At 46.3% G+C, this 60,948-nt stretch overlaps 3 protein-coding genes across 3 annotated transcripts; 1 reads left to right on the top strand and 2 right to left on the bottom strand.

The window, feature by feature from the left end:
* Positions 1-580: 580 nt before the first annotated feature.
* Positions 581-1,018, bottom strand: LOC142814437 (uncharacterized). The gene has a single exon (XM_075893197.1). The coding sequence runs from the start codon at positions 1,016-1,018 to the stop codon at positions 581-583; it is 438 nt and encodes a 145-aa protein (XP_075749312.1).
* A 10,394-nt stretch (positions 1,019-11,412) lies between these two features.
* LOC119172922 (uncharacterized) lies at positions 11,413-34,404 on the bottom strand. Its single transcript, XM_075893782.1, has 5 exons — positions 34,165-34,404; positions 16,310-16,467; positions 15,468-15,550; positions 14,629-14,718; positions 11,413-11,723 (listed from the first exon to the last, which is right to left on the bottom strand). Exons 1-5 carry the CDS (start codon positions 34,324-34,326, stop codon positions 11,563-11,565), a joined length of 654 nt encoding a protein of 217 aa, XP_075749897.1. The 5' UTR covers positions 34,327-34,404; the 3' UTR covers positions 11,413-11,562.
* Positions 34,405-38,909: 4,505 nt separating this feature from the next.
* LOC142814048 (uncharacterized) lies at positions 38,910-43,203 on the top strand. The gene is made up of 2 exons (XM_075891990.1): positions 38,910-39,882; positions 42,468-43,203. Exons 1-2 carry the CDS (start codon positions 39,388-39,390, stop codon positions 42,492-42,494), a joined length of 522 nt encoding a protein of 173 aa, XP_075748105.1. The 5' UTR covers positions 38,910-39,387; the 3' UTR covers positions 42,495-43,203.
* Positions 43,204-60,948: the final 17,745 nt, after the last annotated feature.

Genomic DNA, 60,948 nt, shown 5'->3' with positions numbered 1-60,948 from the left:
TCCCATAGAGTGACGGAGAAGTTTCATGACCAGAACGGTATTAAGGGACTGTGCCTACACTAACGCGCACATCCATCTTCGTGAGTCACAGTCACACTTCACTGTCATCCCACATGAGCAATGAAACAACGATACCAGGTATGTGTCCGCACGGAATTTCCTACTTCATCATTCTACTCATAAAATCTGCGCCAACATTGTCTCTCTGTTTTATGTACTGGACCGAGAAACTGTACTCCTGTAAGATAAGGGTCCACCGCATGACTTTAGCGTTATTATGCTTCACCCGGTTGAGGTACTCCAGCGGCTGGTGATCCGTTTGCACCTTATTGAGATCGGGTTTTATAGCCACCTTCTCTCGACCCATTGTTTTGGTTATGCTGTATGTGGGTATTTCTTCTTCGTATGGATCTCCCAACTCCGTCTCCGTAACAACCATGCCTGCGATGTCCTCTGCTTTGTTGGGTTGCCTGTCCTCGTATCCTTTCAGCATGTCGACATGCAGTACCTTTCACATTTCTCCAATTTCGAGCTTACAGTCGACTTCAGCCACTTTCTTCTTCACCTCAAAAGGTCCCTTTCAACTCATTGTGAGCTTGTTGTTGTCACTTGGTAGGAGTACCAATGCCTTGTCCCCAACCTGCAAGACCCTTTTTCGGCTTCTTCTATCATAATACTTCTTGTATGATGCCTGGGCCTCGGCGAGGCTCTCCCGTGCGATGCGACAAGTTTCTTCAAGCTTGTCCCGAAGTTCTAATAAGTACACATACGAGGACTTTTGCTTTTCTTTCAATTCAGTGTTCGACCAGACTTCCCTCAGAACCATTAGTGGTCCTCTGATCGCTCTTCCATAAATCAACTCGAACGGCGAAAAGCTGGTGCTAGCCTGCGGCACTTCTCTATATGCAAACAAGAGTGCCGGTAGGTATCGATCCCATTCCTTGGGTTTCTCCTGGCACACCTTGTGCAACATATTCTTGAGCGTGCCATTGAACCTTTCAACCAAGCCGTTACACATGGGGTGATATGGTGTCGTCAAGAGGTGTCGCATAGACAGCAGTCTACAAATCTCCCTCATCGATTCCGACGTGAAATAGATTCCTCTATTCGTTAGTATCTCTCTCGGAACTCCATAACTCGTAAACATTTCCACCAAGGCCTCCGCTATTGTTACTGTATCCGTGGTTTTCATTGGAACCGCATCCGGGTATCGAGTAGCCACATCCACCACTGTGAGTATGTACTTCTTTCCTCTGTGGGATACTGGTTTTATAGGTTCTACAATGTCCACTGCGATTCTTTGAAACGGTTGCTCAATAATAGGCATAGTCCTCAAAGGTACCTTCGAGACCAAACCTTTTGGTGTGGTTCTATGACATGTGTCACAAGATCGCACAAACCTTTTAATGTCGCTTTGAATGCACGGCCAAAAATGTCTTCAGCGACTCTGCTAGTTGTCTTTCTTACTCCCTGATGGCCAGCCGTAATAGTGTCATGTGCCAAGTCTAGAACAGCCCTTCGTAAACTCACCGGCACTGCTAACTGTCTCTTTTCCCCTCCCTCATGGGTCTTGACTATTCTGTACAGCAGCCCTGAAAGCTTCTCAAACTTATGCACGACCCGACTCCTCTTACAATAGATCCATTTGCCCTGAATCTCAAAACACCGTCGCAGCGTACTGTCCGCTTCCTGCATTCTCCCCATTTCTGCTGCAGTTATGTCTATGGCTGCTACTGAGTTGTTCTCCTTGATGCCCTTCTTTTCCTTTTCACTCTTGTTCCTCGTAGCTCTCTCCACGGCATAGGCTGAATCTTCCCTGGTATGCTGATCAACACATCTCTCGTCACGTTTATGCGTAACCTTATGAGGTTGGAACTCCGTACCCTGAGCGTGCGTTGCAGTAGGCAATCTCTAGAGGGGATCCGGATCGTCAACTCCTCTGACCTCTGGCATATTACCGAGAATTACGTCATAAAGAGGGTCTTCGACGCATCGGGCTTCAATCCAACAGCAGTAATACGGCGACGAAATGAGTACCCTAGCAACTGGCATCCGCCGTACTGTTCCATCAGCCAACCGAACTGGCTTTTCTGTACCCGTGATATCCGTTTCTGGCACCATGGATTCACTTACAAGTACAATGTTAGAGCTCGTGTCTCGAAGTACCGACACTTTACGTCCGTGCAACATCCCCACGACCACTGGCATAGCATCTTTGGCTTCTCCCGCTTTGACAGATGTTGTAACATCACTTGTCTTATCCCTGTACTCTTGGTCACGTTGCTTTTCCCTGTCAGCATCAGCAGAGTTTTCATCTGAAACCATGCAAGCCGTTTCATTTCCTGACCGATCACGACTGGTTTCTGTTGTGTGCCCACGCTTTCCGCACCGGTCGCATTTCGACGATGAATTGTGAGTGCGACCCGCGGCACGATTTGCTGCTCTATGCCCAGTCTTGTCACAGAAGTAGCATTTGATTGCACTCCTGGTTTGCTCTTTCTTCTCCAAACCTTTCTCATCTTGGGCTTTCCCTAGATTCCTTTGACCTTGAGCTTCCAAATAATGGTCGGCGTGTTCGGACAGCTCAGCCACCGTCTTCAAGTTCCGCTCCTTCAGGAATATTGCCACTCCCTTGTGACACGATGCCAGGAATTGTTCCGCAATCATGCTATCTCTTTGATCCTCGAATGATCTCTCTATGATAGCCATCTCCAACCACCGATCGAAGCAATTGGAGATTCGAGCAGCGAACTGCTAGCCTGTCTCATTTTCTTGTGGTTTCAAGCTCCGGAATTTCTCTCGGAAACCCTCGGCAGGTAATCTGAAGCGTTGGAGCAGAGCCCTTTCGACCTTGTCGTAATCTAGTGCATTCGCTGCTGGCATCCGGCTAATAACAGCCAATGCCTCTCCCTCAACTCAGGGGACGAATTGCAACTCATGATTACGGAGTTAGACAAGGAGAGCAGAAAGGTGGGTCTTAAAATCAATCTGCAGAAAATGAAAGTATTGTACAACTTCGAAAGAGAGCAGCGCTTCGAGATATGTAATAGTGAACTCAAGTTGTAAAGGACTATGTCTACTTAGGGCAGGTAATAACCGTGGATCCGAACCACGAGATTGAAGTAACTAGAATGATAAGAATTGGGTGAAGCACATTTGGCAAGCACTCTCAAGTTATGACAGGTAGATTGGCACTATCCCCCAAGAAGAAGGTATATAACAGCTGTATCTTGCTGGTCCTTAGCTACGGAGCAGAAACCTGAAGACTTCAAAGAGGGTTCAGCTTAAGTTGAGGACGGCGCAGCGAGCAATGGAAAGAAAAATGGTAGGTGTAACCTTAAGACACAAGAAGAGAGCAGAGTGGATTAGGGAACAAAGGGGGTTAAGGATATCATAGTTGAAATCAAGAAGAGGAAATTGACATGGGCCGGGCATGTAGCGCGTAGACAGGATAGCTGCTGGTCATTAAGGGTAACTGACTAGATTCCCAGAGAAGGCAAGCGGGTTAGGGGGAAACAGAAGGTTAGTTGGGCAGATGAGATTAGGAAGTTTGCGAGTATAAATTTGCAGCAGAAAGCACAGGACCGAGCTTACTGGCGGAACATAAGAGAGGCTTTTGTCCTGCAGTGGACGTAATCAGGCTGATAATGATGATGATGAATACCAAATTGGCATGTGTGAAGCTAGCGAAACGGCCACGAGTGCAGCATGAGTGTGGCATGTAGTCATGTTGTTACATGAGACGCACGTCGTTATTATCATGTTTGGTTGTGTCATTTACCTATGTCGTACGTTCACATCGCGTAATACCGAGTTTGGTGCATGTGAAGCTAGTGAAACTAGTGAAGCTAGTGAAAGCTAGTGCCAGCGCATCATGAGCGTGGCATGTAGTCATGTTGTTACATGACACGCATCTCATGATTAATGATGTTTGCACCAGTATCATACCTTCGTCATCGATTCACGTACCGTGATACCAAATTTGGTATATGTGATGCTAGCAGAACCGCCGCGAGTGCATCATGAGCGTCGCATGTAATCATGTTTTTACATGACACGCATGACATGATTTTCATGGTATGGTCTGTCGCTTGTGTTTGCCATGCAATCATGAGATACCATACCAGTTTTGCAACATGCCATGTGAACAAAACCACCGCATGAGGTGCAGGACCATGAAATGTAAATCATGACATTCATGGCATACATGTCATGATTTTCATGTCATTTTCATGACTAGTCAAATATGTTATTCATACAGTCATGTCATGCCATACCAAGTTTCGTATGGATCCTGAGCAGACTAAAAGCACGTCGCGCAATAAAATTCATCAGCTCGTTTACAAATACACGGGCAGCAACCATGAATTAGTGCAAGAACTGAGAAACAGGTATTTAAACACAGAGGTAGGCTCGTCACAAATGCCTGAATTCTCCGGAAATACTAACGATGAGCTAGATCGAGATATAACCGAGGCGGAAATACGTGCTGTTTTGAATGGAATTCGTACAACGGCTTCCCAAGGAGATATTTCCAACAAAATATTGCGTAACCTAGACGATAAGTCTATTACGGCAATTACTGAACTTATGAACAAACATTGGGCGTCTGGGACACTACCGCGAAGTTGGAAACATGCTCGAGTAATATTTATTCCCAAGCTTGACAAGACATTGAGTCTGGAAAATCTTCCCCCCATTTCCGTTACATCATGTTTAGGAAAGTAATGGAACACGCAATTCTACGACGACTAACAGCTTATGCAGAGTCGAGGGACCTGCTACCCCTCACAATTGAGGGATTTCGCCAGCAATTATCCACACAGGATATAGTGCTGAAACTTCACAATGATATATTAAATCGTAGACACACAGTGGCTACCAGGACCATCCTGGGCCTCGATATTACTAAAGCATTTCATAATGTGTACCATGCTGCTGTACTTGCCAACTTGGTCCAAATGAACGTCGGCAGTCGCACTTACAAATATATCAGAACTTTTCTACATGAACGCACGGCTAAACTAACCATTGGCGTCCTCAAAAGCGACAAAATCACCCTTGGAACACGGGACACTTCACAAGGAGCCGTGTTATCACCATTCCTCTGTAACATTACGATGTGTGGCCTGCCCGTTCTTTTGGATCAGATCCCACACATTAGGCACTCACTCTATGCTGATGATATTACCATATAGACCTGCACAGGCTCAGATGGACAAATCTGTGACGCGTTGCAAGCAGCCGCCGACACTGTACATGAGTACGCAAGGAAAGTGGGACTTAGTTGTTCTCCCAACAAATCCGAGCTCTTAGTAATCAGAACCATAAACAAGAAAGATGACCCCTACAGTAGAGAGCGCTCCGCAATCGATATCACAGTAAATGGGAACGTTGTTCCCAGTGTTCGCACAATCAGGGTTTTAGGAGGGCCCATCCAGCATAACACTTATATCAGAGAAGCTATCAACAAGTTACAGGCATCCGTATAGCAAACGACTAGGCTTCTAAGGAGAGCGGCAATGGAAAATCAGGGAATGAAGGAATCCTACCTATGCAAGTTAATCCACGCTTTTGTAATCAGTCGAGTCACCTACTCGTTCCCCTACTACCAACTCAGAAAGAAGGATGTGGAAAAACTAAACTCCCTAATTAGGCAAACATATAAACGTGCTCTAGGACTTCCCAGATACGCAAGCACAGAAAAACTACTGCGCTTTAGTATCCACAACATATGGATGAACTAATAGAAGAGCATTTAACGGCCCAAGAAGAAAGGCTCTCTCTCACGAACCAAAGCAGTCTTGCACATACTCAACCGTCTCGGATGACGCACTAGTTGCACGCTCAACAACAAGGATTTACTGCCAGCGGCAACTCGTGCAGACATTATAACTATACCCCTGCCTAAAAATATGCTAACAGGAATACATGCCGAGATACGAAAGGCCAGAGCAGAAAACCTCGCAAAACAGTTTCAGGATCACCCAAACGCATGTTGACACCGCTCGACAAGCGAGAGACCGTTACACCATATGCGTGGTGACCGACAATGGGGAACTTATTACTGCAGCCACCGTAAAAACGGCCTCAGCATTAGAGGCAGAAGAAGTCGCCAACGCGCTGGCCACCTTAATTCCGGCTACCAATTTCATGCTGAGTGATTCGAAAAAAGCGCTCATTATTTTAAGATGGGCTGTGTTGGGCCGATCGCGGCCAACATTATCAAAAATAAGAAACGAGACAATAAAATACAACTTATATGGGTGCCTGCTCACGCAGGGAATCCAGGGAATGAGGCGGCCCACCGCGTAGCCCGAGGTTTAATCAACCGGGACGTGGACCCCTCCACCCTAAACTTCGCACAGAAGGGGATCACCACATATAACGAAATTACAGCGTATCACGGAGAGAACCGTAATACATACGCGGTCCATCATGCAGATATGTCAAGGGAACAGGCCATGATCTGGAGGCAAATCCAAACGAATGCTTTACCCATCTCTCATCGGCTGTCTAAAATTTGTCCAGAAGAAATTCCACTAAACGGCCGACATTGCAGCTGCGTCAAAGCTATACAAAATCACAATCTTGGGGAATGCGAGGGGAACCCCCCTCACCGAAAACAATACTGCCAGCTTCGTCCCTAGAGGCGTGGGAGTCACTCCTGTCGTCAGCTGACTACCGTCTTCAGGCAAAAATGGTTAACTGGGCCGAAACGGTCGTGGCAAGCTTTTGGCCACCACCCTTCGAATCACTGGCAAATTAAGTTAACCGACCTTGCTATGCCATCAATAAAGTTGCTTTTCTCGCTCTCTCGGTCACTGAGGAAGGAAGTTTGGAGAGGCAGACAGATGAGCCGACAAACGCGTTCCCTGTAGTCCCTTGAAGTATTGCACAGTTGCAACACAAGTTGACTTTTGTGCGGCTTGCTATGAGATATTCGTTCTTCCCTCCAATGACACGCGTAACCAGACAAAAACTAGCTCAAAAATGGCAAAAAGATCGGGAGATCGCGGAGGCACAGCCGGTCGGCACGAAATCCAGCGAGCGACTGACTGGGAGCCCAAACCAAACTTCGTTGCTTCAATAAGGTATTCAAGTGGGTATCGTGTGATGCAAGTGGCATGGCCGCTGGATATAAAACCTTGTTTTTTATCCAGTGGTCGTGCAAGTGGCGTCAACATCGATAGACAGGCAGATGCAACCAGCGTCAAAACCAGCGAGTGAGCCAGGCTGATGCAATCAACGGCTTCTTTTCCAAACGGCGAGGCAAGCATGCCTCGCCGTTTGAGGTTCTCTGGCAGCCGTGTGCGGCTGTTTGCTTCGCGCACTTCTTCCATTCTTCGTCGTTCGAAAAATGGGTCTGAGACCCATTTTAAGGCCGTTGCCGTTTGCCGTTTTCCGGAGAGTGGTTTAGCCAATCAGCGATGGAGGAGCGACATGGCTGAGCCGCGTCGTCTGCTTTCGCCTCGCCGAATCGTCGGTGTCTGCCGCGGGACTCTTCAAGATGCTTGCTTCTTGCTCAGCAACATTCACCATATGTCGTACGTGTTGTTCCCAGACTACGTTACAGCAGTGATTAGAGCATTTTTGCCTGTCCGGTATTTAAAAAAGGCCACAGCAATTCAAATAAACCTCCCCAAAGCAGGCGTTTTGACAAGTGGCCCTAGTTATCTATCGTTAGCAACAACAAACAAACGTGGAATGTCTGCCCTCCGAGACTCGGAAAGGCTTGCTTAGGCCTAAAACATCAATCATTTGAATATGGTTCTCAAAAACGGTGCCGAATCGATTCGAGTACTGTGTTGTCGAAGCTACAGGACATGAGTCTAAAGCTAATGGAAGAATAAGTTCCGAGCTTACGAGCTACAGAGAGCACGCAGGTCTCTTGATAGATTCTAGGCAGTCGACAACTGCGTTCGGAAGGGCCGCCATGTTTGTCGGAGGAGCTTGCCGTGCAATTTGAACAGCTCTCTTGCGTGCGGCACCGGTCGCCGGTCTACGGCACTACAACGTTACAGCAGGCTTTCCGCTAGCGTGAACCGGCCCTTACGCAACGCGTGGCGAGCCCCTCTCATCCACAGGTCCAATTCCAGCCAGTCTGATACAATCGACTGCATCGCTCGCAATACGTCGTACAATACGCGCGGAAAGTCGTATGAAAGTAAGGCTGATAGCAATACAAAGATCAATAGATAGGAGTCTGATAGGTCGGCAAAAAAAATGGGAAACTCACTCAGATTCACTCAAGAAAGAGATTTTGCGCTTCGGACTCTCTCTCGGACTCAAGGCTCTCCAAAATGTTCCTGAGCCGAAGTCTCCCAGACTCACACTTACGAAAATTTTATTCAAGAGGACTCACACTGACTCAGACTCACCAATACATTACTCAGCCGACACTCCCAATGACGACACTGTTTCCCTCGCATTGAAGGAGAAGAATAAGCGAGCGTCAATACGCGGCCTCGAAGCGAAGTGTCAAAATTGACGGTTGATAATGGCGAGGGAAACAGTGTCGTCACAGAGGGCATTGTCGAAGTGAATGGTAGATGCACTGTTTGGTGCGTCGGTTTTGGTTTATCCAGCTAAATTAGGCTTATTGTATCACTCTGTGGTGATTACCAGCAGCCAATTTTCCAAAATTTTAAAGTGACTTTAGACTATTTGTAGGAAGCGCTGGAAGTCGCTTATTTGACGTGACCGTCAATCAGTATACTTGTTAAAACGTAATTTTGGTAATTTCTATATTTGCTGCCCAAATTAATGTTTGTACGCACCTGAAGATGTCTCCCGCCGCAAGAAAATGCTGCAAGTAGCACGCAGGTACCTCTTTTTAGTGATTTTTAAAGAATATTGGACACATTTCTTGAAACACATGCACTATATAGCGTATTTCGTAAGCATGAGTCGCGTTGAGACGTTAAATTCCCCAAAACAAGTTTATGCCAACCAGATTGTATTTTTTTTTATTCTGAAGTAGCAGATTGGTGACACGGTGATCTGAATAAGCTAACATTCGAAGAATTTTTAATAAACTACCAAACCACTGTCTATGCGGGAATGTTTGTCGGTAGTGTGGCACTTGTATTTTTTTTGAAACACATTTCCCGCATTGTGTACTGCATTCTAGAAATTCCTGCAAGATACACAGGTATTTGTGCAAAATTAACTCTATATTTATATCTTAGAGTATACGGGAGTGTCACAAACGACTGCAATTTTCGTCTTGCCCACACGCCCTATCGTCTAAGGAAGAGGGCCTTTGTATTGGCAAGACGACATCCGGCGACTAACGACCCAGCACGGCGCCACCGCGTCTTCCCTACACCTGTACCGAAAGGAGCACACATGTGTTCGATGAAAAATAGATGATCTCATAACAACGTAAAAGATTGACCGGAAACAACATATGTAGACGCGGCCAAATACAAAGGGAATGACGTGACTATAGCAGTAGTGGACTACAAATGAAATCATAAGGCCAGCGGATCGGTGAGAACGAGCTTTGCAGAAGAGGCGGAGGGAGCAGCTATTGCAATGGCCATAGCATCCACCTCGACTTCACTGATTGTTAGCGACTCGCAGACGGCTGTGAGAAACCTTGCACGAGGGCGAATATCCCAAATAGCTTTAAGAATATTGACTGGATGCAAACACTAACGAACAATAGATATAGTCTGGGGGCAGCCACTCCCTCCTGCTTACCCGGCAATGAGGCTGCGCACCAGACAGCTCGAGGACTCACAGACCAAGCCTCTGGATTACCCGACGAGAGATTTGAGCGGATGACCACTTACAGAAATATTACGCAGCACTACACGCTAAGCAGGAATATCCATCTTCCCGCACACTCGCCATTGAACAAAGGACAGGCGGTGGCGTGATGCCTATTTCAGATCCACACGTTTCCTAGTCCGGTAACAATAAGCCACTGCGTGCCGGGTCTTCATTCGAACAAGTGTAAAGTTTGCCACAACAGGGCGGAATTGAGCCACATTTTATGGGCATGCCCGCAGGCCCCCAACAGAAGCAAATTCCCAGACGTGAGTGGATGAAATACCGCACTCCTCAGTTCTGACTTTCTATCACAAGCCCGCTTAATGCGGCAGGCCAAAGACACCACCAAGGCCCATGTGATCATGGCCGTCGTCTAGGTGTGGTCCTCCTTTCTGCTTTTGCACCTAAAAGGAGAGGAGGAACTTTCTGCTAAATAAATAAAGTTCGTTCATCATCATCATCATCCAGAAGGAATGAGAGCACGCGTACGCCACGAAAAAGTTCTGACTGCTTCAGAATCGGCAGTTGACGTGCAACCAGAAAGAAGCGCGTTGGTCGGTGTCGCGAGGCTCGCGTAGGCGACGGGCATGGAGTAGCCCGCGCAACGTATTGAGACGGCTGCATTACCGGGCACCCGTGTCGCCTACTAAGCTGGCGAGATTTTCAGCGACACCCCGTCAACTCCCCTACGTGTACCAAGAGCTGGCCTTGTCCGTATGGAACTTTTTATTGTGACTTTTTAAATTGTTATTTTATTATACCCAGTCTTTTAATAATTGTAGTTGTGTGCACTGCGTCACACACAGCTATTCACAAGTGCGATCATTCGTAATCCTTTTTGTATCTCTTTTTGATTTCCATCATGTCATTATTTTATTACCATTTCACGTATTTGTGTTTTGTTTGTACTTGTTGTAGCATTCTTTGAGAGCATAGTTTGTTATATAGCTGTTCTTTTCCATCGCGCGAACTTTTGTTGTTTCCTCTTAAGTTAAATTCTCTTCACTCCTTGCCATTGTCCTGGTTTTGAGTAAATTCTTGTTTGATTTGTTTGATATCTCCATGTCTGCTCAATGAATACGTTGGTCAGGCCCATACACCACCCCACGTGCCACCTCGCACGGGTCAGCCGACCTGCAAATAAGTTTGAGATGTGCCACTTCGAGACCTTGCAGGCGTCGCAGGTCGAAGTGTAAAGTGGAAGCCTGCGAGTCTGCCGCACGTCGATGTTAGATCAGCGGGGCTTCATCCGAAGTGTGTTCGCATGGCAAACTCCACTTATTTTTTTGCCTAGTAACATATCTTTAATATTCTTGTTATGGTTCACCTAAGAAACACTAGAAAGAATATGTTTGTCTACCATTATTGTGAAGTTTTGGATCCACGTCCGTTAACCTTCTGTAAGTGCAGCGTTGAATCCCATTCGTCATAGTCTGAACGTCCCAGTGAATAAAGCTTAGCAACGATTACCAACTCATGTGGTAGAACTGAGCATTCGCCCACTGTTACTATACTTGGGCTCATTTCAATGAACGGAGATTTCCGACGTCCAATTCACCCATCAAAGGAGTCCTTCTGACGACGTCAAACTAGGCGTGAAGTGAGTCGGTGTATTGTTTAAATTGTTTGCAGTTGTTTATGAGCTTGGGAAGAATTTTATTGCCAAAAACTACCTGCGGTATTTCCACCGCGTCTAATATTTCAATGACTACCTGTATAAGCCATGCGCCGTTGAGCAAGAGGTGTAATAATTAGGGAATATGACGCACGAATGGCCGGCACTTATGGTTTTACGCCGTGCTGCGGAAAGTAAGCTTGCGAAGTCTTGCAGCTTGGATCGTAAAGCGTAACGCTACTTCCTTTGCAGTTCTCGTCGTATGCTCGTTGGCATTCAAGTGGAACTTGGTTGTCGATCGTACTGCTTGTCTGCACCAACTGGCAACCTGCGTACCGTATTGAATAATTAGTCAAAGTTAATGAATAGCCACACTAATAATGCGTTACCCTGTAGTGTCCTTACTTTTGAGCGCGAAGCTGTTTAAGCTCGACAAACCCCTGCGGTGCCTCGACAAGTAACTGCCTAGCTGTAACTTCAGCTCGCTTTGCCTAGCAACCACGTTACATAGCTGCACCGCCTTTGCCCAAATTCAAAGCCGGTTACATGATGACGTAATAACCTGCCGTGTGACCAAAATTACGTAACTTAATGAGGACCAAAAGACAAGGGTGTCGAGGAAACTATAGGGAATTTTGTTAGTAGTAATCGCCACATAAATATGAAGAGCTAAAAAGTAGACAGAAAGATAACACGGCGTGACAGGGGCCGAACCTGTGAACTTCGAATAACGTGTCCGATGCTATGCTAACTACTCTACAACGGTGGTTAATCTCCCGTCCACTTTACAGGTTATATGTTTATGTGCATTTAAACGTGTGAGTGTTGGTCAGTGCCACCAGATGCCAGTACGACGAGTGTGGAACACTTTTTTTTGCCTGTTGGCGTCACTAGGTCTTTTGCAAGAGATTATTTCTCAGCTGGCAGCTCGTGATAATATCCCGTGCTGCGTGACGCCAACAAGCAGACAGAGTGTTCCACACTAGCCATCATGGCTTCTAGCGGCACCTGTGAAATGCATTCGTGCTGTCTGGTTCGTACTGAAAACGTACTGAAAACGTAACTACTATTTCTCTGCCTTTGCAAATATTGGTGTACTAAGAGCTAAACGGTCGTCGCTACTACACGAAACATCACGCTTCGCTGAGCAGCGATACCAGAATGCCTCCTGAAATTTACCATGAAATTACGCTTCCGACCTAAAACTACCACAAAATGCGTGACTACAGGAATTTCGATTATCCTGAAATACGCCAGCAGTGCTTGATGTCGCGAAAATGAGGAAGTTATTGAACGTAGCTCTTATGATAATTATTTTTAAGAGAGTGAGTCAGATAGCTGAGGGTTGAGCAGACAATTTTTTACGGTGCAACCTATTATAAGTGAAATGAATAATTCTGATCATACGAAGAAATGCCTTTATAAGAAAAGAAGTCACAGCATATCCACGGAGTGAATGATACTGATTGGCGCGCAGCGTCCGTCCACTCGTCTATCCGTCCGTCCACTCGTCTATCCGTCCACCCATCCGTCTGTCTGTCTGTCTGTCTGTCTGTCTGTCTGTCTGTCTGTCTGTCTGTCTGTCTGTCTGTCTGTCTGTCTGTCTGTCTGTCTGTCTGTCTGTCTGTCTGTCTGTCTGTCTGTCTGTCTGTCTGTCTGTCTGTCTGTCTGTCTGTCTGTCTGTCTGTCTGTCTGTCTGTCGGTCGGTCGGTCGGTCGGTCGGTCGGTCGGTCGGTCGGTCGGTCGGTCGGTCGGTCGGTCTGTCTGTCGGTCTGTCCGTCCGTCCGTCCATTTTTCTGTCCGTCCGTCTGGTCCTGTCACACTAGAACACGCATAGAACAGACGGATGGACGCTTTGCCCCATTAATTATCACTCACTCCGTGGATATGCTGTGAATTTCATACCATAAGAAAATCTTCAATGCCCTCTAGTGCTAACATTTCCAAGCATGGATTGGATGGATTGATATGGCTATACCCTTTAGAACGGGCGGTGGTTAACGCCACCAAGCTTTTATACTTAGTGAACCAAAAACTAGATTTATTTTTTTCCCTTTAAATAGTGAGGTTGAGGACGCGTACTTTGCCATGAAGGGTTTAATTTTTACTCATGCCTTGACCTTAGCCACCAACAGATAACCTCCTTCTTGTTAATTCTACCCGCTTAAAGTCTATTTCACCCTCCCTGTCCCTAAACACCAGTGCTTTGAAAATATCAGCGCCATCATCCTGAACAATATGGTGAAGCCCTTTACAGAACCTTATCAAGTGTTCGGCAGTTTCCTCTTCCTCTCCACATGCACTGCATACCACGTCTACCACTTCGTATTTGCCCCGATATGTCTTGGTTCGCAATACTTCTGTCCTGGCCTCAAACAGTAGAGAACTACCCCGAGCATTATCATAGATCCTTTCCTTGGCAATTTCCTGCTTAAAAGTTTGATAGATATCTAGTGCAGACTCCTTAATCATGCCAATTCTACACATATCGGTCTCAGCTCCCTTCACCTTCTTCTTAACCGATAATTTTTTTTGGTTCGGCACCCTGCTGTTTTCGAAGTATTTACCAGTCGATGTTCTGGTTCGCTTCCTCCATTTTGTATCGACATTCTTCATCTACAAGTAGATGAATATCTTCCTAGCCCAACGCTCTTCCCCCATTTCTTTCAATCGCTTCTCAAATTTTATCTTGTTGCTAGCTTCCCTGCCCTCAAATGATGTCCATCCCATATCACCTTGTACTCCGTGATTTGGTGTATTTTTGTGAGCTCCTAAGGCAAGCCTACCTGTTCTACGTTGCTTAATTTCTAATCTTGCTTGAACTTCTGATCTCATGCACAAGACCGCATTGCCGAATGTCAGACCAGGACAGGTACACACTACGACATCTAGTGAGCAATTCTCGAAACTAACTTGATGTGGCTACTGGTATACAACATACTTCTACTGCGAGAAAACCACCCACATCCGAGGAAGCTTCGTGCTTAAAAATTAAGAAAAAAAAAGATAACAATGTTCACTTGAAGGTGCACATATTAAGTGTTGATTGTCTTTACAAATATAAACTCAATAGCAACATCAAATATTTATTAGGCAGTACAAGCGTACACGTATCACATAGTAATCTGCTCGCGCGTTCATTCGCAGTTCATGGCTCATTATATTTCAAACTTCACGGCATGTAGTCATAAATACATTGCATAAATATGTATGTATTGAGAAAGATCACTTACCTCTTCTACCATATGTGAGCTGTTCAACCAAGACAGCACAGCCCAGCCGCCTGTTGATCGTCAGTATCTTACGAAGTGCCGGGGAGTGTGCTGCAATAGGCAGAAGAAAATAAAAAGCATTTCTACATTCAACTTCAAGCTTCGCGCGGATTCGCAATAATTACTGCGTATTGCTACGACAGTTCAACAAAATTAGAATTCCTATTGCGGATGTACATAGTTACTGAAAAAAGGCAAAAAAAAAAATTGAAGGCGACGCTATGCCTCGACTTAGGTATCCGGCAGTTGTATTCGACCGTCGGCGCTTTAGTGCTATGGCGTATTCTTTGAGTTAAACTTGTGTTTTGCGCGCTTCCGAAACGCATATCAGAGTCAACGTAGAATGAAGAGTGTGCCTGGCATCTTCGCCAAGAGTCACAACAATCTACACTGCTCATGATAATTCGATGAGTGCAATCAAACGGTTTTCGTTTATTGCCCCTTATATAAGGTAAAGTGGTACTTTGATATCATACACGCCCAATATAGCAATTGACTCGTAGCAGCACCATGAGTATCTAGTTTTATATCGTGAAATCATGCTTCGTACCTTAAACTGCCACAAAATGTGCGACTACGGGAGTTTAGATTATCTGAAATACGCCAGCAATGCTTGATATCGCGAAAATGAGGAAGCGTTATCGGAGTAAAAGTATACCCGTCTTGAGTTCGCGCTGAACGTACTTCATTATGCAAAACCAACTATCCCAAAGTTTCACTCTACTAAGTACAAGTGCTCTCACGTTTACAACTAAATGAGTGTTGTGCGATTGAAAAAACAATAAATGAAGTGGTCTCACCTGGGGTAAACCTGTACCACAGAGCATTGGGGTATAGGTGCAGTCCAGTCCTCAATGGAATGGCAATATTTGGAAACGTGAGGCTGAAACGGGAGGGGAAGAAAATAAACGAAAGCATTTCGAAAGCAAATTGTGATTGTTATCTTACGCCTCACTGCACCGACGTACACAGAGTGCATGACAGCACATACGTGACTAAAACTAAATATGAGAACAACTACATGTAATTTAGTGAGCGCTCATGCTTTTAGGAAAAAAAAGTCTCCCAGAAATCAAGTCAGAGAATCGGTCTCCTTCTATGTCTGGTCTTGATATTAAGGCTAACACACACGCAAAGATCACTGATCCAATTTGACGTTAGGAGCCTAGCTCTACTTAAAAAAAGAGAGAGACACAGACCTATAACGAACTTTTTTCCTGGTATAGGCGAAAGGATCGTGAAACATACATCGATGGTCCTCAACTGAACAAAAAGTTAGCCCCGATGCACTGTTCTCAAAAGGGATAGGTGCACCCCTGTCCGATCCTCGTTGATACGTTCCCGTTTCACACGATTTACCGGTGCCAACGTCCGCATCCTCCTTATTAAGTGAAACAGCACGAAGATTCAGGCAATATCAAATGAAATGCAGATTTTCTAAAACACCGTATAAGTACTTTCCCGATAGTAAGCTTTTTTTTCCCTTGTGATTTTTATAATAGCGTAACAACGAGGTTATTTCACAATAGTATTAGGCACCTGCAGCGTTTGCCTCACTTGTGTGTGTAGAATATAGGGTTCGGCGACGCAGGAAGGAACCCATAAATATACTGAGCACTTTCAAAAAGACCTGGTCACTTACTACTGATATCCGGCTCTTGTGGGTGCTCGTATATTAAGGTTGTACAAGAAGGAACCATCGTACAGCTGTCCAACCTTCTGGGCGTGGTGACAGCGGTACGGTGTGGTGGTCTCGTAGTTTCTCATTTTAATGAAAATCGGCTCATTGATATCTGTAAGCTAGAGCAACAAGATAATTCAGAAATTTTGTGAGAATGACTGAAAAGGTAATGTAATAAAAAAAGGGAGGTCTTTCTTGAACACGTGAGCACGATTCTGACGAGAGTAACGATGACTAGTGAAAGTTTTGTGCGTTCACCGCTCTGCATGATAAATATGTACAGAAGCTCAAACATGCCAACATAGCTTTGCGAAAGCACGAAGATACCGTAAATTGGACGTTTAGACGTTATCAAGCGTGTGTTTAAGATTACACAGGTTATACAAGTGCACGTGCCCTCGAGGCAAGAAACATACAGAGACTGAACTTGATAAAGGGATATACGACCACTCCCAGGTTGTAGCACGAAGTAAATACAGCCTCCTTTCATTGATTGTGTCTCTTGCGCATCTATTTCCAAGGATCTCATTTGTATTTTGAACAAAGAATAAGGGTAAATGATCAGCCTTAACTATATTAGCGCATGCCTACATGCATTATTTTGTTCCGTGGCTTGTTTTCTTGTTTCTCGTGTTCCTTGTTACTAAGACGAACGCCTTAGGCGCCTCTTGACACGTGAAAAGCTACCGTTGGTGCAATATGACAAAATCTACCACGAATGAAAAATAACACCACATGTCACCAAAAATTGTGACGTCATTATGATGAGGAACGGTGACACGATCACATCTTGGGCTGATCCTGGAGGCCGTGCAAAACCCATGGACTTAAAAAGCTCCAAATTTGGGGGGGGGGGGGAAAGAATTGGATTAGCCAATATTAAATAAACATAGGTAGAGAAAAAGTTCATTGATGGATATGCGGGGCGTAACGTCCGAAATCCCTATATAATTATGAGAGACGTCATAATAGAGGGCTCCGGAAATTTCAATCATCTGGGGTTCTTTAACGTGCACCCCAATCTGAGCACACATGCCTACAGCATTTCCGCCTCCATCGGAAATGCAGCCGTGGCCGCCGGGATTCGATCCCGCAACCTGCTGGTCAGCAGCCGAGTACCTTAGTCACATACACCACCACAGCGGGGCAAGATAGACAGGCAATACTAGTTGTAAGAAGTTGAAGAAAAAAAATGGCAGCCTATACACGGGGTGAATGATGGAGAGTGGGGCGAAGCATCCGTTCTTCCATTCGTTCTTGCTTCCGTCCGTCCATGCGTCTGTCTGTGTGACCGTTCGTGCGTCCATCCGCCCGTCCGCGCGTCCGTGCCTGCGTTCGTCCATGCATCCACTCCTGCGTCTGTCCATGCGTCCAACCGTCCGTGCAGCCATCCATGTGTCCGTCCATGCATCTGTGTGTCCGTTCGCCCATCTAGTCAACACTTCAAGTACCACCATATCCCATCTTTTCATCATATATTCCGCATATAGAAGCACCGCCCTCCAGCGGACGTTACAAGGACTAAACGAAAGGTGGCACACGCACATGTACTTTCTTACGGCTTGCGCTTCCTGTCTACTTCCCACCTTTAACTACCTCGAGCTCATGGTATATACTAGTTCACTGTATTCGTGGCGCTGCGGCCCAACGCTCGCTAAACTTTTCTAAAACCAAGGAGGTCACGCCCCTCGAGTATAAAGTAGCAAACCTTTCTTGTCAGATTGTGCTCAATGTACATACCAATGGCTGCTAAGGGGAAATGAGAGGCAGGAGAATTCGGCTTTCAGTTAACGCGCACGCTGCGAATTTTTTATTGTTGAACAACGCACAGAAAAAATCTCCCACAGGCACCACCTTGCAGGTCAAAGCGTAAGACATGTTACGTACTACGACGAGAGACGAACGGGTGCCGCTTTACGAAGAGCTTCGCCACGTTGAAATGTATTATCACGTCAAAATGTATTGGCGCCTTGACTGTGGCATGTAGTCATGTTCTCACATGGCACGCATCTCATGAAAATCATGTTTGCATCATTGACATACCTTCGTCATCCATCGGCGTCACGTAATCCAAAATTTGGCACATGTGAAGCTAGTGAAACGGCCGCGAGTCCATCACGAGTGTGGCATGTATTCATGTTATTACATGACACACATCTCGTGATTATCATGCTTGGATGTGTCATTTACCTATGCCGTCCGTTCGCGTCGCGTAATACAAAATTTGGCACGTGCGAAGCTAGCGAAACGGTCACTGGCGCATCATGCGCGATGCATGTAGTCATGTCGTTACATGACACGCATATCATAATCTTTATGTTAGGGTCTGTCGCTTACGTTTGCCATACAATCATGTCATAACATACTAGTTTAGCAACATGCCATGTGAACGAAACCACCATAAGAGCTGCAGGAACATGAAATGTAAACCATGACATTCATGACAGACACGTCATGATCTTTATGTAATGACTAGTCTAATATGTTTTCTATACAGTCATGTTATGCCATGCCAAGATTGGTACCGATACCATTATCGAAACAGTCAGGAGAGCTAGAAGCCATAGGCGGCTAGATAGATAGATAGATAGATGGATAGATAAATAGATAGATAGATAGATAGATAGATACGCTCAATGTAGCCGAAGTTTGCTAAGAAATGCTTCGCATTTAAAAGAAGGCAGTTGCATCAAAACACTTCTTTTTCTGATAAAATTCGACCTCGTAAAAGTACTTGCAGCTGGGGCTGTTGGTGCGTGGACAGGTGAGTCATGGATCGCAAATTAGGACGCGTACGAAGGCGATGGCGCGTACGCTGACTGCGAACACAGTTTCTTTTGATTTGAGGCTGAGCGTGTCCATCTACGTTTCATTTTCTTAGCGAGGAGTAAGCGCCGAAGAGCACACTTTTACAAAGATGTACGTGTCGCTACTCTCCTGGTGGTGAAGTTATAAATGCATAACCATCATATGAAACAGTGGCGCCACACTCACTATATATATTGTTAAGGCGTTTATTAGCCGGCAACCAGCGATCATACGCTATGGCGTCTGTGACGGTCAAGCACGGACTCCCAGGGCGACCGGCGTCCTTGTTGGGTAGCCCCAATAGAAGGTACTCAAGAGTTTGACCCATTGCAGAGTTCGGAGGCTTCACTACAATATATATATATTCAAGTAGATCCTCCATGAGCGGTCTGCGGTCACAACGTGGTTTGTGGTTTATTTCGAGGTTTCGGCCTAGAGTCTGGCCTTCATCAGGATTGAAGGTACAGTTTGTTGGTGCTCAGCTTTATACAATTTCAAATCAGAGGGGGGAGAGAGAAAGAGAAAAAAAACAGAAAAAATAAAAAAGAAGAAATGGAAGAAAAAAAGAGAAAAAGTATATAAGGTGGACTCCCCTCGGGCACCCCCTTCCACTCTTCCTTCCACTTCCACTTCCTTCTCTCTCCATTTTCTTCTTTTCACCTTTCTGATGTCTGAGGTCTGTGTGCGCTTCCTTTCACTAACGCATTCTTCCCGACCAGACGGCGCCTCCTGGCTCTGGCGGTTCTGGTGGGTTTGAAAGTGGACCCGAGCGTAAAAGCGGATGGAGAAGAGGCTGACGCGAAGTGTAGGCAATGTTAGGTCGAGGAAAAAATGTAGAAAATGAAGTTGCCCAGAGTGAACTACTGATGAGAATCGCCGAGCTCAAGACTGCGTTGGCGACAGAGCAAGAGAAAACGAGGGCAATGGGAGAAAGACTGAAGTCCGCGAGGAAGCACTAGCGAAGCTGAACAAAGATGCTGCCTACAGAGAGAACAGTAGGGAACCGGCAACCAGAACGGTGGAGAAAGAAGAGCAAGCAAGTTTGGAAAAAACAGGTTCAGCCGGTTTAATTGTCGCAAGGCCCAGCTTCAGCGAGGTAGTGGTGGGGCCGGGAGCGGATAAAGCAGCCGGCGTCACAGGTGCAAGTAGCCCCCAGGTGCAGGGCGCTCCAGCTGAAAAGTCACAGCATGTGATAATCGCCGGGGACTCGAATTTAAATCGATGCACAAAAGCTATCAAAGAGGGGGTAAGAGGTGACAAGAGGGTGTCAGTAGGGGCGTTCCCAGGACGCAAGCTTGAAGCAGTCATGAGGCAAGCGAGCGCAAAACTCAAAACTACAGCTGATAGACGAAACCTCGTGATAATTTCAGGTGGTTTAAACGATGTCTTTTATTTATTTATTTATTTATTTATCTAAATACCCTAAAGGCCCGAATGGGCATTACATAGGGGGGGATAGAGTGGGGTTATGATCATAAGTACAGTACAGAACATAAATGAAGGCAGAGATGGTACACATCTCTACTGCATCGAGAAACTGAAAGTGCAATCCATAAACAACGCCAAACAACAATAAATTACACTGAATGAAAAAAGGGGTTCACGCGAAATGCACTTTAAAAACAGTAAACAAGAACAAAAAAGCGCGATCAGTACACTCAACAACAGTTTGCAAAAAAGAAAAAGAAAAAAATACAGAGAGAAACATAGAAGAAGAAAAAAAAAATGAAGATACAGCAGGACTAGCAACCACACTGGCGAAAGGCGTCGATGACATGCGCGCAACTTTTCCTAAGGTACAGGTAGTGATGTGCACGATACCGGAGGTACCGGGGCGTGATAGCAACCTGCAAAGAGCGGTTGTCAACGCAAACCAAGAGATATGGCGGATGAGTCGAGAGAAAGGTTTTGAGGCGGTGGAAATAAAGAGAGGTGCATAGGTGGGGTGGTTTTCAACGAGACAGAATTCACTTCGAGGGGCGGCTAGGTCATGAGGTGGGTTGGCGACTTGCAGGACGCGCAGTAGCTTTTTTGGGGGGCAAAGGAGCCCTTTGGGGTGCAGGATAGCGAGTAACGAGGAAAACAACCAGGGAGACTCTTCGACAGGTGGTATGGACAGATACGATTCCAAAGTGGCACCAGTATATAAGATAGGTAGAGTCCGGGGCATAAATAGATGTAGCCACAAGCGCCGAGCCAATTCAGACATAGGGTATATTAACATGCAGGGTGATAGGAACAGGCTGAAGTGGGAAGAGACAGAAGAACAGCTAAGGGAAGAGAGGCCGATGGTATACGGGTTTGTAAAAAGACATCTCAGGGCCATGGAACAACCTCCGAACAATCCGGACTACGCGTGGAAATATTGTAATAGAACGGAAGGCAGCAGAAATGGGGGTGGTATTGGGGCATTCATTCATAAAAGTACAGACTGGCAAAGGGTCAAGCAAGAGTTCAAGGAACATTTATGGCTAAAAGGGAAAGTGGCAGGTCAAATGACACTCCTTGGTTTTGTGTACTTGTGGACGGGAGCAAAGGCCAGAGGGGAAAACCAGGCAATGGTAGAGTGTATATCAAAGGACATTCAGGAGTTAGGAAGAGAGTGCGAGATAATAATACTAGAAGACATAAATGCACACATAGAAGATATAGATGGATATACCGACTCGACAGGCAAAATGATCATGGATATGTGTGAAAGGCTTGATTTAATCATTTGCAACAGTACCGAGAAGTGTGAAGGGCAAATAACATGGGAGGTAGGAAGGCTGCAGTCGACGATAGATTATGCACTGATGTCACATAGGATGTATGATAAGCTCAGGGGAATGCACATAGATGAAGGTGGCTCCAGAAGTCTGGGTAGTGATCTCAATCGTATCAAGCTAAGTTTTGGAAGAGCAGTGAAAGTAGGAAGGAGACAAGATGAGCAACTACAGGAAAATTTTTATCCAGAAAGTCAAATTGAAATAGCCACTAAACAAATTGAGAAAGTAATCACGGAGGATAATAAGACAGTGTGGACATACACGAATCTAATTAGACTCTTTGAGATAGAGCTTGCTAAGACGCGTGACAAGTCACCCCGGAAAAGAAGACACAAACCCAAAAGTTGATGGGATGAGGAAGTTAAGAGAGCCATAGCAAAACGTCAGGAAGCCTGTAGGGAACACAGACATGCTAAGCAGCGAGGTGAACCGACAGATGATGTCGAAAGAAAATGGGAAACCTTTCTAAGCTGTAGAAGGGATGCATCACTTCCGATCAATGAAAAGATTAGAAGAAAGGGAGCTCAGTGGCTGGCAGAAGTACATAAAAAAGATAGAAAGGCAGCTGCAAAATTTCGGAACCATCTAAGCTCCCTAAGAAATGAGACGAGCCGAGAGCAGAGTTTTATAACTACTGCCCAAGGTGCTAGGCTAGAAGGGGACGAAGCTATGGAATATATAAGAACAAGGGTGACAGAAAAATTTGAACAAAGAAGTACTTTATGCACCACAATAGACAAGGACGAATCAAGTGGTGCAATGGCTCCATTTTCACAACGAGAGTGAAAAAGGGCTGAGAAAAGGGTTCCTAGTAGTACATCAGCAGGCCCAGATGGCATTCCAATTATGATTATAAAGACATTAGGTCCGAAGTCTAAGCAGGCTTTGAGAGAGGCAGTGAGCAAAATAATAATCGATGGTGAAGTTCGTGATGGATGGAAACTTAGCAGGATGAGCATGATCTAAAAAGGAAAGGGGGACAAAGCTGACATAAACAACTACCGTCCTATAACAGTGACATCAGTGGTCGACAGGCTTGCGTTGCACATTATAAAGGAAAGACTGCAGGCGTGAATAGAAGATGAGGGGGTGCTGGGAGAACTGCAGAATGTGTTTCGGAAACACAGGAGGTTGGAAGACAACCTGTTCGTTTGACGCAGTGCATCGAAATAGCAGAAAAGGATCACAGGCCCCAGTGGCTGGCATTTTTGGATATCAAGGGAGCGTACGATAGCCTGGTTCAAGAGGAATTGTGGGGAATACTGGATACACTAGGCGTGAAACATGTAGTCACTAATCTTTTAAAGGATATCTACAAAGGTAGCAAGGTAATTATAAAGTGGGAAAAACAGGTATCCAAGCCTGCAGAGGTAAAACGGGGGCTTAGGCAGGAGTGTCCCCTGTCACCCTTATTATTCAGATGTACCTACAAGGATTAGAGGCCGAATTAGAGGGAAGTGGACTGGGCTTCAACCTCTCTTTCGTCAAACAAGGAAAACTCATTGAACAGGAACTACCAGCATTGATGTACGCAGATCGTATAGGGCTAATGGCCGACAACAAGGAAGATTTGCAGAGATTGATGGACATCTGCGGTAATGAGGGGGATAGGTTAGATTTTAGATTCAGTAAGAAAAAATCAGCAGACATGATTTTCAATGACAACGAAGGTAGTGAGCTTAGAATACAGGAGGTCGCGCTAGAGATAACAGATAAATACAAATATCTGGGCGTATGGATAAGCAACTGGACCGCGTACCTGAGAGAACACGAAATATACGTGACGAATAAAGGTAACAGGAATGCAGCAGTGATGAAAAATAGGGCGCTTTGGAATTACAATAGGTATGATGTTGTGACAGGAATATAGAAAGAGGTGATGGTTCCTGGGCTGACGTTCGGCAATACGGTCTTGTGCATGAGATCAGAAGTTCAAGCAAGATTAGAAATTAAACAACGTGGAATAGGAAGGCTTGCTTTAGGAGCTCACGGGAATACACCAAATCAGGGAGTACAAAGTAATATGGGATGGACATCATTTGAGGGCAGGGAAGCTAGCAGCAAGATGAAATTTGAGAAGAGATTGAGAGAAATGGGGGAGGAGCGTTGGGCTAGGAAGGTTTTCAGCTACTTGTACATGAAGAATGTCGATACAAAATGGAGGAAGGAAACCAGGAAATTGACTGGTAAATACTTAGAAAACAGCAGGTGGCCAAACCGAAAAGAAGTATCGGTTAAGAAGAATGTGAAGGAAACGGAGACTGTCGTGAGGAGAATGGGTATGATTAAGAAGTCCGCACTAGAGATCTATCGAACTTTTAAGCAGGAAATTGCCAAGGAAAAGATCTATGATAATACTCGGGGTAGTTCTCTACTGTTTGAGGCCAGGACGGGAGTACTGCGAACCAAGACATATCGGGCCAAGTACGAAGGGGTAGACACAGTATGCAGTACGTGTGGAGAGGAAGAAAAAACTGCCGAACACTTGATAATGTTCTGTAAAGGGCTTCACCCTATAGTTCAGGATGATGGCGCAGAGTTTTTCAAAGCACTGGGGTTTAGGGACCGGGAGGGCAAAATATACTTTAAGCAGGTAGACTTAACTAGAAGGAGGTTATCTGATTGGTGGCTAAAGTCAAGGCACGAGTGAAAATTAAACCCTTCACTGCAAAGTACGAATCCTCAAACCCACTTTTTAAAGAGAAAAAATAAATCTAGTTTTTGGTTCATTAAGTATTACGGCTTGGTGGCGCTAGCCACCGCCCGATCTAAAGGGTACAGCCATATCCATCTATCCTTCCATTCGGTGTGGGGCAAAAATAGCTTTTTTAAGAAGTTTAAGCCTTTACCTACTCAGCGCCCCGTCGACATTTCGTCGTAGAAAGAGGGGTGCCGCGTAATGTGGCAGAGTCTGGTAAGCGGGCGCAATGCGAATTCCTTGCGCGCTCATGGATTACGCGTGCAGTAGGGGCCTCCCGACTGTGCAAGTGCACAGGGTTGCTCTTGGGGTTGCTGTATATATATATATGATGCTAGATGTGACAGACGTGGCCCGTCTCATGTGTCATGTTTTTTTCATTCATTTCTTCATTTTCGGCTTCTTTTACCATCGCTTCATACGTCACATATTTTCCTCTCCCCGGAAAGAAGATCTGCATTACGAACAAGAAGAAGTAAACACAAAAAGTTCGAAAAGGCAAAAATGGCAAATGCGTGATTGGTTTCATGGTCCTGTGGAGTTCCGTAAGCTTTCAAGGACTTCATGAGAGAGTAAAGTTGTCTGGTAAATGCTGGAGTTCTGGTGGGAGAGGTTGACTGTGGCGTTCTGGAGAAGATAACCGCGTTCTGTACAACTTCACTGACCATGTAACGGCTTGAGCAGCCGTGAAGAACGAACAAGGTTGGATGCCATTGTGGTATTTGAAAGTCGGACGTCGTATTCACCGAATTCTTTGATTTAGGCGCTGTACTCTGTGTAGGGGCTGAGACAGAAGCAGTGCTTCCAGCCTGCGTGTGAGAGAATCGAAATCGATGATACAATGTCTGTGTTCCTGCGCTTTACAAATGGTAGCGTTCAGTCTGTTTCGTAGTTTTCGGTGGTGTTGTCTCTATTGGTCGGATCATACACGATGTTTTGATAGATGGTGCAGAAGACTTCCTTGACATTTGCTTCGGCGAAGAGTGCTGAGATGTTGAATTTGTCTTTCCTTTAGCTGGTGTTGTTTCTGACTACCATCCTTAAGGCGCAAATATGCTTTTGATGTCATTTTAGTTTTTCTCGGTGCTGGTTAATGTAACTGCCATAATTTCTTGAGTTCTACGAGTTCTGGATGACACTGCCGATGTTTCAAAATCTGACGAGGTGGTAATTCTTTAGTAACATGAGCCTGCTTTTCTTTGCAAGTTGATGTGACCAGTAAATAGTTCGTAGTAGTTGGGTTGTCGTGATTCTCTTCATACAATAAAGGTTGCGGACTAGAATTAACAGAAAAACTTTGGAGGCTCTTGCAACGCCATCATTATTTGACGCCTCTGGCACAGGGCAGTGCTTGATAGTTAATGGATGGATGGATGGAAATACCTGCATTTACACGTCCCGTACAGGGTGTAGCCACCTGCCTGGCTAATCCCACGTTGGGACTGGGAGGTCAAGCCTCCTAGCCCTGTCATGGGCGTACTGGACAGCGAGGCCTTGGGGGATATGGTAGAGTTGATCTTTCTGAGCCTCCTGTGTAGGTTCGACACTCAAATAGCCGGGAACTCGACGGCGACGCCGCAAGAGGTGTGGTTCAGTTGTATTTTACTTAGGAATGCCTTTGTTTCTGCGCAACTATGGAGCTAAGCAGTTCTGATGCATGAATTTGGACGGTAGGCCCTGGGTTTGGCTGAGTATCTTCTGATTTACTCAGCTCTATACCAACAGTAGCAAGCGGGTGAGGTGTGAGCAATTGAAGGGCCAAGTGACAAAAAACCAGGTGGTGGGCCAAGTGCACGAAACGTGGAGTACAGTGCACTGGATGGTTCCCTAACACAAGCCCTATGGTGCAGTAATAACGTAAAGTTAGATTTTTGTGCCGTAGCAAAACCTGGTGGACTATTAACTCTTCGTGGGAACAGACCTTGATACCTTTGGGTGAGCGGATGTTTTAATTGGTCTCGTTGGAATGGGAATGATCGGCTCAATTTGGGTGTTCCAATACGTGAAGACTGCTGGCGGTCGTGACAACTGAGTTTGATTGCCTTCAGATGGCGGGTTGTCAGCGAATTCTCATCGTAATATTTATACCGAACGAACATTTGTTCTTTAATATTTCCTAAATTTGTCGTTTTCGAAGATATGTGTGAGGTAGAATTTTAAAGCGTTATCAGAGAGGTAGTCAGTGAAGTTTGTGATCATCTCCTGTTCCGGCCAGGATGCAGCGGTAGCGAGGAGCTCCAATAGGTCGAACCAGAGCTGTACAGTTCCATCGTCCGCTGCTCCACTGTACTTGGGGATAGAAAGGCCTGTCGATGATTCTGTCATGATGCTGGTCTTGGGGTAAGGGTCACTTCTGTGGTTCATATATGGTCATGGCGTCTTGCTGAAGTCTTCGATGATGATGGCCTGTTGATGAACTGGCTGCCAGGTCTTCACCTTGTCAACTTGTATGACTATAGATGTGAGATATATGACAGGAAGCTTTCTCGTTGGTAAGATGGAAAATGAGGGGACTTTATTCTCCAGAGCATGTTGCGACGCGTCTGTTCCTGGCCGTTCGAAATGTCAAATCTGAGCTGCCCACTTCATCGCCCTTTTCTTCTAATACTTAACACACTCCGAAGCCTGAGGTGGCGAGCTCTAAAGGGTAGAGTTTTGTACAGGCCTGAACAGCTAATAACCATTGGGTATTACTTTACATGAGCGTACTATGCTATCTCTAAATGGTTGCCGTACCTCCCCGAAGAGAATTATGAAGAAATACCAATGCATTCTTGCACCGAGAATAGATGGCATAGTAATTTTAATAGCGTAAATTAATGACGAGATGAGGACTAGTATCATAACGATTTATTTACACATTCATCAGCCAGCGAACGGTCGTGAGTAAGGTGCGCGCTTTACTCTATGTATACGTACGAGTGAGAGGAGAGGAGCGTGGGGCGCAGATAAGAAAGAGAGCGAACGGCGAGAGAAGTGGCGAAGCAATGCGCATGCTCTCTCCTACTTTCTTTCCCCACATGCGGGAGCTGCACCCGCACCACTTGCTGCGATTGCTAGGGGAGAGAATAAGCATGCGCGCCCGCAGCTGTTGGTAAGGGAGAAGGAGTGGGAGTGGAGAGATAAAACCTGCTCGCACGCGGACACCGACAGACGCCTGACGTGCCCCTACTAAGAAATGGAGTCGCATTTAGACTTGATGCCTGACGATGAAAAACTCCAAATCCCCCATGTTATAAACACATGTTTGTTCTCGGGTACATGTACCGAGTCCAGGTCAGTGAGCGTGGGCTAATCCGGGTGTTTTCTTGCGGCTGCTCTTCCATCGCCGTTTCAAACACTTGTCACACGCTCATGCTTCTGAACGCGTCGCCTTCGGTGAACTTGTGCTTTCGATGATCGGTTTCAGTTGCCACAAACATGTTATTAAAACTGTTCCACGGCGGTCTCCTGCAGCCTTCTGAAGAGTTCTCTCAAATTTCTTGTCTTTGCTCCCTTCACCCTATGTGCACCAGTCTTCTCGCTTTGTTGTGGTCTGGGCTGTCTCATTCGCAGCTGCGATGCTGTCTTGGCATCTTTCAATGTCGTCTTAGAGTCACTGTGCAAGACGGAAGTGGTAGGCATCGCACTAAGACTCCTGTCACACCTTCCTTCAGGTGTAACACGTACGCAGGACTCGTCTTGCCCGCATTTCTCACGGGCCTCTACCACCAGCTAGTAAATGGTCCAAGAGGTGCTGTTGCTCAATCTCTGGCGGATGAGTGTCGTTGGGCCTTTCCTGTGAGCTCTGTTGCTTGTAGTGTCCCACCATGATGCCATTTGAAATCAAAATGATCGATAACCCTAGAAGTATCGCAGCGCATAAAAGCTTCGATCGTCCAATAGCCTTGAGTGAGTGAGTGAGTGAGAATTTATTAGAAGGCAGAGAGGTTGGCCTGAGCTAGTTCGCTCTAGCCTGCTACTTTACACAGGGGATAAGGGAAAGGGGAAGGAAAGAGGGATGAAGGGTGATGATGGGGACCAGAAGAGGTGGTGCGTATGTATAGTAGCCACTTAGTATAGTACCCTACAGTCTAGTTTCTAGTCCAGTGCTTTTTATAAAGTCTAGAACAGCCTTTGTATCAGTTTTTGACACTGTTTGGTCGTTCATTGCTGACAATATGTGGCTTTCACTTAATGGTGTTCGTCCAATTCTTGCCAACGTTGCAGTTAGCCTTTTTCTTTGTGCCACGTATAATGCACAGTCACAAAATATGTGAGCTATCGTTTCGCGCACTTAACAGCGTTCACAATTTGGGCTGTCCGCACGGCCGATTCGGTGCAGTATATTACCATGTCTTCGGCTGATTTTATCTGGAAGACGAAAAGTCATACTGGGGTCTGTTTCCCGCAGGCGCTTGTTCCGGTGATCTGGTAGCAACCAGTAAGTGGCAGCGCATTCGCGCATGAGTGATCTCAACAATGTGTTGACGTCACCTCGCGAGTAGGGTACTTTGACGTACATAGGAGCCTTGTATATTGCCGCTCTTGCTTCGCTATCGGCTGTTTCGTTGCCAACCACGCCGCAGTGTCCAGGAATCCATTGGAGTGTAATCAAGCGACCGCCCCTGTGTGTTAGGTCAAATGCTTGGACGATTCCTAACGTCAACTCGTAAAATTGGCCTCTTCTTAAGCAAGAATGGATAGCTTGAAGCGCTGATTTTGAATCAGACAGAATCGTCCTTTACGTGGTGCTTGGTCGTTCACAAATTTTATGGCTTCTTGTATAGCAACAAGTTCTGCAGCTGTCGAAGATGACATATGATCTAATTTGTACTGTCGGGAAATACCGAGTTGAGGGATCACGAAGGCTGCAGCTGAGGCGGATGAAGTTACGGATCCATCGGTGTAAATGTGCACAGAGTCGCTGTATCGGTCATCTAAATGTGCCAAGGTGAGTTGCTTGAGGGCAATATAAGAAACATGCGACTTATACGAAAATCCACGTATGTGAAGGCACACCAGCGGTTTAGTCAATGTCCATGGAGGCACTGCAGGGATTACGGCAGCTGCAAAGCCTGACGGGATCATGTGCCCATGCGTATCGAGGCATCGCGAATAGGTACAGCCTGGTCGGTCCACTTGCAGCGAAGACAATGGGTGCTGTGCATGTCGGGTCAGCAGACGAAGGTGCACTCGAAGAGGCTCACAGGATGTGTAAACCTGTATAGGGTAGGTGCGTGACTCCTCTATAGTGCCAGAGGTAGATGTGCACCGTGGCAGGCCAAGGCATATTCTCAGTGCTCGTGCCTGAAGGCTCTCTAAAGTATGAAGGCACGTTGCCCGCAATCTGGAAAGCACAGGTGAGCTGTACCTGATATAGCCCACAAACAATGCCTTGTATAACTGCAGAAGACTGTTGAAGGGCCCCATTTCAGTCCTGCTATAACACGAAGAACGTACACAAAACTGATTAGTTTGTTTCTCAGCACAGTCACATGCTTTGACCAGGACAGGTTGCGATCAATGACGACCCCTAAATAGCGGTGGTGCTTACCCACGGGAATCACTGCTCCGTGAGCGAAGATTGGGTACCGCGACATTGATTTCTTCGTAAATGCCAATGCAGCACATTTTGCTATTGAAAGTTCCAGGCCCTGACGACGTAAGTACTTAGATGTTATTGATGTGCCTTGTAGCCTTGCTCGCAGTTGCGGTCGCGTTGCTCCAGATGCCCATATGCATATGTCGTCCGCATACGCACTGATTCTGACAACGTCGGGAAGCTCAGCTTCAAGGCCAATGAGTGTTATGTTAAAAAGCATGGGGCTCAGGACGGCGCCTTGCGGAACTGCATGACTTACGAGGTGCCTGGCCGTGTCACCGTCGGATGTCGACATAAAAATGGTACGTCCTCTGAGATAGCTCCCTATCCATGCGTGTAGTCGGCCACCTACGCCGATGTCTTCAAGTGCGTCAAGAATGGCCTCATGGTAGACGCTATCGTACGCGCCCTTTATATCTAAGAAAATGGCCCCAATCAATCTCCGACGTTGTCTTTCCTTTTCAACAGAAGAAACTAGATCTACAACACCATCTATAGATGATCGACCTCTACGGAAGCCATTTATAAAATCTGGTAAGCCAACATTATTCTCCAGCAGCCATTCCAATCTTGCCAGCACCATGCGTTCCATCACCTTACCGATGCAACTGGCTAGGGCAAGGGGTCTATAAGAAGACAACTCGTGTGAACACTTGCCTGGTTTCAGTAAGGCCACTATGCGGCTGCACTTCCAACTCTCTGGGACTGTCGCTGTTTCCCACGTAGAGTTGTAGAACGACAAGAGAGCCTGCCTTGCTTCCTGGCTGAGGTGATATAGAGCCGAATAAGTAATTCCGTCAGGCCCTGGTGCGGACGACCGTCGGGACGTAGAAATCGCAGCGTCGAGTTCGTGCATTGTGAATGGTAAGTCGAGGTGATCGTCGCTGGATGGCAGTGAAGCTAAATACGAAGGTGATATCGATGAGGAGGACATACCTACGAGTAAGTGGCAGTAATCTTCTGCAACCTCTACTTCAGGTCGACCTTGCTTTAGAGCCAAAGATCGGAAAGGGAACAACTGTTGAGTGGGCGTCTGAAGGCTTCGGACAGTTTGCCATATTCGAGACAGGGGTTTTCTGGGATCAAGATAGCTACAAAATACCCTGCACCGTTGCCTATCGAGCTTATCGAGGTGTCGCAATACATGTCGTTGTGCTTGGCGTGCTGTAGATAGGTCAGCTGGTGATTTCGTCCTCCTGTATTTTCTCTCTGCCCGGCGACGAATTGCACGAAGGTATTCATATTGTGCGTCAAGTTGTGATCTTGGTAGAGACACATTCACAAGTTTCGTATGCGTTGTTAAGGCTGATGCAATTAGGCTTTCTATTTCAGATATAGATTGAATGTTCCCGCACTGAGCATTTACAGAAGCTTGGAATCCTGGCCAGTCTACGCTTTTCACAGGCCGGGGAGACGAACGATGGGAACCTTTTAGCTGTATATATGTAGGGAGATGGTCACTTCCATGTGTTTCAACGTCTACAAACCAACAGGTGGTAGGCAAGAGACTTCTGCTCACAAAACATACGTCTAGAGAGCTGCTGTACGATGCGCCACGGAGGTAAGTAGGTGAGCCATCGTTAATGGACATAAGGCCTTGATTGAGCACAAAATCGGCAATGGCCCTGCCGCGGGTGTTCATTGAGGCAGAACCCCACATGGGATGATGTGCATTAAAATCCCCAACTAATAAATGTGGTCCAGGGCAAGCTTGGAGAACAGACAAGAGATGGGGACAGTCCACGTGGCTTCTAGAAGGAATGTATCCACCAATGATTGATATTGAACGTCGCTTGTGCTTTATAGATAGGCAAATATAGTCGTTAGAAGCATGAGGAGCTACGGCATGTCTCACGTACGTTAAATCTTGACGTACGCATATAATTACTTTGCTCGCATTTCGATCATCACGTGACCACAAAGTGACGTATCCGGAAATACGAAACGACGACATCATATTCGGCTCACATATTACAACCAACGGAAATTTGTATTTAAACATCCGTTGTCGAAAGTCAGACAATCGGCTTCGCAAACCCCGTGCGTTCCACTGCATTATGGCAGAGGTGCGCACACGTTCATCGAAGAAATTCGCCATATTGTTTATGGAAGGGTCAGCAGTAGCGGTTCCAGTACGTTGAGGATCTGCACTGCTGTTTTCACTCCTGGTGTGTGCAGCTTGTTGAGAATCGCACGAATAGATTTTAATAGATGCTTCAGCATAGTTTGGCTCTTCTCAGTGTCTTGTCTATCATTTTCCACCCTCTTTGAAGTTGCAGCCAATGATGTGGTCTTTTTGTTGCTCCAGTCGGTAGCGAAGGCCACTCAGTATCTGAAGCATCAGCGTGCAACGCGGGCGTTGTTCCACTTTCTGCATCCCTGGGACGTGGTGCATACAACATGGGTGTCCATTCCTAGCCATTCCAAATATATCTAGGCACGCGCGACACGCTCCACGCACTTGTCACATCATCGTACTTTTCTTGTAATATTTAACACACACACACACACACACACACACACACACACACACACACACACACACACACACACACACACACACACACACACACACACACACACACACACACACACACACACATATAAATATATATATATATATATATATGTATATATGTTGGTTTCGTTCTCAGTGTTGACAGTGGTTCTTCCTCTTTTTGACTTTCTTTCTTTTCTTTCTTTTTCTTTTTTTCTCCCCCTCTTTTTTTCAGTTCCGTCTCACTCTCGCAAACATGTTTCAAGGCGAGAGGGACGCGGCAGCAATGAAGTTTGGAAATTCATGTCAGTATAACTCATCCCCTGATGAAGGGAGGATCCTCCCGAAACTGTTGGGAAATAAACATATTTATCCTTGTTGACAACGCTCCAGTTGTGCCATATCCCATACCTTCACGAAGACTAACTGGCCCATTGAATTATTACTCCCACTATATATATATATATATATATATATATATATATATATATATATATATATATATATATATATATATATATATATATATATATATATATATATATATATATATATATATAAAGAAGTAATTATATGCGTACGTCAAGATATATATATATATATATATATATATATATATATTTATATTTATATATATATATATATATGCAGAACATTAGGATTAGAGCACAGAATTAAATCAATTCTACCATAGTTTGAATAGTTTGAACGCCACAGTAGTGAAAACGGAGCCCTAGAATGCGTTCCAAACCTAACACCACTAAAACTCACTGTTTCTTCCGAAGTGTAGACAGTACCCGGGCCTCTTACTGGCCAGGGAGTTTCTAGCGGAAGCTTTGGTGATTTGAAAGTATATCTGTGGCATCTCTTTGTGTCATGACAAAGGCTACGAAATAGCGAGGCATCCGCCACGGCTGTGTGGCGCGAACAAGTAATGCCACAGGTCTCTGCGCTACCTTAGCTTCAAACGCGCTCTCTGTGAGTAGCTCGAAGAATGCAGAGGTAGCCGCTTTTCTGCCTAACAATTATGACAGCATTAATACTGTTCATAGGGCTCCACAGTAGAAATAATGCGCGCACAAGAATCGCAAGATTGAGCAAAGCATGAGCTACTCAACCATATCGAATTCCACAGTTATTTGAAGAATGCTAAGCCGATTAAAGTACGCATATTTAGAATGGAATCCGCAATTGGTATTTGCGTATTTGCGGAATAATTCACCACGACGTTTTAATGATTGATTGATATGTGGGGTTTAACGTCCCAAAACCACTATATGATTATGAGAGACGCCGTAGTGGAGGGCTCCGGAAATCACCACGACGTTTTAACCACGCGCCTTGATTATGACAATATAGCTACACTCGGGAGGAAAGTTGTTTAGTTTTGCGTGCTTATACATATTGGGCGTAAGTGAGTCTGTTTGTGAGATGATGAGAATGCTGTGCATGTTCGCTTACGTCTCTCAGAAGCTGTTTGTGGAAATGCCGAGGGTTCTCTTCGTAAGGCAGATAAAATCCATAGCCAGGTTGCTGAATGCTATTGCTATTTCCATCTGGGGTAGAAACGCCGGCGCCTAGCATGCACTGAGGAAGAGCAAGGCTGAGCAGGATGAGCAGCATGGTTGCCGTTGCGTCGCTAGGTAAGAGAATGTGCTCGCTCAGCAGAAACAAGTCTTTAGTGCTAGTAGCAAATGAAAAGAAGAAAAGCTCAGCCACTACGAAAATGATTGTGGTCAAGCATGGACATCGTGCGATGCTAGGGGCATTGGAAGGTCACTGCGAAGGCTATTGTGTAAAAATATGTAGAAGCCTCCCAAGTGTCAATCAAGAACAACCCATTCTCACATCTTTTTTGTTGATTGAGGAAATACAGAGAAGACGGTGACTGCTCTGTCCAGATATAACAATGCGGTGCTATCCATATACGAGTACTTCAATCACAATGCCATTGGAATTCCATGGCAACCGGCTTGACAGAATGGCTTTGTTCGCTTCGTTTCCTTTTAAACGTTTTATTTCACTGTGTAGAGTTTAAACCCTTTATAGGCTTGCTCTTCATGCGTGCTGTGGAGTGCTCAGCAGTTGAGTTGTTATGATCGGTGGCCTACTGGCAGCCGGCGCTATCTTACGTCACAGATGGGCGACGCGGACTCCGAGCGGGTTTATTTTACAGGAATTGATGTGGTAGCCTTGTCCCTCACTGTGACTGCGTGAGGTTTCCTCGAGGACACCAGCACCCGTCGATGAAGCACGAAACGCTGGTTGCCACCCGGTTCAACTGTCCCGTTTCCATCACTGGGCACTGCTCATTCGTTTAGAACTGAATCAAAGAAAGATTTCACTAGTCACCTGTGCAAGGTGTCATTGTATTGGACAATACCATTTTTTTTTGTTTCTTTTTGTTGTAAAGATGGTATGACGGTCATCCTCATTGAGGACGTTGCAGCGGGATATGGAAAGGAAAATAATAAGCGTGACCTTATTAGACAAGAAGAGAGCAGAGTGGGCCAGGGAACGAACTGGGGCTAAGGATGTCATAGTGGGAATTTAGAAGAAAAAATGGACATGGGCTGGGCACGTAACGTGTAGGCAGCATAACCACTGGTCATTGAGGGTAACACACTGGATTCAAAGAGAAGGCGAAAATGCGAGGAGGCTACAAAAAATTAGGTTGACTGTTGAGATTAAGAAAATTGCAGGTATAAGGCCGCAGCAAAAAGCACAGGGCCGTGCTAATTGCTGGTACAAGACAGAAGCCCTTGCCCTGCAGTGCGCGTTGTCAGGCTGCTGCTGCTGCTGCTGCTGCTGATGATGATGATGATTAAGATGTCATGATTGTCCCCTGTGGTTTTCGCGCAGGAACTAAACATCGAGGCGGGAATTGTATGCCGCATCCCAGATTGCAGTGATATGGGTAAATGAGAAAACTAGCTGGTTAACTAGTCAATGACTGACCTGATGGCAGTTTAATACATGGGAAAATTGTAGAACGCAACACATCAAGGAATATACATAATTTATAAATCACAAAAAAGCAAATGCAGTATGAGGTATTAATATTCGCCACTGAGTGCCCCAATCCAGGCGATGTTGAACCTGCATTATTAGGCCTGGCGTACAGGAAGTGCTGCCGCTATTTTTATCGAGACCTGAACTTCTCATGACAGACTTTGAAAAAGGTAGGTCGCAGCAGAATAGTGTAAGAAAAAGCTACAAGACAAGTCATGTAAAATTCGCAAGCGCTGTGCTTATTTTTTGTGTAATGTGTAATACGCATGAGATGATTGCGAGATTTCTCACGAAAATCCCAAGATAGAGTACAGCTAGCGTGCAAGAGATGCCTACAACGGCATGCTTCTGCATGTGCAAAAGATCTTAACCTCGTGTTTGTGATGGTCATTGTTACTTGTGGCACGCTGGTGGGCATATACATTAATTCTCTCATTTCTTTTTTAAACAAACAAGTAGCGAGTGCAGGGGCTATTCTTTTTTGTCATTCTGTATCTGGTATTCGCGCTGTTTTGCACACGTAAAATGATTTAACTCGTGCAAGATTCAACTTGTTTCTAAGTGTGCATTACTCTGCATGCCATGCCTGCGTCACATCTTAGTTACGATAATAATCCAGTTAATATACGACAGTTTACAATGTCCTATGATGTTCTGGCGTACGATATCGACGCATCTGCTAGCTTCTTCGGACGAGTTGTCATACGAGTGTGGCAATCACGGTGGCTAGAAGGCTGGAGGGCCAGGTGGTAATGCATCTTGCAGGATGGTTGCGTAGTGGTCTGATGATGTGTTTTAAAGACGATAGTCTTTTTTGGGGACCTTCGACGGAAAAAGTTTGGTCTGTCTGTCGGTCAGTACATTTGCCTGTTTGTCCGCCCTAATGATACCTCAAACGGCACCAAACGGCCAACCCCATCCGCAGTGACCACCAATATTGCTCAAGATTTAGCCTTCATAGCTGTGCGATTGTCAATTAAAAAGCAAATATTGCGCATATCTGAGGCGCCACAACAACGCTTCGATGTTTTCTGTCTGCCTTTATACTAGAAGAGGCACACACAAGTAACTCTGCCCCGCCACGGTGGTCTAGTGGCTAAGGTACTCGGCTGCTGATCCGCAGGTCGCGGGATCGAATCCCGGCTGTGGCGGCTGCATTTCCGATGGAGGCGGAAATGTTGTAGGCCCGTGTATTCAGATTTGGGTGCACGTTAAAGAATCCCAGGTGGTCAAAATTTCCGGAGCCCTCCACTACGGCGTCTCTCATAATCATATGGTGGTTTTGGGACGTTAAACCCCACAAATCAATCAATCAATCAATCAATCAATCAATCGATCAATCAATCAACAAGTAACTCTAAGGATTGTAGCGTTTGATCGTGCAACGCGATGCTCAAAAAGGTGTTTCCAATGCATTGCTATGACGTCCCGGTGGTGGCACCTGCCCATCGCTTTGCGTTCTACACCTTATCACCTCCGAGACTGGTGCGCATCTTTCTCCACGGGGTGCACGCGTTCGTTTTCGAATATAACTGCCAGATGGCACTTGTGTCTAACGTGCCTCGATGCGCTCACTCGCCTCCGCTACACGCTCCAGGCACTCTAACGCAGCACCTGCAGAATACCATTCACCGATGTTCTTGCGCAGAACATGAAATAAACGTTTTTTTCACTCTCTCCAGACGCAAGACTATCGTATTTCTACGACATTTGTGGTGTAACATGCAGATTTGGAACCAATTTTTTTATAGACGGTTTCGCTAGAGCCTGCTGGTTTCTGGCAACATTATGCGTTTATCAGTAAACCACCCCAAGAAACTTCCGGTTTAGCTTGTTCTTGCGTTCTTTTAGCCTATGTTGATGGCCACGGCTGCTTGTGTTCCGATATTTTAGGCGGATAAACTTATTCCGATGAAGCGCTCCCAACTCGGGCACAGCTTTGTCAAGCCAGGATACACTCTGCTAGCCTGAACTAATTTTATATGCTAGTCGAGACGTTCTGTTTTTATCACGAGAGAAAAATGTATTCCCGTTAGGAGCGCGTAGGCTTGTCCTTCTTACTTCATTAAAGGCCATGTAAAGCTCAGCGCACACTAATGGCACAGAGACGATACTCAGACTTTAGATTAGTTGAAGGTCCCGATTACCGGGAACGCATCAGTCACTGTCGTCTTCCGCCCGTGGCAGATAAAGACGCCTGAAATGGGTAGCAAAACGTGAAACCTATAGCACTGAAAACGCATCGCAAATGTGTTTCCAGTATAGTTTTATCAATAATAACGATGCACACTGTCCGAAACAACATGGGGCACAAAGTAGCCATGCTCTACATGAATCGCCGCACTGTGTACGTCGTGGTGTCCACGTTTATTTGTCGTTGCATATGATTTTTTTTGAAAACGACGCCGGCTAGTGGGAACTCATCTCTGCGAGCAAATGACTCATTGCCTGTCTTTCTTCCACTGATTAATATCGGTGTATTCTAGCTCATTTATCTTTCGCTGTGAACATGGTTTAGGTGGGTTCAACTTGAAAGTTTGATTCATGAATATCTTACTCGTGAGTAAACCATAATAGTTCACGTGACCCAGCCTCAGTTGATGTCATCCCATAACCAGCACATTTTATATTTTCTCGGTCACACGAACACTTCGAATCGCGAGCAATTCTGAACACTGATGATCTTTATAAAGAGTGCCGGGTGTGACACAGGCACGAAAATAAGCGTTTTAACTTGAGGTTGTGTGCTTAGACAAAAACACAAATATGTTCGAGGTTTGACAGGAGAGAGATTTTCAGTTATAGTCGAAAAGCTGAATTGAACAACTTTACTATGAATCGGGCAACTCTTCTCCTGCATGTCGACGATGTGGGAGCGCTTTGAAGACGCGGAAAGAGAAAGCACAGGTATGCGCTGTCAATTCTCTGTCCGCGTCTTCAAACCACATCCACATCGACATGCAGAACCAACTGGCCCAATTAAGTTCGCTGACAAGCTTCTCCAGCAGGTGCGGCCTCTGCCAGAGGTAACACGTGTGCCGGAATGTGTTTCCCGTGTGCTGAAAGCGCGCTCCTACATGACGCGCCGATTCACCATGCCTGGCACATGTATGAAAACACGTGGTACTGACGTCACAGTTGCTACTTAAACCACTGCGAAATAAACGGTGGGGCTTTTCTTGCTTGCCTATCGCCTGGACTGCCGCTACCTTCTTTCTTTCACCGATCACCGACTGATAGCGGCCGGCGCCGCTACGACATGGTGTCAGAAGTTATGTGGTCTGCCCACCTTTAACGCCATCGGGGAAAAAAAGACACATCGAGACGTCGGCACAAACAAAGGCTGCAATAGCCACTGCACCACCGCCACCTCCGCCGGGCCTTCGGCAACCACCGCTGCTGGACTTTGACACTACCTCAGAGTGGCCGGCATGGATACAACACTTCGATGATTATCGCTATGCGTCGGGCCTGACTGAGCACTCGGAGGAGGCGCAAGTTCGCACTCTGCTGTACTTCCTGGGGCGGCAAGCAAGGGTCATCTTCGTTACTTTCAATCTCTCTGCAGAAGATTCAAAGAAGTTTGAGCTGGTCGAAAAGAAGTTCGATGAGTACTTCATCAAGGAGACCAACGTTGTGTACGAGAGCGCTTGCTTTCACAAGCGGCATCAGATGCCGGGCGAGTCTATTGACCAGTTCATGACGGCTCTACACACCTTGCCGGAAAAATGCGACTTCGGAGAATTCAAGCAGCGCTTTATCCGAGACCGGTTTGCCGTTGGCCTGCGGGACGAAAAACTTTCCGAGTCGCTCCAAATAGACCCGAAGCTATCTCTCGCGACAGCTCTAGGGAAGGCCCGCCTGAAAAAGACAGTTCAGCAGCAAGAAGTAGAGCTTCGGAACTCCAACGAGGTTTGCGACCGCACTCAGTTCAATCCATGTGAAGAAGTCAACGCCGACGCAGTGGGTCACCGCACGAAACCGCGCCGCAGTGAGGACACCCGGCTGCCAGCAGTTCGTTACGAAAGACAGTGCATCTTCTGCGGTGGCCACTACCACCCTAGGACAGACTGTCCAGCTAGAGCGCAGAAGTGTTTGAACGGTGGCGTAAAGGAGCATTTTGCAAAGGTGTGCCTCAAAGGGACTTCTCCAAGCAACAAGCGAGAGGTACGAGTGTCGTCCGTACAAAAAGACACTAGGGAAATTTTTCTAGGCGCAGTGGAGGTGCCTGGCGCCAAGGCGCATTACGTTCAGGTATTTCTTAACGCAGTGCCTGTTTTCGCAAAGGTTGACTCGGGGGCAGAAGTGTCCGTAATTCCAGCATCGTTTCCTGGAATTCCCACGAGCTTAAAAAAAGCCAACGACATCTTGACAGGCACTAGCGGAGCCCGACTAAATGTTCTGAGCAAGTTTTAGGCAGATATAGTTTGGAAGGGACAAACTTCTCGCCAAACATGTTACGTCGTCAGTCCTTTGCGCCATGTACTGCTAGGGTTGCTAGCTCTGGAAGCATTAGGAGTTATTAAGTTCACCGACTCTCGCTGAGAAACAGTCTGACTACGAGGTTTTGTGCCCTCAGGTTTTTGAAGACTTAGGCTGTATGCCCGGGGAGTATACAATCAGGCTAAGACCAGACGCAGTTCCATTTGCAGTAAGCGCACCGCTCAGGATTCCTATACCGCTTCAGGAACCTGTGAAGCGGGAACTGGATAAGATGGAATAAAGGGCCGTAATTCGAGCAGTCGGAAGAGCCAACCGAATGGTGTGCCGACGTTTTTCCCGTACAAAAGCCCTCGGGAGACGTAAGAATCTGTGTCGACCTTACGCAGTTGAACAAGTTTGTCCTAAGAGAAAGGTATACGTTGCCTACTGTAGAGCACTAAGCTCACTAGACTCACTTGCCGGAGCGAAATGGCGCAAACTCGACTCAAACTCCGGATTTCACCAGGTGCGACTCAGCAAGGCCTCAAAACTACTGACTACCTTCATTACGCCACTTGGGCGGTACTGTTTCACTCGGTTGCCGTTTGGTATTACTTCCGCCCCAGAGTACTTTCAAAGGAGAATGTCTGAAATCTTTTCAGGCCTTCCTGGTGTCGTTAACCTGATGGACGATATTCTCATGTTGGGCGACAGCAAAGCGCAACATAATTCTAGGCTATCGAATGTCTTAGCTAGGTTGGTCCAGCCTAACGTTATGCTTAACAAAGCAAAGTGTGTATTTGGAGCACGAAGCATGAGCTTTTTGGGCCACTTTCTAAGTGAAGAAGGTGTACAGCCTGATCTGGTTAAACTCAGAGCCATTGAAGAGCTGAGTCCGCCCTCAAATATTTCACAATTGCGCAGTGTTCTCGGCATGGCCAATCACCTAAGCCGCTTTTTGCCAAACTTGGCGCAAACCACTGCCCCACTACAGGCGCTTTTGCAGAAAGAGACTGAATGGGTTTGGGGTTCATCTCAGAACACAGCTTTGGATAGCTTAAAAGCTCTTATCTGCTCGGCAAGGTGTATGGCCATGTACGATCCACAACTTCCCACAATTATTTCGGTGGATGCCTCCTCGTTTGGTCTCGGGGCCGTCCTTTTCCAAAAACAACGTAATGGTGAGCGCCGCCTGATAGCATTCGCTTCAAGGTCGTTGACCAAAACCGAGCAGGGCTATGCGCATGTCGAAAAGGAGGCACTAGCATTAAAATGGGCTGCCGAAAGATGTGACGAATATATGCGAGGTATCGATGTGACGTTCGAAACAGACCACAAACCTCTTATCTCGTTGCTCGGTAAAATGCCTACCAATTTGTTTACGCCAAGAGTGCAGCGCTTCAGAATGCGGTTGATGCGGTATCAATTTGAAATTGTGTAGGTTCCTGGCAGAAGCTTGATTACGGCGGACGCTCTTTCACGAGCGCCGATGAAAGCAGATAAACTCGCAGGTGAACTGAACATCTCGGAAGTTTTGTCATTTGTTAAATCTTAAGTTCAAGGGCTTCAAACGGTTGACGATTTCGTTAACAGAGTACGTGATGCTCAAAAGACGGACGTTGATTGTCAGGCCTTGCTGAAGTTGTGTCGCCAAGGTTTGCCAGAAAAACCAAAACTTCCTTGCTACCTAGCTCCGTACTGGCAGGAACGTGCCGTAATTGCCGAATGCAATGGCATGTTGCTAAAGGGGACTAGATTGGTAGTACGTGAATGCCTAAAAAAAGAAGTACTAACCAAGCTCCGTGATGGGCATCAGGGAATCTCAAAGACCACAGCTTTGGCGAAAGAACTAGTCTGGCGGCCAGGCCTCGGCGAACAACTCGCACGGCAAGTAAAAGAATGTGTTACTTGTGCACGGTTCGTCATCCAGAACTGTGAGCCGTTGATCTCAACCTTAACGCAAAGTTTCGCGTGGAAACGAGTCGGGGTCGACTTGTGTTTTATCAACAACTGTCACTACCTTGCCGTGGTCGACTATCAGTCGTGGTATCCGGAAGTAGCCCTTCTTCCCTCAACGAAAACTGGTGTGGTTATAGAAATGCTAAAAATCATTTTTGCACGTCATGGCATTCCGGAGACCATGGTGACAGATAATGAACCATAGTTTTCTTGTACCGAGTTTGAGAAGTTTGCCCATGATTACGGCTTTGGTCATATCACTGCGAGCCCTAGGTACCCTCAGGCTAATGGGGAGTAGAACGCATGGCTCAAACGATTAAGCGCCTGATACTCAGGTCCAAGGACCCATACTTGGCACTGCTTGCCTGCAGGGCAACTCCAGGCGTCCTCGGTTCTAGCCTGGCGGAAATCCTTATGGGCCGGCGTCTTCGGACAAGAGTTCCAATGGCACCGCAGCTCCGTGATCCAGTGCAGCCACCGCTGCTTACTCTTGCGACCAAAGACAGAGCCAACAAAAAGTTGCAAGCAGAGTACTACAACAAACGCCACAGAGCCAGGAAGTTGAATAAACTAACACCAGGTGATTCTGTTCGGGTAAAGGATATGGAAGCCAGAGGAACTGTGCTAGCAACAGCCGCTACTCCCCGTTCCTACATAATAGGAGGCGAGGATGGGGTTACGCTGCGGCGTAACAGACGGATGCTGAACCGCATGCCACAACAGGGGAAGTGTGAAGGCAGCTACGAGTTCCCAAACGAAAGCGAGTCAGCCGACTTGGTTTCGACGGAAAGGGCGCCCGTAGCGACCGGTTCGCTACGGTATTCATGAATAAGCTTTTGTTCGCGGTTCGTTACCACTAAAGGTTCTGGGTTTTGTTCATGTGTGAATGTTCTGAACTCCACGCGCAAAACCACTGTTATTTTGCAAAAGGAGGGATGTGCCGGAATGTGTTTCCCATGTGCTGAAAGCGCGCTCCTACATGACGTGCCGATTCACCGTGCCTGACCCATGTATGGAAACACGTGGTACTGACGTCACAGGTGCTACTTAAACCAGTGCGAAATAAACGGCGGGGCTTTTCTTGCTTGCCTATCGCTTGGACTGCCATCGCCTCCTTTCTTTCACCGATCACCGACTGATAGCGGCGGGCGCCGCTACGACAACACGGAGGAGGGGGCTGCGCTCATCGGAACGCTACGACGGATATTTTGTGCGGCGCCCATCAGCCACGCGAGCGGTGTTACCTGCAGCATTGGCTGCACCTGTACCTACCGTGCACATCGAGCCCTTTCATGTAGCCGCTAGACGTGACACCAAATACATTCTAAGGAATGTGTCCGAAATAATAGAGCATCAAACTAAAACACGACACACACACAAAAAAAACCACCGGGACCATTGAAAAAACATTATTGAAAGAAGCACACCAAAAGTCTGCTGGGGTACGCCGTTCGGCGTACCCCAGCAGACTTCTGGTGTGCGTTAGTGAACGTAAACATACAGAGACCGCTGAAATCAGAAAGTTGAAGGGGAGAGGGGGGAGAGAGATGAAGGGGGAAGTGGAGGGAAGAGTGGAAGGGGGGCACCCGAGGGGCGTCCACCGTATATTATTTTTCTCTTCTTCTTCTCTTTTTTCTTCTTTTTCTTTCCTTTTTCTTTTTTTCCTTTTTTTCTTTAATGTCTTTCTTTTTTTCCCTCTTTTCTTGCCCTCCGATTTGAGATTGTATAAAGCTGAGCACCAACAAACTGTATCTTTAATCCTGATGAAGGCCAGACTCTAGGCCGAAACGTCGAAATAAACCACATTGTGACCGCTCACGGAGGATCTACTGAAATATATATATATATATATATATATATATATATATATATATATATATATATATATATGACGCTAGATGCGGGAGACGTGGCCTGGCTCATACCCCATGTTTATTCAATCTCACTTCTTCCTCCTCTACTTCTCCTAAACATCCTTGCCTTCTTACGTCACAGGATTCCCCCTCCCCCCGAACTAAAGATGGCACCGGTTACAAGCTACAACAAATTGAAGAAAAGAATAAACAAAACAATGGCCAAGTTCACAGTTTCACGTCCCGACGAAGTTTCACAATCTCACTGAATCTTCAAGGCTGAGGGAGCAGTCCGGTGATTTCTATAATGACTCTGGTGGACGAGCTTGACTGTTGCGTCCTGAATGGCATAACCACACCCTGGAAATCTGAACTGGTAATGACATCGGTTGAGTTTTTGTGAGGAACGAACAAGGTTGGGAGTGCCTGTAGCATTTGAAGTTCAGATGTCGTCGGGGTTGTATTTTTCGCCGTGAATGGTGCAATCCCGATGCTTCTTGCTTGCGTGCTTCTCGACAGACTGTGATGGAGTGCCTGAGTGCTTGCGGTTTGCAAGCAGTGCTTCCGCGTCTTTCTCGGCACTTTGTGTAGTGTTGCAGTCGGCGGAATAGCAGGCGCTGGGAGCGTTTCTGGCGACTTTTCTTTGTCCGAAAGTGTCTGACGTCTTGTTGGTTTGGAGATCCTATTTTTCGATGTTCTTCAACTAGTGAACGCGCTTCCATTGAATTTTGAGTTTTTTGATGCCCTCGTTGCAGTCTCTTTCGTTGTCTCCTGAGTTTGTGTACTTTGCTTTGCTTGCTTTGCTGGTGCTGCTCAGGAGATGGCTGTAGTGGCGCCCCTTCTGGAATCGGGCATTCATTTCCTTCGAGGTTTGACGCGTCCTGTAGACAGCTGATGCATGGTGAGCTGGTGTCTTGCTTATCGTGTATAGTTGGTAATGTGCCATTATTATGCTCTTCAAAGACTTCGGTAAGGTGTTCCAGTATGGACGCTTCGGACAACAGACAGCTGCGTGCGAGGTTTGGTGTATGTATTCTGCATTTTTTCGGTTCTTGGAGCTGTAAGCACTGTATGGGGATACCATAGGTGACGTGGCATTGCTAGGTTTTAACTGCAGATTTTGGCAAGTCTGTGGTGCCGCAGAAACGACACAAAGCTCTTCAGGGGCTTCTTCGCAGTTCACTGCGAGTGGGTCTTGCGCCTGGTAGCTTGCGACGTTCGATGCGTCTGAGCCTTCTGCTTTGCTTCGACTGTCCAGTGTGTGTGCACCGCACGGTGATGAATGAACATGTCCGGAAAGAGCATGGCTTGACAGGGTATTTTCGTGAAGCGTTAGGTCGTCTACCGAGGTCGCGGCATCCCTATGAGGTGAATGGTGAGCGATAGGAGCGCTTGAAGAACCGCGTGACGAAAACCCAGGTGGTGGACCACGTATGCGAGACGAAGAGTGAAGGGCATCAGGTGGTTGAGCAACTTCTCGGGTCATATGCTGAAGCGATGACTTCGGAAATGCTGACTTTCGCGCAGAAGGGACATGTGCTTGACGGTTAGGTTTTTCCCAATATACGCATCGCCTTCTGTAAGTAAACTCATTTGCCACTTCGTCTTGAGGCAGTTGTCGATTCGCGCTGGGCTTTCGAATGGTTGAGGTCTGCTTAAAGAATTGACGATAGTGTGCAGTTATCTCTAGATAGTTGGCATTGAGCAGGTCTTGGTCATAGTCGTTAAAACGAGTAATCACCTCCTCTTTGATTTTTCGCCATGACTCGTCGTTCGCGAATATGTGGGTGAGGTAAAATTTTAATGCCTCACCTGAGATGTAGTCAGTGAAGTTGGTGATCATCCTCGTTCCGACCATGATGCAGCGGTTGCGTGGAGCTCGAACAGGTCGAACCAGTCCTGTACAGGTCCATCGTCCGCTGCTCCGGCGTACTTAGGGATGGGAAGGTCAGTCGATGATTCTGTCATCGTGCTGGTCTGTGTGTGCGACCAGGAGATGATTCCGTAGTCGATGTATGCTCAGGGCGTCTTGTGGAGAACTGCGTCGATGACGATACACTGATGAAGTGGCTGGGAGGTCTTCATCCTGTCGACTCGTGTGACGCTAGATGCGGTAGACGTGGCCTGGCTCAAACCCCATGTTTATTCAATCTCACTTCTTCGTCCTCTACTTCTCCTAACCATCCCTGCCTTCTTACGTCACACACACACACACACACACACACACACACACACACACACACACACACACACACACACACACACACACACACACACACACACACACACACACACACACACACACACACACACACACACACACACACACACACACACACACACACATATATATATATATATATATATATATATATATATATATATATATATATATATATATATATATATATTGGAGGTTTAACTGACAATAATGTCAAGGAAAGTGTAGAGGAAGTTATTAGACCGAATTATAATGTAAATGTGAAGAAACAAAAGTGGGTGAGAAGATAACTGGCCATGGGCAGGAACTGAACCTGCGACCTTAGAATTACGCGTTTGATGTACTACCACTGAGCTACCTCAGCGGCTATCCTCCCAGCCACTTTATTGGGTATATATTTGAATTTAAACGTGGGAGTGTCAGTCAGCGCCCTCAATAGCCATGGCGGCGAGTGCGGCACATTCTTTATGAGCCTGTGTGGCGTCACGTAGCACGTGAACTTATTACGAGCTGGTGACTGACAAATAGTTCCTTGTTTACAGCCTAAGGCACCAAGTCTGCCAATACGAGACCCTCGTTAATGAGTACTGGAAAGAAGTGTATACTTAAGGACTCGTTTTTCCGTGTTTTGACACAATACTGGTGAGATCTAACAGACAATAATGCCAAGTAAAGTATAGAGAAAGGTATTAGACCGAATTGTTATATTGTAAGAGGAGCATTGCAGGCTCGTTTCCATTTAGCAGTGGGACGATGTCTGTAATTCCATCGATGGTCAAGTACTCCGTGCCGAGCCTTTGAGCACATACATACATTTATACATACATACATACATACATACATACATACATACATACATACATACATACATACATACATACATACATACATACATACATACATACATACATACATACATACATACATACGCCCCGCTGCAGTGGTCTAGTGGCTAAAGTACTCGGCTGCTGACCCGCAGGTCGCGGGTTCGAATCCCGGCTGCGGCGGCTGCATTTCCAATGGAGGCGGAAATGTTGTAGGCCCGTGTGTTCAGATTTGGGTGCACGTTAAAGAACCCCTGGTGGTCGAAATTTCCGGAGCCATCCACTACGGCGTCTTTCATAATCTTATGGTGGCTTTGGGACGTTAAATCCCACATATCAATCAATCAATCATTACATACATACATACATACATACATACATACGTACTATGACGACTCGGTTGTAATCAGGTTTATTGGCGGTGAACTCGGGAATGAACAAGCGCAACAGATTTGAAGATGAGGCGCACGTTCAAAGACGATGATTATTGTCAGCCAGAACAGGTGATGATTGACTGCTGTCCAGATGAGGATGAAGCGCATTATAGATGCCTACCATGCATACATACATACATACATACATACATACATACATACATACATACATACATGGCACGGGAAGGGGTTAAGTACCTCCGTGATGGCCCGGTGCAAAGGTGGTTCTCTGGCCACGCTTGAACAGTCCCTGCAGGAGGCGTGGGACGTCACGGAGCGTTTAATTTAGGGTACGGACCTCGCGCTCTCTCCAAAAAAAAAGTCGGAGCTCTTACTCTTTTGGAATGCACGCCAGAGAATGCGGAACCTGGAGCCTTTGAATGAACATAGGTAAAGTTTTTTCATATCATACCACCAATCTTGGAAGGAATAACCTTTTTTTATGTGTGGAGCAGTTTAGGGGTGGGGATGGGGCGGGCAGTCGGTTCGCGTGACGTAGGGAAAACCACACAGAGCATTGCACTCACGGGGTGAAGAAGTTACCGAAAGCAGTGGCACGTCATTTTAACGTGGCATGTGGCACCTTCAATGAGGTCTAGCTTTACATACGGCAGTCAAACAAGAAACAGAATAAATTCAGATTAGTATCTTATTTATAAGCTTAATATACATCGACGAACAAGTATAAACAATTTCAACGGTGGTAATAAATAACTTAGGCATAGTAGCCACAGAAACAAAACCAGTGAGATACACACCTTGAACTCAGCAACTATTATGGCACGAAAGATCCGTTATGATGACGGTCTTTCTAGCTTTTGCTATCCTTCGAAATGCATGACCTAGTGTAATGTGCCGCACTTTCTACACTCCTCCGGTAGAATAAAATTGCACAATATATGTGCCTTTTCTGCACCCACCCCATCTTCTACTGTTTTCTTTCTTTATTTGGTATGCTGCCACTTAAGCCAACCTACATGGAACATGCACTGATTTTAATATTCGCTCCTGTCCGTGTTTCTCTCACTTTAACTCTGTCTTCGCACTTGCCCCCTCTGCACACACATAAATGTGTCTGAGGGTGTGTATGAAGAATACATATGCGTATGCGATGGCAGTGAAAAAAATCACACCATATCCACGAAGTGGTTGTATTTAACTGTGGCGAAGCATCCATCAGTCCGTCCGTACTTCCGTCCGTGCGTTCTTGCTTCCGTCCATGCGCCCGTCCGTGCGACCATCCATGCATCCGTATGTTTGTCTGTGCGTTCGTTAGATCATCCATCCGTCCGTGCGTGCGTCTGTCCATGCATCTGTACATCCGTCCGTCTGTGCGTGTGTCTGTTATCTGTCCGCCCATCCGTCTGTGCGTCCACCCGTCTACCCATGCGTCCGTCCATGCGTCTATTTGTCTGTGCATCCATCCATCTGTTCGTTCATTTGTCTGTCTGTCTGTCTGTCTGTCTGTCTGTCTGTCTGTCTGTCTGTCTGTCTGTCTGTCTGTCTGTCTGTCTGTCTGTCTGTCTGTCTGTCTGTCTGTCTGTCTGTCCGTCCAATCATTCATCTAGTGAACACTCCAAGTACCGCCATCTCGCATGTTTTGATATTATTGTCACGGGGTGAGAGTAGGCAGAGGATAGAAATATATTTTCGGATTGTACACGGAGTACACAGTGTCCTTGAACCAAAATGGCGGAGTGGCAACAACAACACGAGCTTTTGTTCAATCGTCATCTTTATCGCCTTTATGGTGCATTCGTTGATGTTATTAGTGACTTGTATCATATAGCCGCTGCCGGTGAAAGCGCCATCTCGGCGTTAAGAAAACGTGCGATCCTGCGCAGAGAAGTACGGCTTAAGGCGGGAGACGTGTCCAATATCAGTGGACAGCAGAGACGATGAGGATGGAGTGTCCAAGGGGGCGATCTCTTAGGTGACCTTGGTCAGTTGGCGCAAGACTTTGTAAGGCCCGTTGTAGTGAGCGAGGAACTTCAAGGACAGGCCAACGTGATGGGGGAGAGCCCAGAGCAAGACCAACGATCTTGGAGAGTAAAAGACAGCTGTATGACGGCTGTTGTAGCGATATTTTTGAGATATCTGCGAGACAGAAAGGCGATTTTGGGCAATCTGGAGGGTTGCTCGAGCCCGAGTAGTTGCATCGCGAGCGTACTCGGTAGGAGTGTCAGTATGCGATGGCAGAAGAGTGTCAAATAGCAAAGTGGGGTGACGGCCGTACAAGAGTTAGAAGGGAGAAAATCCAGCGGTGTCGTACCGTGATGAGTTGTACGCAAACGTCACGTAAGGCAAAGTGGCATTCCAATCACGATGATCTGCGGATACATACATGGATAGCATTGTCGTCAGTGTGCGGTAAAGGCGCTCAGTGAGTCTATTTGTTTGCGGGTTGTAGGCAGTGGTGAGTTTATGACGTGTGCAACATGAGCGAAGAATGTCGTACACGACCTTGGAGAGAAATGAACGACCACGGTCGGTGAGCAGTTGACGCGGCGCTCCATGGTGGAGAATAACGTCATGAAGGAGAAAGTCCGAGACATCAGTAGCACAGCTTGTTGGCAGCTCTCGCGTGATGGCAAAGCATGTCGCGTAGTCTGTTGCCACTACTACCCACTTATTCCCACTCAGAGACAATGGATATGGTCCAATGAGATCGACGCCGATGCGGTAGAACGGGTCTGTTGGAACGTCAATTGGGTGAAGTGGGCCAGGTGGTGCCAATGAAGAATGCTCGCGGCGCTGGCAAGACTCACAATATGCAATGTATCGGCGCACAGAGCGGTATCGGCCGGGTCAGAAGAATCGACGCCATACGTGGTGATACGTGTGGGCTGCTCCGAGATGTCTAGAAGTTAGGGCATCATGAAGTTGTTCGAGTACAGTGGAACAGAGCGTTGCAGGAACTACCAGAAGAAGTTCTGGGCCTTCGGTGCTCGTGTTGCGCCGATAGAGAATTTCGTCATGAAGCGTGAACATGTGAAGGGAAGGACCCAAGGTGTCAGAACCTAGACGGCGTATGATATACCGCAAATTGGCATCAATGAGTTGTTCCCTACGTATGTCCGTGAAATCAGAAATGGTGAAGACACAGGCGTCAGAATCTTGCGCTGCCAGGTCAGGGGGATCGACGGGATGGCAAGGCAGACAGTCGGCATCCCGGTGCATTCAGCCAGACCTGTAAGTCACGTCAAAGCTATATTCCTGCACCTTTAAAGCCCAACAACCCAGGCGCCCTGAAGGATCTTTGAGGGAGGACAACCAGCACAGGGCGTGGTGGTCCGTGATGACTGAAAAGTAGTGGCCGAACAAGTATGATCGGAATTTTCCAACTGCTTATACAGGAGCGAGGCACTCGCGCTCAGTGATGGAAAACTTGCACTTGGATGGGGAGAGGAGGTGACTTGCGTACACGATTACACAATTTTGACCCTGTTGCCACTGGGCGAGGACAGCACCAATACCGTGTCCGCTAGCGTCGGTGCGAACTTCAGTGGGCGCTGAAAAATTGAAATGTCCTAAGATGGGCGTTGAAGTACGCAACCCAGTGAGTAGGCGAAACGAATTGGCTTGCTGGGGACCCCGAGAAAAGGGCGTGTCCTTCTTCAGTAGCTGTGTCAAAAGATGGACAATGTCGGCGAAGTTATGGACAAAACGCCGGAAATAGGAACAGAGGCCGACAAAGCTCCCTACACCTGTCGTGGAACGTGGTGTGGGGAAATATTTGACTACTCTAATTTTGTTGGGATCGGGTTGCACGCCTTTAGCACTGACAAGATGGCCAGCACAGTGATTGTTTGGTGGCTGAAACGGCATTTGGAGGAGCTGAGCTATAGGCCTGCCTTTCTTAAAACTTCCAGAACAGCTGACAGACGGCTAGGGTTACTTTCGAATGACGGCGGGAATACAATGACGTCATCAAGATAACAGAGGCAAAAATGACCATTTATAACCCCGTAGCAGGAAGTTCATCATTCTCTCAAATGTAGCGGGAGCATTGCATAAGCCAAAGGGCCTTACGTTAGACTGGAAAAGTCCATCCGGTGTAACAAGTGCAGTCTTTTCAAGGTCTAATTCTTCAACGGAAATCTGCCAGTATCCTGAACGCAGGTCGATAGAGGAGAAGTAGGCAGATCCGTGCAGGCAGTTGAGGGCATCGTCAATTCGCGGCAATGGGTAGACGTCCTTGCGCGTGACATTGTTCAAGTGATGGTAACCGTCGCAGAAGCGCCAGCTGCCATCCTTCTATTTTACTAGAACGACTGGCGAGGCCCATGGACTGCAATGACGATGCAATGCAATGATGGTTCAATGACGTCGTTTATGAGCATTTTATCAACTTCACGTTGGATGACTTGTCGCGCTGCATGTGACACACGATGATGACGTCTTCAGATTGGGCTGGCGTCTCCAGTATTGATCTTGTGACTAACAACTGACGTCTGACCTAAAGGGCTGTCGCCAAAGTCGAAGATGTCCCTGAAAAATGCCAAGATATGCCGCAGATCGGCTGCCTGTGCTGGAACGAGGTCTGGCGCGATTATCTTGTCCATGTTGGTATCAGCGGAGCTCTGTGAAGAGGATGCAGTAGCGGGAAAAGAAGCGGCTGCACTGAATGCAGAAACAGAATGTTCACTGATGGAAGAGACGCTGGCTAGAGTCTTGCCATCTGGAGCAACTTGAGCGCACTAGCTGAAGTTCAGTATTGTCAGCGACGCCACATTATTAGTAATCGTCAACAGAGTACGACGAAGGGCAACATTTCTGTCTAATAACACGTCCAGAATCGGTGCCAGCACATAATCGCCGTCGGGTACCGGCGGAAAAGACCTCATGGTTACATAGGTAGTGGCTAGGGGCGCTAGGCGAACGTATTTAACAGAACACAAACGTGGTTTAGGTGAAGTTGGAGCGTCATAGCAATAAGATAGGTCAAGCTGAAGTAAGCCAATTCCACAGTCCATTAAGGCAGTGGGCGTGGCAAGAAAGTCCATGCACAGGATGAGTTCATGAGAGCACTTCTCGACCACGGCAAAAAGCACAGTTGTGGAGCAGTCAGCAACACTAACACGTACGGAGCACATCCCAAGCACAGGAAAAGTTCCACCATCGGTGACTTGGATGAGCGGCACTGTGGGCAGTGTTAAAAGCCTTTTAAGGCGGCAGCGAAGCTCCGAATTCATCACAGAAATGTGGGACCCTGTGTCCACAAGTGCAAGAACAAGTGTATCGTCTACTTTAACGTATATGAGGTTGCGTCGTGTCGGCATAATCAGAGGATGCGGCTGGCGAATCGTCGATGCAGCAATATGTTCATCATATACAAGTACCGCCATTCAGTGGACACTCTAAGGACTAAACGAAAGCTGGCTACTACTACGACGACGACAACATGGGACACACGACGCACGGCGTAAGGAGCTTCACCCCTAAAATCAGTGCGTACAGGATGGTAAAAAGTATTGTAGCTTACGTCGTCGTATGTCATTGCCTCTAAAGGTGAGTTGGTTAGGACACTTTGCATACATTTGTCGTTGAATGTCTAGACTGCTCAGCGCAGCTTACAAACTAGTAGTACTGGAGGCTGGTGCCCTAAGCTGTTCCTCAGTGATCATATCGTTGTAACAGTTGCACTGAGCTGGTTGAGTTGCATTCTCAGGTTTGATATTCCTTTGCGAATAGTTTCGTTCGCACGTAGATTCATTGTCAGCGAATCGACAATTTCGGAGAATGGGGTTGCAAAGTGCAGGTGGAAAACTTTGGTAATGTACGTTTGACGAATCCAGTTATGGCCACCTTAGTAAGTCATGAAACAATAGATTCCACGGCACTACTCATCTGCAGTAGCTAACGCACTGAGAACAATTTTGCGAAGGAATTTTGAGCAAAAGAAGTAATATTTACATTTCTAATACACTCTGTATTAAGGCTTGTGGATCGGTTGCTTGACCTGGAGTTCTTGTAACGTCACCACGAAACAATTAAAGACAGCTGGAGATAGGATAGAAAGATCTAGATAATATTAAAACATCCCACATAGCTGGTAATTGGCCTTATGCGAAGCATGTGGAGGGAAGGTGACTGTGTTGCATTTTTTTATTTAGCGACACGTCATGAAATACTCAACATATATGCAAACTTTGCGTGCACATACATATGTTGATGAGTTGCAGATATTTATATAACCAGTTGTTTGCACTTGCGCAATGATGCCAAATGAAACATGTGTGTTAGCAGCACTAGAAGCTGTTGAAACGCTGATGTTCGCGAGGATGATGGCCCTGGACAATGCTACATAAATCAACTTCAGTGCACAACTAACTAACCACAATTGACCTTAACTCTGCGTGAAGACCACATCAAAGGACTATGTATGTAATGTGTATAAAATTGGGTAGGCAGCACTGCAACCACTATTCACGTTTCACCAAGATTAGCGTCTATCTGAAATGTAGGTCTGAGACCTGGCGTAGCTCTGTGGTAAAATGATTCGTTGCCTCGTAGAATGCTTGGGTTCGATTCCAGCTGGGAGCCTGACATTTATTCTTTCCATTCGTCGAGTCAACGCTACCGATGTCGGGTTGTTCTTAATGCTTGTGCGTTAAAATATCCAATGTGTGTTCTCGTCGTTCCTGGGCAGATACTAAGTGCTAATCACCTGTGGCAAATACCCGCTTACCAGCGGCACTTACCCGCCCATGGGTGTGTGCCACTGTCTGGCGGGAAGTGTTTGACGACGTACGCGACGGGATTTCGACATTATTCATGTCTTGACCAGCGCGTCATATTCATCAAACCATCTTACCCTCCTATGCAAATTTTTGGTTCATGCCAAGCTAAGGGGCTGACGACGAGAGCACCCAAACGTAAGATGCTAGATAGATTTCACCTTCGTGAAACGTCAGTTGGGGTTGCAGTGCTACCTACCCAATATTGTGAACAATACATATGTGTTCCTTTGATGCAGCCATCAGGTCGGATTAACGTCAATTGTGATTAGTTTCCATGCGCTTAAGTTGATTCATGTAGCAGTGTCGAGGGCAAGCATCCTCGCGGGCATCAGCGCTTCGTATCAGCTTTCGGTGTTTCTAATACGCATGTTCCAGTTGGCATCGTTGCTCACGTGCAAAAAACTGGTTATATATACATCTGCCAATCTTCAACATATGTCTGTGCGTGCAACATTTGTACATATATTTAGCGTCATTTCATGCTCTGCCATTCAATAAAAAGTACAACAGTCTCTTTTCCTTCGCATGCTTCGCACAAGGTCGATTCCCAGGTACGTGGGATCTGCGGAGTTTTTTAGATTTGCGGCGACTGTACAATCGGACGCTGTACTTATGCTGCGAAGAGTGTAAGGTGTTCACGCCGTCTATCGGCGCTTGGGCTCTGCGGTTAGCTGTGGCTCGAAATGTTTGACTTGTCCCTGTGAAGACAGCGCCGCTTTTCGGTGTGAACTCTTTTTACGAATATTTTAGAATTTTGTCAAGCCACATAAACGTCGACTTTATTTAGGACATGACAAAATATCCGGCATAAAGAATGATATCCGTACTCTATTTTTGCGCCATAGTTATGGTGTGAATAAAAGTATCGTAATAAATACAGTGAAATGGGGCGACTTCATAGCGCCGCCTCGAGATAGTTCGACTGCGCGGCGCGGCATACTGGTTTTTTGTGACTGCTAAACACAACTTGAAAGTAGAATCCCGTTCAAATAGCGAAAAGCGGGCAGTCCATCACTATATTTCACGGTATTATCACTTCAAGAATTCCATAACACCACGCTATGCCTAGTTGTCAGTCTCTTTAGGCAGTTTCGTTTAAAGGGTGCTTAACTGCTTCTAAAAAGGATGGTTTACACTCCAGATAACGTGCCTTAAACATAGTAAATAATTCAGTCAGTGCAAACCAATAAATTCAGTCACCTGCATTCAACTTTACAGCCGTAAAATTAGTTGCTCTCCGAGTGCAAGTGTTTCGATTTGATTTCTACGGGAAATAAAACATTAAACAGTGTTATGCTGTCAACGTTTCCTCTATCCTTATATATATATATATATATATATATATATATATATATATATATATATATATATATATATATATATATATATATATATATATATATATATATATATATATATATATATATATTGTAGCGCGTATGCGCTTCGGAAGAGAACAAAACGCCCCACGCTTTGATTGCACGAGAACCTGGGCCGCCTTTGCCAGACTTGCCGTACGGCCATTTCTCGTTGCGACCTCGTTGCGACTTCTCTGGTTCAATAAAGGTCATCACATTTGGTGGAGGCTGCTGAGATCCCCAAGCAGACCTGGAGCTCCACTCTCGCAAGTTCGCCAACGGGACCCACGAATCTTCAGCGGCAGTGGCGAGCAAGACGTCGAAGACTGGCTCTCCTTGTACGAAGGCGTAAGCGCCAGCAACAAGTGGGACGACGACTCTAAGCTCGCTTACGTTATCTTTTACTTGGCAGACGTAGCTAAGCTTTGTTTTACCAACCGCGAAACCACCATTGCCAACTGGTCCTCCTTTAAGTGACTGAAGCGTTTGGCCGACCAGAGGTCTGCAAGCTCCGTGCTCTTCGCCACCAAGCCCAGCGTCTGCGCCACCCAGCCTAGCAGCCTGGCGAGACATTTACTAGTTACATTGAGAATGTGCTCGACCTCTGTAGGCGTGTTAACCCACCTAACATGAAGAAGAGAAAGTTCGACAGATTCTCAAGGGCATCGAGGATGGCACATTACAGATGTTGCTAGCAAAAAGCCCGACCACGGTGGCAATCCTCGTAAGCCTGCGCCAGAGCTTCGATGAATTGCGCCGTGAGCGTTCCATCGCCCGACAGAGTGTCCCACCGCCGGATTCGATCTCGGCCGTCGCTTGCTCGTCACCTTGGTCGTCACCTGTGGTTCAGGTAAAGAAAAAGATGGCACCATTCAATTTATGGTGGACTATCGCCGCTTAAACAAGATTACAAAAAAGATGTCTACCCGATACCACGAATAGGCGATGCTCTTGACTGTTTAAAAGGCGCCGAGTACTTTACATCCTTGGATCTGCGTTCTGAGTATTGGCAGGTGCCAATGGCTGAATGTGATCACTCTAAAGCAGCGTTTGTAACGCCGGATTGCCTATATGAGTTTAAAGTTATCCCATTTGGGCTCTGCAACGCGCCTGCGACTTTTGAGCGCATGATCGATACCATATTCCGTGCCCACAAGTATAAAACTTGCTTGTGTTACCTGGATGACATCGTAGTTTTTTCAGCTGATTTCCCGACATATCTTGGTCGTCTCAACGAAATTCTGACGTGTCCAACTTCTGCAGGCCTACAGCTTAACACCAAGAAGTGCCACTTCGCAGCACGGAAACTGACATCTTGAAACATGTCATCACAAGAGACGGTGTTCTTCCGTATCCCGATAAGCTTCGAGCTGTCGCTGACTTCCCAATGCCCAAATCACTGAAAGCCCTAAGAAGTTTCGTTGGTCTCCTCTCCTACTTTCGTCGCTTCGTGCGCAACTTCGCGTCCATCATCGCACCTCTGACGAGTCTGCTTTCCAACAGCAAAGGTATATCTGCATGGTCACCTGCATGTGACGACGCATTTCGCCAGCTGCGCTGCCTGCTGACCTCACCCCCTATTCTTCACCACTACGACCCTACTGCTGCAACAGAAATTCACACCGATGCAAGTGGCATCGGTCTTGGCGCAGTTTTGGCACAACGGAAATGAACCCAAACCAAATACGTAGTCGATTATGCAAGTCGCGCTCTCAAGAAGGCTGAATTGAATTACTCCGTGACAGAGAAAAAGCGTTTGGGCATAATCTGGGCGCTCACGAAGTTTCGCCCGTACCTTTACGGCCGTCTTTTCGACGGGGTCACAGACCACCACGCTCTATGTTGGCTGTCCACCTTGAAAGACCCCTCCGGACGCCTGGGGCGTTGGGCACTTCTAGTGGAGGAATACGACATACGTGTCGTATATCGTTCCGGTCGCACGCATGCGGATGCCGATGCACTTTCCCGATCGCCATTAACACCACATGTGGCTTCTCTGTCACCCCTTTTTACCACCTTGTCACCATTCGACACCACTGACATGCTTTCGGAGCAGCGTAAAGACCCATACCTTGCCTTTTTACTCGACTACCTTACCGATCCGTCTGCTGTCCCATCCACGAGAGCGCTACGCCCATACTTTGCCTTTTTACTCGACTACCTTACCGATCCGTCTGCTGTCCCTTCCACGAGAGCGCTACGCCGGCAAGCAGCCCACTTTTTCATCCGAGACAACACTCTGTACCGCCGCAACTCCATGCCTGGTGATTGAAAGTGGTTCCTTGCTGCCCCTACTCATATGCGCTCTGACATCTGCATGAATTTCCATGCAGATCCCCAAAGTGCTCACGCAGGTGTCCTGAAAACCTACGAAAGGCTGCGTCAACGATAATACTGGCGAGGAATGTATTCCTTTGTGCAGAAATACGTTCAGTCTTGCACCACTTGTCAACAGAACAAGACTCCTCCACGGCACCTTACTGGCATGTTACAGCCGCTCCCGTGCCCGGCTCGCCCACTCGACTGCGTGGGTATCAACCTCTATGCCCCCTCCCATATAGTAGCTCTAGAAACCGGTGGATTATTGTCGGTGTCGATCATCTGACCCGCTACGCTGAGACTGCAGCTCTACCGGCAGCGACCGCCCATGAAGTTGCACTTTTCATTCTCCGCAGCTTCATTCTACGCCTTGGGGCTCCATGGGAATTATCAGTGATGGGGGCGAGTGTTCCTGTCGGAGGTCATCCAAGCTATCCTCCCTCGCTGAATGCAACATCATCCACCGAAAATCTACCGCATACCATCCACAGATAAATGGTCTCACTGAGCGGTTCAACCGCACACTTGGCGACATGCTGAGGATGTACACCTTCTCCAACCACACTAACTGGGACGCTGTATTACCTTTTGTTACCTTCGCTTATAACACCGCGACGCAAGCGACTACCGGTTTTTTTCCGTTCTTTCTGTTGTACAGCCGCGAGCCTTCCCACCCGCTCGACACAATACTCCCGTACCGCCCTGATGCATCTGAGTGCTCCCCGCTTTCGGAAGTCACCAGATACGCTGAAGACTGCCGTCAGTTGGCTCGGTCTCTAACAAGTGAGACTCAAGGTATACAAAAGACTCGACATGACGACGCTAACTACATAGCTCCTACGTTTCGCGCTGGCTCCCTTGTGTGGCTTTGGATGCCCCCGCACGTTCCGGCCCTGTCTTCTAAACTTCTGGCCCGGTACCATGGTCCGTACCGTGTCATTGACGCGACCTCCCCGGTGAATTACATCATCGAGCCACTAACGCAATCAACAGATTTGCGCCATCGAGGACGCGAGACCATACACGTCGACCATCTCAAGCCCTACTACGACCCCCTCATTGTGCCTACTCCCTGAGTCAACAGGATGGCTATTCTTCACCCCAGGGGTATTGTAGTGGAGCATACTCACCAACGCGTATGCGCCTTCGGAAGAGAACAAAAAGCCCCGCGCTCTGATTGCACGGGAACCTGGGCTGCCCTTTGCCAGACTTGCCGTACGGCCATTTTTCGTTGCGACCTCGTGGCGACTTCTCTGGTTTAATATACGTCATCCCATTACACACACACACACACACACACACACACACACACACACACACACACACACACACACACACACACACACACACACACACACACACACACACACACACACACACACACACACACACACACACACACACACACATATATATATATATATATATATATATATATATATATATATATATATATATATATATATATATATATATATATATATATATATTATAATAATGAGATATAACAGACAGTAATGCCAAGGAATGTACAGGGGAAGTTATTAACATTAATGGAATGTAAATAAGAAGAAAGAAAAGTGGATGAAAAAATTACCAACTGTAAGCAGGAACCTGCTTACAGTTGGTAATTTTTTCATCCACTTTTCTTTCTTCTTATTTACATTCCATTAATGTTAATAACTTCCCCTGTACATTCCTTGGCATTACTGTCTGTTATATCTCATTATTATTGTGTTAAAAACACGGAAAAACGAGCCCTTAGGTATACACTTCTTTCCCTTATATATATATTATATATATATATATATATATATATGCTTTTTCCCTTGCTGTTAATTGCTGTTTTTGTTTGCCATGTGTAAAAAAATTTTTTCTCTGTATTTATTGATGCATTTTTTGTGATATTTTTTTTGTTTCGTACTTGCCCCCATTTCTCAATGCTCTATCGGTACCTGCAAGGTAGCATGAATAAATAAATAAATCAATTGGAAGCTGAACTGAGTACTTTTTGCACTCAAAGGGTCTGTTGGCTCACAGCTGCAGTTTCCAACGCTCTTGTGATCATAAATAATCATTTTCTTGACTGTAGCAGGTATCTGTAATGACTTAATATGTATCAAGTCCGTTTTATTGAGTTTTAGGACAATGTAGTAATGGCAGTATGTGATACAATATGTGACATGACCTGTGTGCAAAAAAATAAGTAGGCTCGGCGTATTTTGAAATGAGAACGAAAAGTTTCTTTTTTCTATGTGGCCCCTTTGGGAGAGACAATACGCATATTGCTCTGATGTACATAGACAGCTTTGCAAGATGGCCAGAATAAAAACAACTTTTAAAGGCAAAAGCGTGCATGGCAATCACTCTGAGGCAGCAATAACATCGATGAACAAAGTCAGGAGCATTGTACAGTGAGGTTGGCATGGATAGAAAGACAATAACTTCTAACTCAGGTGGGAAGCCCAAGGGAAACATTATTCTTTAGAACAATGAAAGTTGTTTTGTAGCTTGCAGATCAACTGGAACCATTTGAGCGAATATAGCATGAAATTGTTCGAACGCGACTTGATGTAGTCTTTCGGACGAACTCTTGCTACGGTTCGTTGTTTTTTCTGTGTTAAATAGGCTTAGAACTTATGTTTCACAGTAGTGATGAATAACAGGTGTTCAAGAATGGAGCCCAATTAGAAGAAAACCACAGATGAAAATGTACACGGGGTCTTTAAGAAATTTATTTACTTATTTATTTTATTGATTTTAATACCTCAAGGGCCTCTGTAGTGGAGGCATTACATGAGGGGTGGTACAAAAGATACTCTTGGTATGAGCATACAAAGGTGACATGAGCTCCATGATTACAAAAGAAATGCACAAACGTCGGGTAAAAAACTTTTTCATAAATTTAAAATTCAATGAACACAGAGAAATAGTATCAATACGCAATGTATGAGCTGGAAAATAGCAATCGTAAATGCGAAAGGCATCAAACAAAGAATCGGCACCAACGTATCACACAATCCCGGGCACTGTAAGCAACGACTTGAACTGGTCAAGCTTTCTTAATTGGACCACGTGATCTGGAAGATAGTTCCATTTT

This window comes from Rhipicephalus microplus, chromosome 4 (genome assembly GCF_043290135.1).
Source record: "Rhipicephalus microplus isolate Deutch F79 chromosome 4, USDA_Rmic, whole genome shotgun sequence".
NCBI lineage: Eukaryota > Metazoa > Arthropoda > Arachnida > Ixodida > Ixodidae > Rhipicephalus > Rhipicephalus microplus.
Note: the sequence above shows the minus strand (reverse complement) of the source record. Positions and strands in the feature narration are given on the sequence as shown.

Coding starts and splice junctions, on each gene's coding strand:
- LOC119172922 (XM_075893782.1), bottom strand. CDS start 34,326: ATGCTGCTCATCCTGCTCAGCCTTGCTCTTCCTCAGTGCATGCTAGGC. Junction 16,468..34,164: donor ACAAACAGCTTCTGAGAGAC/GTAAGCGAACAT, acceptor TTGTTGCTCTAG/CTTACAGATATCAATGAGCC. Junction 11,724..14,628: donor GCTCACATATGGTAGAAGAG/GTAAGTGATCTT, acceptor TACGGTACGCAG/GTTGCCAGTTGGTGCAGACA.
- LOC142814437 (XM_075893197.1), bottom strand. CDS start 1,018: ATGTGTAACGGCTTGGTTGAAAGGTTCAATGGCACGCTCAAGAATATG.
- LOC142814048 (XM_075891990.1), top strand. CDS start 39,388: ATGCCGGGCGAGTCTATTGACCAGTTCATGACGGCTCTACACACCTTG. Junction 39,883..42,467: donor CTCCAAGCAACAAGCGAGAG/GTACGAGTGTCG, acceptor GCTTGCCTGCAG/GGCAACTCCAGGCGTCCTCG.